Source organism: Cheilinus undulatus, linkage group 22 (assembly GCF_018320785.1).
Source record: "Cheilinus undulatus linkage group 22, ASM1832078v1, whole genome shotgun sequence".
Classification (NCBI taxonomy): Eukaryota; Metazoa; Chordata; class Actinopteri; order Labriformes; family Labridae; genus Cheilinus; species Cheilinus undulatus.
In genome coordinates, this window is record NC_054886.1 from 33,661,812 (window position 1) to 33,733,900 (window position 72,089).

At 38.5% G+C, this 72,089-nt stretch overlaps 2 protein-coding genes across 2 annotated transcripts; both read left to right on the forward strand.

Annotated features, from left to right (window-relative positions):
- The first annotated feature begins 7,804 nt into the window (after positions 1 to 7,804).
- Positions 7,805 to 16,854, forward strand: LOC121504363 (L-amino-acid oxidase-like). Its single transcript, XM_041779072.1, has 7 exons — positions 7,805 to 7,835; positions 8,330 to 8,553; positions 8,954 to 9,066; positions 12,307 to 12,508; positions 13,293 to 13,361; positions 13,504 to 13,640; positions 16,053 to 16,854. Exons 1-7 carry the CDS (start codon positions 7,805 to 7,807, stop codon positions 16,852 to 16,854), a joined length of 1,578 nt encoding a protein of 525 aa, XP_041635006.1.
- Positions 16,855 to 24,485: 7,631 nt separating this feature from the next.
- On the forward strand, positions 24,486 to 36,502 carry LOC121505066 (L-amino-acid oxidase-like). The gene is made up of 8 exons (XM_041780193.1): positions 24,486 to 24,561; positions 26,874 to 26,946; positions 27,422 to 27,645; positions 27,994 to 28,106; positions 30,845 to 31,046; positions 31,817 to 31,885; positions 32,027 to 32,163; positions 34,573 to 36,502. The coding sequence occupies exons 2-8, from the start codon at positions 26,916 to 26,918 to the stop codon at positions 35,372 to 35,374; spliced, it is 1,578 nt and encodes a 525-aa protein (XP_041636127.1). The 5' UTR covers positions 24,486 to 24,561; positions 26,874 to 26,915; the 3' UTR covers positions 35,375 to 36,502.
- Positions 36,503 to 72,089: the final 35,587 nt, after the last annotated feature.

Consider the following 72,089-nt stretch of genomic DNA (forward strand, 5'->3'; position numbering starts at 1 on the left):
TATAACAGACACAGGAGACAGTTTCAGCTCATTATTAACATCCTTGAAAGAGAAGGCGACCTTCACTGGTTCTCTGGTGTGTGGAGACTGGTTTTAAGATACAACCAAAATAAAAATAACAAAAAATAAATAAATAAATAAAAATGAGGGCAGCAGAAAATCTGTTTTTGTGTGGTATCCCCTCTTCTTTTAACATCAGTCTGTAAACATCTGGGACCTGAGGAGATCAGTGTTGGGGGAGGAATGTTGTCCCATTCTTGTCTAATGTAATATTCTAGCTCCTAAAAGGTCGTAGGCCCTAGGTCAAATCATGCTCCAGATGTTTTCTCTTGAGGAGAGGTCTGGACTGGACTCTTTTACTGTGAAGCCATGCTGTTGGGGACTTGGGGGAATATGCAGGGCCTTCCCTGACAGAGTCATTGTCTGGATGGAGCATATGTTGCTCTAAAAGCTCTCTCTACTTCTCAGCATTGATAGTTCCTTTCCAGATGTTAGAGCTGCCCACGCCATAGGCACTAATGCAACCCCATACCATCAGAGATGCAGGCTTTAGAGCTGAGCCAGGAGAACAAGCTGGATGCTCCCTCTCCTCTTTAGTCCTCTGGACACATAGCGTCTGTGGTTACTAAAAATATTTTAAAGTTTCTTTTCATTAAGCACCGAAAATTTTCCACAATTCGAGATGCAGATCGATAAATCTGTGCCTACCTTTACTTAAGTTTAAGAAGTGTTTTTAGGGCTAATATCATTGTTAGCTGTGTGGCCTTCTATAGAGAGGTGTGTGCCTTTCCAAATCATGTCCAATCAGTTTAATTTAGCACAGGTGGACTCCAATCAAGATGTAAGAACATCTCAGAAAAGATCAGAGAACTGGAGGAACCTGAGCTCAATTTCAAGCATTTACTTCAATTCTGTTTCCACTGTTTCATGTTAAGTGTTGGTGTATTGAGTGTACATAAAAAAAAATATATATATATACATATATATATATATATATACAGTGCTTAAAAAATTTATTAGTCCACCACCCAAAGTAAGGTTTATGCCACAGCTGCCCTAAATTAACAGCATTGGTAATTACCAAAATCATTTTTTATGTTTCTGCAATGGTTAATACACCAATATGTAGAAGCTCTTTAACCCAAATGATAGTTTTAATTCTAAAATATAATTATTGTTGTTATCCATGAATTTTCAAATCCACTGATTTACAACAAAACTGAAAAAATAGTAAAGCACATTATTATTTCTTCAGTAATATGTCAGATTATAGTTATTTACTTGCATTCCTGAACAGAAAAATGAGTTTTAGTGGTTGAATGTTACACTTGATTCATTTCTGACTTCTCAGAGAAGCCCAGTGAATTGGCTCAAATTTGGGTGAATTCAGTTTGAAATTCCTCATTCCTGTTCAAAATGGTAAAACGTGGAGAGCTGACTGAAAATGAAAGAGTCCGCATTAAAGCACTTCATGATGCAGCTGTGGCATAAACCTTACTTTGGGTGGTGGTCTAATAAATTTCTTAAGCACTGTATATATATATATATGTGTGTAAAATTTTGAATGTACTTATGTACTTAAAAATGATTTTTCTTTTCTTCATGCTTGTGTCTACATCCCATTTTTTGCCATTTGAAAAACATACGAGTTTCAGTCATGGGCTGTTAAGGCCCATATCTTCTCTCTAAGTGCAAATATCTATTTTGAAAATAAAATAAAATGTTGTTTTTTTAAATTATTTGGTATTAAAATTCCAGATTATGTGTAAGACAAAGATAGGGAATTCTCTAATTGACAACAGACCCCTCAGAATTAAAAAAAAAAAAAAAAAAAAACATCCATCACAAAGCTAAAGGTAGGTTTTTCTTTTGTGTTGCTTTTTTTTTTTTTTTTTTTTTTTTTGAACATAATCACCATCATTTTTCAACCAATCCATGCTCAGGACCCACCATCCCCTCCTTTTCAAGAAAATCTAACAGAAATATCTGAATCACTTTTCAACCGTTCAGTTTAGTTTAATGGAAAATCCTGCAGAAAAAAGACTGAACAAAAAACATCTTTAAATGGACTACCATTGACTTTTCCAACATTTGTTGTTCTTGGCACCCATCCATGACCTTCTGATAAAAACACTGTGAGCCACTTTGGGACTTAACCTCCTGGTTGAGAATTACATGTTACTTGTTATTTACTCTGTGTGTGGTTCTGGAGAAGAATTAAAGACTCTTTAAAGAGCTGGATATGCTAGGCGACACACCTTTAGCCGTTAAATACTTGGCATAAGACTTGTATGGTAATGAACCCAAAACTACCCAGCTATTTTAAAGATTATTCTGTTATATTTCTTTGTTAGGTTTATTGTGGTAGTGATCTTGTGAAAACAGAGGAAACACTCATTAATATTTACTTGGAGATTTTACTAGTCATGAAAGATAAATAGCTATGGTCACCTAATCCTGGAGATTCATGACAAAAAAGAAGTTGATGAGATAAGGAAATCAGATCAAACCTAGGAATTTCTCTGGTAACTGAGGTGCCAGTTCACATGGTTGCTGCCAAAGACTTCTTATGCAAGGCACTGAACGCCCTCCTGCTGAGGCACTCCTTTCTCTGGAACAGCCACTCACTATAACTGCATTCTGTTATAGCAGGATCATGTTTGTACAAGATTAGAATGTATGAATGGCATGAAAAAATAGAGTAAAACCGATTTTCCCCTTGAGGCATTCATCAAGGATTTTATTAATGACTACTGTGAAACTTTTAACTTGAGTGAGAACTCAACATGTGTCTTTTCAACATGATTAAATACTATTTGCCATTGTTTTTTTAAATGTATATTTTATTTGTTTGAATGGTATTATTATCAGATTTTATTCAACATAAAGTCAAGTTTAGATTTTCAAAATGAGAGGTCTGGATTTTCCAAATCTAAAATCTGCAACATTTAGTTCTCTTGTCCTCTTTTTTACTAGACAGACAAGTTTTACGTTGCTTTTAAAATAAAAAATTGTAAACTGTACGGGCTTTTTGTCAAAGTCTGTTTTCATTGACTAGGTTGCAAGATCATTGAAACTATTTCATTTTTTTAAACAGATGTTTTGATTCCAGTGAGTGAGCCAAAAGCATGGCACTATCAAAAAAATGAAACCCATTTGCAGATTTCAGGTCGCCCATAAGGGGAGGGGGGAAAAAGGGCATCCAGCCAAACAGGGGGGCCCATGGAGGTCAGAAAAGTCCTGGTCAAGTCCTGGTCACTGTCAAGTTAAGCTGCGAAAATGTTTTTTTTAAAGCCTGAATAATAACTACTCATATTACAACAGCAAAAATAATTGTATGCATTAATGCTGTTGTACAATATATATTTTTTTCTAAATATTAATCATTTTTCCATCCATCCATCTTCTTCTGCTCATCCAAGGTCGGGTAGCGGTGGCAGCAGGCTAAAGAAGTGAACGCGGACATCCACCTCCCCAGTGATACTTTCCAATTCTTTCTGGAATATCTCGAGGCATTCCCAGATGTAGTAAAAGCATTTACCTTTTTAACTGGTAACAATGTGGATGGGTACACTGATGTAAACCCTTAGGAAAGTAATGCCAGACCTCATAGCTAAGCCATGATGTGCAGAAATGTCAGGATGCTGGAAAAAAGTGGGAAAAAAACATTAGACAGACAACATTAATGGAAAATTAATTGTGAAATAATTGTGAGGCCAGGAATGGGTTAAAAGTGTCAAGATGGGTATAAAAATTAGAAAGAAAACTGGCAAAAAATGGGTTAAACTGGAAAAAAAACAGGAGAAAAGAAGCAAGAATGGTGAAGAAGTGGTAAAGTGAGGCAAAAAGTAGCAAAAACAGCGAAATACTGTCAAAAAGAAGTGGCAAAAATGGGTTAAAAGTGGTAAAAAAATGGTCAAGAAGTGGCAAAATATGGCAAAAAGCCAAAAAAATTGTTAACAGTGCCAAAAGAAGTTGGAACGAATTGGTTAAAAGTGTCAATAATGAGTTAAAAGTGGCAAAATTAGGTTAGAAGTGGGTAAATAGGGCACAAGGCTTGAAAAATGGGTTGAAAAAGACAACAGAAGTGGAAAATTTAAGTGAAAATAGGCAGAGTAGCGAAATAGGGCCAAAAGAATGGACAATAGCTGGTTTCCATTACAGTTTTTCACAAAATAAATGCGATATTCCTTAAATTTTGATTAAGTACGATTGCGCTTTGAATGCGTTTTCATTGGAGGGAGTTGTGGGCATAGGCCTTGCAATTCTTGTAAAATCTCATCTCGCGTGAATCCGCTGCAGGGAAGCTTGACGCTCAAAACCTGTTGCGTGTTGGTACGGTTTTGGTTACATCTACGGCAATTGCCTTGGTAATTTTGAACAAAAGATGAAGGCAACAGATGATAGTTCAGAGGTAAAGTCCGTATGTATGGCAAAAGCCACGTATAGGGGTAGAAGTATGATGTTAAGAAAAGTCTCATCTCTTCTTCTGTCTACGCGTACCGCGCCATGTTGTCTCGGAGTGACTGGTCACGTGACATCGCACGTCACGTCATGTGACTTGTAAATGCAGAAAAGTGTTTCCATTGCGCTTTTGTGATATATTTCTGTATCGAAACACCTGAAAAACCTCCTTATGAAAGCGTAAAAACCTTTTAGCGATATTTTAGGATTTTTTCCAAATTCAGGTGTTTCCATTACCAGTTTTTTATTGCGCTATTTCAATTTTGCGCATTTCCAAGTGTAATGGAACCCCAGCTAATGGGTTTAGATGCAAAAATAAGTTGCAAAAAATGGGACAGAAGTGTAATAATGGGGCACGAAGCATTAAAAATGGGTTAATTGTGGCAAAGGGTGTGGCAAAATAGGGGAAAAGTGGCAAAAATGGGTAAATGCTGTCAAAAAGAGGTGGGGAAAATGGTCGAAAAAGTGACTAAAATGGGTTGAAATAGGGCTATATAATAGGGCAAAAAAGTGACAGGGTTAATAGTGACAAATAAATGGCTAAAAGAAGTGGCAAAAAAGGACAAAAATTGGGAAAAAATAAGGTAAGAAGTATAGCAAATGGGTTAAAAGTACCAAAATAGGGCACAAAACTGCAAAAGTGAGTTGATCATGGCCAAAGGCTGGTTAAAATAGGTTAGAAGTGGGTAAATAGATCACAAAGCATCAAAAATGGGTTAAAAGCTGTAAAAGGAGGTGGCAAAAACTGGTTTCAAAGTGGGGAACAAGTTAAAAAGTGGCATAGATAAATTATTTTTACATCCGAACCCAATAACACCTTGACACACTTTTCAGTTCCAAAACGAATGAACTGTCAGCCAGGATGCTAGCACCAATGCTACTGATCCAACACATATGCATTGGTATCACTGATAAATCACAAGTTGGGAGGGCCGGTCTCTTTTTTGTGCCATTAAAATTTCATAACTGATCTCACCACTAGCTGCCTCCCCACTCACTCCTGTAACTGTGGAGGCTGTTGTCAGAATGAACTGTAGGAGGTGAGGCCAGTCTGGTGAGAAATAAACTCCAGTAACCAGGAAGAGGGAAGTATAAGAGGCTGGGATTTCACCTCAGATCACTGTAACAAGAAACTCTTCACTAAGCTTCTCAAAGGTAGGATGTCTGTTTCTATTTCAGAGTGTTTTTTTTTTTAATATTTTTCAGTGACTTTATTTCATTTACTCTTTAGATTTTCCAGCCAATAAAGCTTTTTCCAGACCAGAGATAAACAAGACTTTAAAAATAATATATCAGTAAGTGAGCAGTGGTGATAATAATACTTACTAGAACGCTGTTGAACACAAACAGGCGTCACTTTAATTACTGCTGACTGCACAGAATGTTGATTTATTTACTTACGTTCCCTTCTATTTCACTTTTTATCTTTTATTTATGTTGCTTATTCTGGTTCAGTTATTCTGTATTTTACCACTTTCCTTTGTTATGTTGCTATGATGCTGAATTTCCCCTCTGGTGATCAATAAATATATTTTCTAAAATATTACCGACACTATAACCTAATGTCTTACGTTACTTTGTGTTCAGGAGAGTGACTGTTTTGGGTACTTTTACCCAAATTTTATTATTTTTGAGATTTCTGGCTGGGCTGGGCTTCCCCCCCGTGGATGTATTGGTTAACATCCATGCCAACATAAAGGACACATGGAAGTATGTGAGCAGTGACGGTAACATCGTTTGAAAATGACGTATACATTTTCGTACGTAAATGGAGTATAAGCCGACCTTTACAGGGTGGAGAGAAACAGAAACAATGCACATGCTTCAGTTTTTTTAATTGGCAACAAAACATGAAAGGAAACTTGGCATTATTTTTCATAAAGAAATGATGAGAAAATATCGGAAGTCTCTTGCACTCTCCCAAAAGGACCATAGACGTGTGAAAGAGGATTCAGTTGACTCTCCCTCTCCCCTAGGCAGATCCAAAGAAGAAACTGGAGCACCTGAGTCACTTTTTGCAATGTGATCAGGTGTAAAGGACTCATAGTCGTTGCACACTGTGTCATAATCTGAATCAACTTTATTGAAGACGTAATGTGCATCAAAGCATAAATCCTTTGCACATTATTGAATTTAAAAAAGTGACTAATGTTCAAATGTTTTATTTTGGTTTGCTTAAATTAAATAAGAATTTCACATTAACATGAGCTGTAGAATGCAGTAAGTTTCTTTTTGAAACCAGAAACTAATCTGTACTCTTACTGGATGACTCTGTAACAAATTATGTCCAGCACTGAATACGAGGTCTGCTTAATGAGACTTTTAGAATAAATCAAAATAATTTTCATCTCAAATTTAAGGAAAAATACAATTCACAGATGGCTGAACATTAAAAACAAAGTATGCAGCATGTTCAAACAGTATTTAGTGGAGATGCTGAGCACGTACACTATTGATATTGATATTTTTTAGTGGGGATGTTGAGTAAGCATCCACACTATGGATTGTTTAATATTTTTCCTCGACGCCGGCTCTCTCCTCCTTCATACTTTGTCGTATCCACACCGTTTCAACTTAAAAGAATTCAGTTTCTTTGTCATTCAAATGCTATGACTTTACTCATTCCTAACTTTTATAATCATTGAAATATAGCTATTTTTATGCCATTTTCAGCTACTTCTATGATTTTTCAGCCATTAATTGCAATTTTAAGCTACTTCTAGCCAAAATCAGCTATTTTTCATGCTATTTTCAGCTATTGTGTACTTTTTCAGCAATTGAATGCAATTTTCAGCTACTGTAAGGCCAAAATCAGCTATTTGTATGCTATTTTCAGCTATTTAAAGGCTACTATCAGCCATTTTTTGCTATTTTCTGCTATTTATAGGCTACTTTCAGCTATTTTTATCCTTTTTTGAACCATTGAATGCCATTTTCAGCTACTTTTATGCAATTTTATGTTATTTTTATGCTTTTTTCAGCTATTTCTGTGCTTATACTATTTACAGCAGTTCTTTCACAATTCAGCTCTCAGCATCCCCAAGCAATTTCAGCTAGGACTGTAATTTTGATCTAGTTCTTATTGCAATGCATGACAAAAAAAGGATCCTTCTTTTACATTCATCTTAACTGTCCTTTATTTTTTTAATTTCTTGAACCATACCACTTTATTTTAGTTTTAGTTTATTTTAGTTTAAGGTTCAGAAACACAATAAAGAAAGGCTGCTGTAAACATATGACATCTGATTTCAGTCCAAAGTTTAATAATGCTACTGTCCTTCCTATTTTCTCTTTTAGCTTCATGCTATTAAAGGCAGAAAGGCTCAGCCTCTAAACAGTGATGGCTCTAAAGGCGCTGACATGGAGGTCATGTAAGTAGACTGCAATAGTGTTTTTTTTTTTTTTTTTTTTTAAGAGGAAGCAATGGAGACTGTCAAGATTCCAAAAACTGTAAACCAGTGATTGAAAGCCCATCTTTTTATCTACGTCCCTGTCTGTGGCTCTGAGGAAGTCCCTCGCTACCAAACTACAGCACTGCACTCATCAGACTTTTTATGCTTTTGCTAAACATCACATGCGTGTTGAAGTCCAGTTTTCCACAATACCGACCAACACACTTTGGATTTCTTGTCATTTCCACAGCTGAAGTTACTCTAGCCTCTTTGGAAGCACACTTTTCTACATTATCAGTTATATGAGGTTTTGCTTTTGACTGAACTAAATGTTGAGGCTGATGTTACAGTGCTAATAAGTCAGCTAAAAACAGCGTATAGCTGATTTAATAAATACATTTTATAAGATTCACTGAGGCTATTCAAAAAGTTTCCTCTTGAAGTAGATTGTATGATTGTCTTTCTCTTTGCAGTTGCCGTTGGTCTGCTTCTGCTCAAGTTGCTCCATCTGTGCCCTGCAACTGACACGCCCCAGCAAACTCTGGCAGATTGTTTGGAGGACAACGACTATGATAAGTTGCTAGACACTGTGAAAAATGGCCTCCCACACATTAACACACCCCATCATGTTGTAATTGTTGGAGCGGGCGCGGCGGGACTGACAGCTGCCAAGCTACTGCAAGACGCAGGACACGAGGTACATGCTACATGCTAATGCTCTGCTACAGACACGGACTGTGATTTCAGAATGTGCATTTGCTAAATCAAGGTAGTGGTTAATTTGTGCTTTGGTTTACAAATTGAAACACTCTGTGCCTTATCATTGATTGTTCTGTCTTGAATCAAACACTTTGCAAAACAGCTTACCCGTCTAAAATGATAAATATTCCTCCCAAAAGAGTGAAAAGATTTTCATCATGCCATGTAACACTGTGACCTTTTTGTCCCTGTTGAACAATATTTCATAGGTCCTCTATCATCAAGATAAACCTACAGTTATGAACAAGTGTCCACTTATAATACAACTTTTTCACAAATAAAAAACTGGTGACAAGAAGTTGGAGCATCATGGTGATTATTTTTTTCATTTTGTAAAGGTAACTATTGTAGAGGCCAGTGGTCGTGTTGGAGGACGAGTGGAGACCTACAGGAATGAAGAAGAGGGCTGGTACGCTGAGTTGGGGGCCATGAGGATCCCAAGTTCCCACCAGTAAGTGTGACGGTTTTTAGAAATATGACAAGAAATAAGAAATGAAACAAAAACAGAAATGCATTTCTATATGCATACATAGGAAATAAAAAGGACTTAGTAGGGATCCTTGTGGAACACCATGCTTCTCTTCTAAAAACCTCAGGGGCAGGGGCTCTACAAAGATGAACTTATAGCACTAGATTTAATTTGTCTTTTTGTGGGGAACTCAGTGAAACAAAATGATCCGATTTTTATTGTTGAAGAAAAAAACTATTTTAACATTTTTTTTAATACACAGGTGGACAGAATAGTTGGTTCCCTTTAGTTAAAGAAAGAAAAACACACAATGGTCAATGAAATAACTTGAAACTGACAAAGTGGCAATAAATAAAAAATCACTGAAAATAAATCAATGGAGATCAAAACTATTTTAGAAAACAAAACTAATGAAACTGGCCTTGAGTAAAATGATGGTACTGCTAAAAAAGCTGTAAAATAATGTGACCATAGGGACATGCTTAACTCAGGTGTGTCTTGTAATCAGCATCCCAGGTGTGTTCAACCTGGTAATCAGTCAGTTTGCCTTTCTAAAGGCTTCAAAGTAATCACTGTGTTGTTTGGTATCCTGGTGTGGACCACACTGAACATGGAGCACAGAAAGCTAAGGAGACAGTTGTCCCAGGAGATTAGAGACAATGATAGACAAGCATTTTAAAGGTAAAGGATATTAAACCATCTCCAGGCAGCTAGGTGTTTCTATGACTACAGCTGACCAGATTACTCTAAATTTAAGGTCAATAGGACTGTAGCCAACCTCCTTGGATGTGGCCACAAGAGGAAAACTGATTACAAATTGAAGGGTTAGTCAGTGTCAGAACACACAGTCTGTTGCTGTTGGGGTCAAAGTGAACCTAATGGAAGACAACCGAGGAAGACCGTCAGTGTACTGTCTGGCAGTTCGTTTTCCTGTTTGAAACCATGACTGAAGAAATGGGAGAAACTGTCCTTATTATTCGTTTTCTTTTTTGACCATTTTTTGTTTTTTTTCCATTCTGTTTTTTTTTTTTCGTTGTTTAAATGGAAAACATGAGGATAAGGAAATCATGTGACCCAATGGGAAAGTTGAACATTTCAAAATAAAAGCCTCCATGTCCAAACAAGAGCAATCTATTGTGTTTAACAGTATGATAACTGCCCAAATTGCCATATATATAAGTTATTAATTTAATGTATGACTGCATTGTTTGGTGGAAAAGTTTATTTATTGTTGTGTGTACAAATAAATAATCAAGTAAATAAAAAAATAGATAAAAATAGACAAGACAGAAGTCAGAGTAGTGCATCCAGAGAGTGGGTTAGGCTGATAAAGCAGCCAGTAGATGGCGGTATGACATATTTTTTCAGCTCCAGGCACATATACCAACATTCTACTATTAGACCTTTTTTATTATATTATTAGTATTATGTTGTATATGTGTTATTAGTAGTTCTCTTACTGAAAGTAGTTAATTTCTCATTTCAGGTCCATACATAGCAGGCCTTTTATGGCAGAACATTCATCTGCACATTGGCTGATTGTGTGTCCTTTACTCTTATTGCTACACGCACACAGACAAATATATAGAGAGAGAGGCTTATGACTAGTCCCTATCGGTCCCCCAGCACATTTTTAGCATTGTTATCAATTTAATTTATTTTGGTATCCACAGGAACGATTGGCTGAAAAAAAGAAGTGAAAAGAATAGATAGGAGATTAGACCACCCTAGCCCTAACCAAAGTAAGGTTTATGCCACAGCTGCCCTAAATTAACAGCATTGGTAATTACCAAAATCATTTTTTATGTTTCTGCAATGGTTAATACACCAATATGTAGAAGCCCTTTAACCCAAATGATATTTTTAATGCTAAAATAGAATTATTATTGTTATCCATGAATTTTCAAATCCACTGATTTACAACAAAACTAAAAAAAATAGTAAAGCACATTAATATTTCAAATTATAGTTATTTACTGTCATTCCTGAACAGAAAAATGAATTTTAGTGGTTGAATGTCATGCTTGATTAATTTCTGACTTCTCAGAGAAGCCCAGTGAGCCGGCTCAAATTTGGGTGAATTCAGTTTGAAATTCCTCATTCCTGTTCAAAATGGTAAAATGTGGAGAGCTGACTGAAGATGAAAGAGTCCGCATTAAAGCACTTCATGATGCTGGATGGTCTCTGAGACAAATATGACAGGTGGTCTAATACATTTGTTAAGCAGTGCTTAACAAATGATTTCCTTTTCCTCACATTTTTCATTAAAACAAGGAAAAAAATAGAACTGAAAAAACAAAAAAGAAAAACAAATAAACGAGCCTTTTTTGCTTTTTCCATTTGTGGTCTGAAATGAAAAAATGGAATAAGGACAGTTTCTCCCGTTTCTTCAGTTATGGTTTCAAACAGGAAAACGAACTGCCAGGAAGTACACAAACCAAAGACTCCACTGCTGAAAGTTAATCATATAAAGCCAGGAATTTGCCAAAATTCATACTGACAAGCCACTAAGCGTCTGAGAGAAAGACAAGACAAAACTGGAGCTTTTTGGACAGCCACATCAGCTCTGTTCACAAAAATGAAGAATCCAAAGAAAAAAGAAGACCGTAGCTAATGTGGAACATGGAGGAGGTTCGGTTAGGTTCTGGGGCTGCTTTGTTGCATCTGGCACAGGGGGTCTTGAACCTGTAAATGGTCCAATGAAATCTCAAGACTTGTATGGTGTTCTGAAGCCAAATGTGCTGCCAGTGTTAGAAAGCTCAGTCTCAGTTGCAGGTCATGGGTCCTCTAACAGGATAATGAAACCAAACACCATCCCAACTGTTCAGTACAGGGGTGGTGGCGGCATGTTGTGGGGGTGTTTTTGCTGGTGCATTTCACAGAATAGATGGCATATCACCTGACATCTCATACAGCAGCCAGGAAGTTCAAGCTTGGGCAAAAATGGGTCTTCAGATGAACAATGACCCAAAGCATGCAGCCACATCAGTAACAAAAAGACTTAAGGAAAACAGTCAATGATTTAGAGTGACCATCACAAAGGGGCGCTGAAGACACAGGTGCGAGCAAGGCGGCCTAAAAACCTGACTCAGTTACACCAGTCCTGTCAGACACTGAAGAAAATAAAGGTTATGTTTCTTTTTAAGCAGTTTACGTAAACTTAGTTTCAACCGCACATGAAAATCCAATATAAAACTATTTATTTATCTAATCTCTCTGCAGCATTGTCCTCTGGTTTGCTAAAGAACTTGGGATCAAGCTGAATGAGTTCATCATGGATGACATGAACACCTTTTACTTGATCCATGGGCTGAGAAAGAGGACTTACGAAGTGAAAGAAGACCCGGACATCCTGAAGTACAATGTGACAGACAGTGAGCGAGGAAAGTCAGCCGACCAGCTGCTACAGGACTCCTTAAAGAAGGTACTGTGGCTAAGGCCGGCCACACACTAGACGATTTTTTTAATCTGGAACAATTTTAAACTATGGGAGACCACAGGCTTCGGAACAATTTCCAAATGTTTTTCATCTTTAATCCTCTGAACACACACACTAGACAACACAGCCAGACAGTTAGATCACTGGAGACCACACACCTGCCGACCTGCCAACGACCTAGCATTATCACGCGACTTAACAAAAAAAAAAAAAAACGCAGATGTCTGTCGATACCGTCTTGTTGTCTCTTTACAGCAGGCTGTCCTGGCATGCGTTACAGGTGAAGCAAAAATCATAATACAAGGGAAAGACTGGGGATGAAATCATGGCTGAAATTAAGTTAAAGTTGTGTTCATGGCTGTGAGCGGTGAAAGTACGTATGATCTGGCTTTGACGCTACCCGGTGTGCTCGCTCTCATTGGTTGTTGTAGATAGATACTCCCAGCGGCACTACGATTTAGAATCGTAAATATCAAACGTGTTTGATATTTACAATTCGGGATTTTCGGAGGCTACCACGCGATTTGGAGCAGTAAAACAATCGTGTTGACACCACACACATACAGACTACTCAGACAAACAGTCGTTGGCGATGAGGCTTCTCTCAGGATACGCCCCCACAATCATCGGGGGAGGCAAATCTTGGCCCAAATCGGGCTTAAAATCCAGTAGTGTGGCCGGCTTAAGAGAGGGAAAAACAGAGTTGTAGGAGTAACTGATATCAAATAGAGCACAGTGGTGATCTAAAAACACATGATCTTCTCCACAGGTGAGAGATGAAGTGAGGAAAAATGGCTGCAAAGCAGCCCTTCTCAAATATGATCGCTACTCCGTCAAGGTAAGAAAAAATGTTCTTGTGGTTTTCCATTTGAATGGGAGAGTGAACACATTTTTGACTATTGAGGTTTACTGAGAGTTTAGTTATCTGATATGGGAGAGTGAAAAAGGAATGCTGAAATTCTTGTTGTGTTGTGTAACAGGAGTATCTGATAGAGGAAGGTGGTTTGAGCTCAGGAGCTCTGGAGATGATTGGAGACTTGCTCAACGAACAGAGCCTCATGTATCTTGCATTGAGTGAGATGATATACGACCAGACTGACATCAACGATGACGTAAAGTAAGTCGTTGAAATCCAGAGTACAGGAGGCCTGTCATCATGAAGTAAAACGGTTACATCATTGGGTCCTACCATGTGTTCAAGTTTTCAAAAACACAACTGACCAAATACGGTACTTCAGTAAGTACTGGGTGGATGACAGAGGTTGCATTAACCAAATATTCTCCTTCACTGACAGATTTTTTGGAAGGATGACAGAGAATTTTGAAGGCTGTCTGTCATTTTGACCAACTGGAATGATGAGGATGAGCATGCATTTCAGTGCACACACACAGATAAATGCATAGACCCTTTCCGTTTTGCACACAAAGACTATCAAGGAGGCTACTTAATCTATTAAAAATTGTGTAGCCAGTGGGCTCTCTCCTTGAGACTGTAGATAAGAGAAAGCACGTCAGTGTCAGTGCTGACAGTGCACTGAGAGGCTTCTGCAGGTGTCTCAGTCACAGAGGAATGCAGGTCAGCATGCAGAATGTTAAAGCCTTTGCACAACGAGTCCGTTTCATGTTTTTGTAATCCTGTCTGCATGCTGCACACTACGTTTTTTCGGAACAGGTTCGATTTTATGCAGAATTTCGCATCAGTCTAGATCATTTAAATGGGTGATTGATGGTTCAAAACAATTCCCACTGATTCCTCTCGCTTGCTCACCACCACCGGATCCCTCCTCCCTCTTTCTCTCTCCCCTCTCTTACCCTGAAACCTCTCTTTAAACACCAAAGTTTGCTCATTTATTATGTGGATATAAACCATGGAAATGTAACAGATAGATGGGTGGGTTATCTCTCCAACTTGTCTCAGCACTATGGAGCATGAGTGCGTGCTGTGTGAAGCTCTCTGCCAGGATGGATCCAGTGGGATTTTAAATGAGTGACAGAGACACAGACTTGCAGTACGAAACTATTTGCCACATTCTACGAATTCTCGCAGTCAAGGCAAATACAAACGCGCCTGACTCAGTGTGCAAGGTCCGAGTGTGTGACATTTTTTCGGATTACGATTCCTGTGGAGCAGACAAATGCGCACAGCTCCACAGTGCAGCCTTTTACCAACTTGTTATCAGCTATGGTCGTCAAACTACAACATCTTGACATTAAAAATATCCTTAAAACTGTATGTAGTATCTTAAATTGAGCAGTTCATAGTTGCTTGCTGCTGTGTTCATCTGTCTCTCAATGCCATTAAAATTTAGAACCTATATCTCTTCAAATATAAGTTGGGAAAGGGTGCTTCATTATTTAAACACTAGTAGAAAAGTCAAATAGGATTATATAGCAGATATTAAAGATAAAATTATATGACGGATTGTAAAATGGTACGACAGAATTTCTATGACCCTTTCTGTCAAAATGGCGGACAACAATAAAGTCCAGTACCTCTGGTACATGGAGACATTTGCATTGCTTTTCTTTCATATCTATCTTTTGTGTTTTGTTTTGTAAGATGGCAGTCAATCCAATCAATCAGTCCAAAATGTAAATAAGCAAAAAAGGCTAAGCGAATCAGTTTGTTACCAGCTGAAAGAAACTTAGCACACAAAGAAAGTAAACTATTGTTTGGTAGATTTCTTCTTTCTTTTACAATGCTTGTTGGCAATAAAACATACTGTTGGAAGGCCTGTTTATTTCCCTTTTAAATGGTGCCACTTTTGTAAAGAACATGCATTTGTGGGATGAGCAGCAGAGCTGAGTATGTGGGTTACACCCATAAAAAATTATCCAAATCTTCTCTGCCAATGCCAAAAAGCTAATTCTGCCTCTTGCTCGGTGGTAGTCTCTGATGAACCCTGAAGAAGAGAATGAAGGCTGATGAAGATTTTGAGGCAATTTCGTTTTGTAATTCCAAGAAAAAAAAAGTGACTTTTTAAGTCAGAATTCTCAGATTAAAGTTTGAATTCTGAGAAAAAAAAGTACTCTGGCATTTTTTTTCTTCAGAATCCAGTAGGCTATATAATCTCAAAATGCTGACCTTTGTCTTCAAATTTATTTTTTTTCCACTGGCCCTAATCCTCTTCCATATTCCTCTTTTGACTGTACAGTCCATCTACTGACATTACTGCAACACACGTTATTAAAGCCCAGGCTGTCCGGAGAAAAAAGAATGTTAATAGCTTGACTGTGCACCACAGGGTTGATGTTTAACAAGCTTTTTAAGATAAAATGTCCAGGTGAGACAAAATAGATGGAATTAGCTTTGCAGCTTAATCTTTAACTGAGCTTGGCCCTTTCATTCTTTAAGACACGCTGATAGAGGACATACTGTAGATGGGTCAAGAGTCTGAAGGAAAGCTTAGCTCAAACAGTGCTGACGACACAAACTACCTACAAAATATACATCAACTTAAGAACCTGGCAACACGTCGGCTTCAGTTCAGTCTACTAAGACCACGTCTTTGTTTCCTGTTCCTTGCAGGTACTATGAAGTCACCGGAGGGACAGATCTCTTGACCACAGCCTTCCTCGATGTCCTCGATGTCCCCATCCTCCTTAACTCTACAGTGAAACGAATCAGCCATTCAGAAGAAGGAGTAGTTGTATCCTATCAGTCAGGTGACCAGTCGTCTCTGACAGATCTATCTGCTGACACTGTCCTGGTAACTACCACAGCTAAAGCAGCCCTTTATATGGACTTTCAACCACCGCTCTCTGAAAATAAGATGGATGCCCTGAGGTGGGTCCACTATGACAGCTCCACTAAAATCCTCCTCACATTCAGTAAGAAGTTCTGGGAGGAGGACGGCATCAGAGGAGGGAAGAGCGTCACAGATGGACCGTCTCGTTTCATCTACTATCCCAGCCACAGCTTCCCCGACAATGAGAACATCGGGGTCCTGCTGGCGTCCTACACCTGGTCTGATGACTCCCTCCTCTTCTTGGGTGCAAGTGATGAAGAACTGAAGGATATGGCTCTGAGAGATTTGGAGAAGATCCATGGTAGTCATGTCAGGGATCTGTGCACAGGGGTGCTTGTAAAGAAGTGGAGTACAGACCCTTACAGCTATGGTGCCTATGCTCTTCTTGCACCCTACCAGCATGTAGAGTACGCAAGGGAGCTCTTCAGAAATGAAGGCAGGGTTTACTTTGCTGGAGAACACACGGCGTTCCCACATGCTTGGATCGAGGCAGCCATGAAATCTGCTATAAGAGCTGCTACCAAAATTAACGATGAGGTGCAGAAAGAGTCTTTAGAAACTCAACAAAGAGATGAGCTGTAAGGGTTCAGAGGGTTTTTCTTGGTGAATGCAAAAGGAAGGATTGTTGTGATTCCATATAACCAAGGAACTAATTTGGTAAAACTAACAGAGTTTGGTAGGGAGAAGGGTTGCTAGGAAATCTTTAATCTTGCTCCTTTTGGTGGTAAAATCACTACTGCTAACTTAAACCTTAAGATTAATTTTTTCTCAGTTCAACTGATGCTTAATTCTTCAAGCCAAAGCTATTTTAAACATTTAGTCTCACCTAGACTCGCTGCCTTAAAAAGCTTGTAAAACATCAACCCTGTGGTCCAACATCCTTTTTTTCAGGACAACCTGAACTTTAAGAATACATGTGCTGCTGTAATGTCACCTAAATTTCTAAAACGTTAAATGAGTTCAAAGACAAAAGAAAAAATAAATCAAAATTCAAGTTAAAATTTTTATACATGACACACAGTAAATAATAATGACTAAGACTCTTTTTACACACGTTCTCCCATCTCTTGGGGACCAAAAAGATAATTATGCTGTGACAAAAGGCCTTCTAAATATTCACATTTATACAAAAAAAGTCATTTTACTTCTTTGTCTTGGCTCTATTTGTGCCATTATTAAAAGCTTCCTGTCTGCAGAGACACAGAGGGCCACATCACAGGCTCTCTGTCTCTCTTTCTCTCAATTATGAGCTTTGTTGGCCAAATCCTCCATGATCTCCACTCCTGTCCAGAAGTTTTACGCATGTTTGGGCTGAAATTTGAGGCTAAAGTAAGTGAGTGGGTGAGTACACCCACTTTGCAGGCCCCATCAGGCAGGAAGGAGGATTGACACAACCCAGGTCATGCTCTGGATGTCTTTCTACATTACCAAGGACATGGGAAAATAATCTGATGAAAAAAAAAAAAAAACACAGCTTTAGGGCGGAGTTATGGGTAAATGTGGCGCTTAAACATAGCCTAGGGTACTGTTAGGGTGGGTAGGAGGGTTGCCACAACCCCCTGGTTGTCGTGTGAATGTTCTAAGCACCTGAAAACTGTTGTTGGTTGCTGGTTGTATTACCAGGGGTGCAAAGGCCTGGACTAAAGAAATCCTACTAAGCTCGACCTTGGCTGCTGAGTGACACACGTACGTGTCAAATGTGTCGACACTGACTCTGGCCGCCCTCCCTCCTCTCTTCAGCCCGGGGTTGTGGAACATCAGGACCTGTGAAGAACCGTTAGCGCTCTACATGTCTAAAACTTCTGCACAGTACCGTAAATGTTAAGACATGCACACTTGATAAAGCATGAGATGATGTGGACAGCCTGCCATTGGTTGTCGCAGCCTATCCAAACTCATGCTGGGATTCAACATGACATCTAGCATTAGCTGCTAATAGCAGAAACTATTCAAAGAGTCAAATAGTCATCCAACATTGGATTTACTGGAGTGGATTTAATCTTTAATGACCCTGGAAAGTCACCCAAGTTCCAGGCTTGCTTAAAAAGCTAACGTTAGAGCTATGAATGCAGGGATAGTGCCATTGACACAAAAAGACAGCTTCCAGAGGTGTAAAAAAAAGTGGCTAAAATGTATGGTTCTATAGTTATCTAACTTTAAATAACCCATATCTCTTCCTGTCGTAAATAACAATGTCAGTCTCAGAGGGTTAAAAACATCATGAATGCAAGTCTCTTTAGAGCATTACCCAGGCCAGAGAGACAAAGAAATGTAAGGAGCAAAAAAAAAAAAAAAAAATTACAACAGAGCTGAAAAAAGTATGTGCAGTTCAACTATAGCATTGCTTTACTAAGCTAATAAACTGTGATGTTCTTTATGTATAACTGGATAATTTGATTTTTTTTTTGGAGTGGATGTCTTTGAAAGAAATCATTATGAGTTGATTCAATCAGTGATTTTGTTTGATTTTTTTAATGTACTTCACCCAAATTTGCATTTAACAACAGTATGAATCTGTTTTGCTGTCATTTGTTGGTTTTATCTTTGGTGGCTGAAACTCATCAAAATTCATATTTTTGAACACTAATAAAGAGAACATGATCTCTGAAAAATAAACTGGCCTTGTTGTCTTTTTAAAAAGCTAAATTTAATATTTGTCATCAAATTAGCTCACTTAAATACCCTCTATCCATTTCAGGTAGTAATAGTTTGGATCCCCTATTCACTGAAAGGAAGCAGGGTATACCCTAGCCTGGTCCCAGCAGTGTTAACTTCATGTTAAAACTATGGCTAAAATTTTTCATCGACAGCCTCTTATCCATGAATGAGACTAGACTAAGACTAGCCAAAAATAAATCTATGATGACTAAAACTTACAAAAAGTAAGTTTAGTTTTCATCAAGATGAATAAAATAAGGCTAAAATGTTATTTAGTTTTTGTTGGACACAAAAATCCATGATATTTCTCCACTGTGGGTAAATCTGTCAAACACAACACATCTGTATCTATTCTGCCTCTCGGCTGTAGAAAGCAGGGACCCCAGGTTTGACAGGGTGCAGAGAACACACTACCATGATTTAGTACCAGGTTGAACCAAGAGAATTAATGCTTGGACTAAAAGTAAAGACTAAACTGTAAGGAAAAAACTAGACTAAAGTGATCTTGAGTTTTTGTTGACTAAAAGTTGTCTAAAACTGTTGTGGGCAGAAATGACGAAAGTGTGACTGAATATAAAAGGCATTTACTCAAAAGGCTAGAACTTAAACTAAAATGAAAAATAGCCACGCCCAAATATACACTGGTCGCCAGTCAGTCACAGGAAAGACTAGTCATTTGAATTTGTACAGAAAGCATTTTCAGGCCATGTCAGGTATGGGAGCATGTGCAGGATCCTCACTCTCCAGGTATCCTCCCTGCTGCTACCTTCACGACACTCAAGGCTGCCTTCAGAGTCTGGATCAGCCCACCAGGTCCTGGGCATCTAGTATGTGGTGAGCTGGATCAGGCCCGGTGGCTGTAAAAGCTCAGCGGCCATTCCTGAATCAAGCAGCTGACCCTTCTCATCCCCGCTCTCCTGAACACATCAGAATCGACCTATGGCTAAGTCCCGCCCTCAAACGCGATGAGCCAATCACAGTACGTATAGCCGTGCCATACACTCGGACAGCTGCTGCCTGGGCGTCCATTGAAATGAATGGGAGAAAGTCAGTTTTCATCCAGTTTTATGAGGTTTTTTTGAGATTTTCAGTTTAAAAATGGTCAAACGGTGTTCATGGGGTACATGCGACTCCAACACAAGGTATATTGAGAGGCTGGGCGACGGAGTGTATTTTTTACCCTTTCCTAAGCCACATCTAAACCGAGAAGAGTGTCTATAATTGTATATAATTGTGCAGTAAACCACAACATCAACTCAGCGTGAATACAATTAACACGGATATCTACATCTGTTCTAAGGTAAGCCAACATCGTATTTGAGGCAGCATATTGTCACTTTGCTGGAAAGAAATATAAAGTTATTTTTAATATTTCTAACGTTAGCTAAAGTTAGCCTAACGTTAGCTCCTAGCTGCGTTGTTCGTTGTGCGCATTTATTGTTCTAGTTTTTGTACTTTAGTGATCGTACATCATTGTTAGCTGTTGTCCAAAGGGCTCTAGTTAAACTAACATTAACTTCTGGAGCTTAGCTTCGTTAACTTATCTGTAATAGCAGAGATAACAAAGGTTGGCAAACGTTATGCTGAATTATTCAATGTAAATACTGTAGCACCAAACTAACGGAGAGACACTCTTGGTAAAGATGGTAAAAAGGCTGTTGTATTTTTCTCATATTCTGAGCCAAAAACCTTAACCTCAGTGGCTCTTTGATGCTGATCCTCTATCTTGTGGTCTGAGATTGTGATGGCAACGAGATGCGGTTTATCATGTTTGCACTGGGACCTGTAAATTTGGGCTTGTAACTGAAGCTTTTTATCGACCTTCTCAACAATAATATTTAATATATCCCTCCAATGTGTAGTTTAGACCCTTTTGGTGACTTCTACTGACATCACACTTTGGATTTCTTGTCATTTCCATAGCTGAATTTTCTCTTGCCTCTTTGAAAGCACACTTTTCTATATTATCAGTTATATGAGGTTTTGCTTTTGACTGGACTAAATGCTGAGGCTGATGTTACAGTGCTAATAAGTCAGCTAAAAACAGCATATAGCTGATTTATTATATACATTTTATAAGATTCAGTGAGGCTTTTCAAAAAAGTTTCCTCTTAGAGTTGATTGTATGGTTGTCTTTCTCTTTCCAGTTGCCGTTGGTCTGCTTCTGCTCGGCTTGTTCTTTCTCCACCCGGCATCTGGCACCAAGTCTGGCTGATTGTTTGTATGCCAGTTATCGTACACCATGTCACTGTTATTACTTATGGTAAAAAACACAAAAACACCATATTTCCCATATAAAATTACCTAGATAGAGAAACTAAAATAAATACAGCCCTGGCCATGTCAATGATGAGTAGTAATATTGATTTTGATGCACTGACATTTTTTTGTAGTGCCAAATTATTGGCTATTATTTTAGCTCCATCTGTCCTTGTATGTCCATATTCTGGACATACAGAAAACTGTTAATAAAACACTCTTTTTTCACATTTTTTAAAATTTTCACTGACTCAGATCTCTTCAACAACTTCAACCCTGACCATTAAAAAGAAAAAAAAAAGAAAAAACTCAAAGTTACACCCTTTTTATGCCAGTTATTGTACACTATGCCCATGACTTGGATTCAGTGAGGTAGCGTCCATGCTAAAATGACAAGTCTATCGGAGCCAAAAACACGTCAGTTTTACCATCCTTTTCTCGAGCCTCCTCCTTTACCAAATCTGAGTGAATGCATTTGTTCATGTTAGGTTTATTTTATGTACAGGCATAAAAAATAAGAGGAAATATGTAGGATGTGAATCACGAACATGCACATTTCCAACTCTAACCAAAATGTGACCGCGATTACGCTCATTACGCGCATATATAAATTTACTGCATATTTGAGATATGATATATTCTCTCCTATTGATCAAAAGGACCCGTGCATCCTCATGCATGTCCATCCACTTGCTATGAAGTGAGGGCAACGTTGAAATTGTCCAAATGCCCCCCTTTCTTAGTCCCAGTCTGCAGAACCTGGAAGCAGCATTTCCGACTGTAAACACTCCACTTCCGGGATGTCCGGGTGTAAACATAGACACAGATTCACACCTGATCACACACGTAGGAGCTCACAAACTTTTCCTTACACATGTAGCTCACTCTCAGACATCCATATCTAGTGGCACGAATCGTTTGATTTAATTCTGATGATGTTTAGTGGATTGAATATCGCTCCAAACACAGTCCATGGAAGAAGTCCTGCATGTGCGTTACTGAAGGGGTTAAAATGGTGCACTGGCACTATCTGCTGGATCACTGTGGAATGGTGAAATTTAGAGCCCTGGTGATCAAGTGACTGCATAGAAAAGGTTGCTCTATGTTGTTTTGGTGCCATAGACACAGTCAAAAAAAACTTATTTTTAATGGAAATCTATTGTCCACATTATTGTCCAAGGATGGAAGGAGCTATTTGGTGTCAGTGGAGTTCTATGGGCAACACTTTTTTTTTTTAATATAAAGAAAAATAATAACAAATGGCCAAATTTGATGCCTCAATCTATAAAAATGTGACTATCAACTCAAAATAATGATGATAAAAATGATGAATGTCCTCAAAATGGACATACTAGGATTCGAGGGTTAAACAAATGATTGGGTCCAGTCAGTGAGCCAAAACCAAGGCACTGTCAAAAAAATGTAAGCCATTTGCAGATTCAAGGCCGCCCATAAGGGGGAATAAAGGGGAGAGTTCTCAGGGGCCCAGCCAAACAGGGGGCCCATGGAAGTCAGAAAAATCATGGTCCACCGTAGAGTTAAGCTGTGAAAAAATAATTTTAAGCCTGAAAAATAACTAATGTTATTACAGCAACAAAACAATTTTATTCATTTGTGCTGTAGTACAATACGGCCTTTAATAAATATGAATCCTTTATCTACCCGTCCTTCTTCAATTATTATCCAAGTTCGGGTCGCAGTGGCAGCAGGCTAAGTACGTGAACCCAGACATCCATTTCCCCAGTGATACTTTCCAGTTCCTTCTGGAATATCTTGAGGCATTCCCAGATGTAGTAAAAGCACAATTACCTTTTTAACTTGTAACAATGTTAATGGACACACTGATGTCAACCCTTAGGAAAGTGATGTGCAGAAATGACAGGATGATGAAAAAAACTGGACGAAACTCAGACAACATTAATGGAAAATTCATTGTGAAATAATTGTGAGGCCAAGAATGGGTTAAAAGTGGCGAGATGGGTATAAAAATCAGAAATAAAATTGGCAAAAATGGGTCAAACCAGAAAAAAAGTTGAAAACAGAAGAAAAGAAGCAAGAATGGAGAAGGAGTGGTAAAGTAGGGCAAAAAGTAGCAAAAACAGGTGAATACCATCAAGAAGAAGTGGAAAAAATTGGTGGAAGTTGGCAAAAACTGCTTGAAAGTGGTAAAAAAATGGTCAACAAAACAGGACAAAACAGGACAACAAGCCACAAACATGAATTAATAGTCACAAAAGAAGTAGGAAGGAATTGGTGAAGAGTGTCAAAAAAGTGTTAAAAGGGGCAAAATGGGTTTGAAACCCAAAAAATGGTAAAAATGGTCGTCAAGTGGCAAAAAGTAAGTTAGAAGTAAGTTGATAGGGCACAAAGTTTCAAAATGGGTTGAAAAAGGCAAAAAAGAAGAGGAAAATTGAAGTGAAAACAGGCACAACTTCTTGAAAAGTAGCAAAATAGGGCAAAAAGCATGGACATTGGGTTTATAGTGGCAAAAAATAAGTTGCAAAAATGGGATAAAAGTGTAATAATGGGGTACAAAGCATTAAAAATGGGTTAATAGTGGTAAAGGGTGTGGCAAAGTAGGGGAAAAGTGGCAAAAAGAGTAAATGCTGTCAAATAGAGGTGGGGAAAATGGTTGAAAAGTGACTACACAAGGTTGAAATAGGTGAAAAGGGCTATATAACAGGGCAAAAAAGGATTAATGGTGGCTAAAAGAAGTGTCAAAAAGACAAAAATGGGGCAAAATAGGGCAAGATGTATAGGGTTAAAGATGGGGTTAAAAGTTTCAAACTAGGGCACAAAACTGCAAAAAAAAAAAGAGTTGATTGTGGCAAAAGGCTGGTTAAAATGGGTTAGAAGTGGGTAAATAGGTCACAAAGCATCAAAAATGGGTTAAAAGCTGTAAAAAGAGCTGGCAAAAACTGGTTTCAAAGTGGGGAAATGGGTTAAAAAGTGGCACGGATAAATTATTTTAACATCAGAACCCACTAACACCTTGACACACCTTTCAATTCAAAAATGAAGTAACTGTTAGCCAGGATGCTAGCACCAATGCTATTGATCCAACACACATGCATTGATATCACTGATAAATCACAAGTTGGGAGGGCTGGTCTCTCTTTTTTTTCATTAGCTCAGCAAATTCTGTGGGCCGGTCTGTGCAGATGTGCCGTTAAAATTTCATAACTGACCTCACCACTAGCTGCCTCCCCACTCGTTCCTGTAACTGTGGAGGCTGTTGTCAGAATGAACTGTAGGAGGTGAGGTCAGTCTGGTGAGAAATAAACTCCAGTAACCAGGAAGAGGGAAGTATAAGAGGCTTGGATTTCACCTCAGATCACTGTAACAAGAAACTCTTCACTAAGCTTCTCAAAGGTAGGATGTCTGTTTTTATTTCACTGTCTTTATCAGTATTTTTCAGTGACTTTATTTCACTTACTATTCAGATTTTCCAGCCAATAAAGCTTTGTCCAGACCAGAGATAAACAAGACTTTAAAAATAATATATCAGTAAGTGAGCAGTGGTGATAATGATGCTTACTGGAACATTGTTGAACACAAACAGGCGTCACTTTAATTACTGCTGACTGCACAGAATGTTGATTTACTTAAGTTCCCTTCTATTTCACTCTTTTATCTTTTATTTATGTTGCTTATTCTGATTCAGTTCTTCTGTATTTTACCACGTTCCTTTGTTGTGTTGCTATGATGCTGAATTTCCCCTCTGGTGATCAATAAATATATTTTCTAAAATATTACGGACACTATAACATAATGTCTTATGTTACTTTATGTTTTGGAGAGTGGCCGTTTTGTGAACTTTTACCAACATTTAAATATTTCTGACACTGGTTCAGATGCTAGCTGCTTATGACTGTGTTGTTTTTGTCACATCATCATTTAACCGTCTAGTTTACATCTGAAAATCTGTAGCCATGCAGAAAAATTACAAAAAAAATATATTACTCTTCAGAGGGTGGAGAGAAACAGAAACAATGCACATGCTTCTGTTTTTTAAATTGGCAACAAAACATGAAAGGAAACTTAGCATTATTTTTCATAAAGAAATGATGAGAATATAACTGAAGTCTCTTACACTCTCCAAAAAGGACCATAGACGTGTGAAAGAGGATTCAGTTGACTCTCTCTCCCCTAGGCAGATCCAAAGAAGAAACCGGAGCACCTGAGTCACTTTTTGCAATGTGATCAGGTGTAAAGGACTCATAGTCGTTGCACACTGTGTCATAATCTGAATCAACTTTATTGAAGACGTAATGTGCATCAAAGCATAAATCCTTTGCACATTATTGAATTTAAAAAAGTGACTAATGCTCAAATATTTTATTTTGATTTGCTTGAATCAAATAAGAATGTTATGTTTGGTAGTGTGGTTGGACCCAGAATGCGGAAACGGAGGAGCAGGTTTGAACAGTTTTACTGTGCAGGTAAGTGAACAAGGGAGGGGGGATTCCAAGAGTCCAGGTGAGTGAGAGAGTGCACTGGTGCTGGCTGCAGTGATCTGGGCTAGAGGCACTGGAAAAAGAGGAGAGGCACGTTAGAAGAGGGTTCACAAAAATACAGCACTGGAATTCACTAATAACAATCATCAAAATAGCACAGGAAACTTCTCTGGAGATCTCGAGAGAGAGCCTGGAGCTGGAGTTACCGTGAGGTAAGTTCTGCAAGACTCAGGTGCTGTAGAGAGCTGCAGCCGATCTTAAGTAGTGTCCATCAAATGAGTGATTCGCTGCAGGTGTGACTCTCCACAGCACCAGGGGGGGAAGGGTGGATGCCTCAGGGAGAGCAGAGTAAAGTTAGCAGCCAGCACGATACTCCGGAAACCGGAAGTAACCAAAATAATACACTGAACACAAATTAAAACACCACAAAGAATTTCATATCAACATGAGCTGTAGAATGCGGTAAGTTTCTTTTTGAAACCAGAAACTAATCTGTAGTCTTACTGGATGACTCTGTAACAATTTAGGCCCAGCACTGAATACGAGGTCTGCTAACTGAGACTTTTAGAATGAATTAAAATATATTATCATCTAAAATTTAAGGAAAATACAATTCACAGATGGCTGAACATTAAAAACAATGTATGCAATATACTTAAACAATATTTAGTGGAGATGCTGGGCATCCACACTATTGATATTCGCATTGGCATTTTTTTTTTTTTTTTTTTTTTTTAGTGGGGTTTTTTAGTGAAATACAGCTATTTTTATGCCATTTTCAGCTATTTCTATGCTTTTTAAGCCATTAATTGCAATTTTCAGCTACTTCTAGGCCAAAATCAGCTATTTGTATGCTATTTTCAGCTATTTTAAGTCTTCTTTCAGCTGTTATTATCCTTTTTTGAGCCATTAATGCGTTTTTCAGCTACTTTTATGCTATTTATTCTATTTTTATGCTTTTTTTCAGCTATTGTTGTGCTTTTGGCTATTTTCAGCAGTTCTTTCATAATTCAGCCCTTAGCATCCCCACGATTGATCTAGTTCTTATTGCAATGCATGACAAAAAAAGATCCTTCTTTTACATTCATCATAACTATCCTTTAATTTCTCAAACCATACCACTTTATTTTACTTAAACACTATAAAGACAGCCTGTTGTAAACATATGGGATCTGATTTCAGTCCAATGTGTAATAATTCAACTGTTGTTCCTATTTTCTCTTTCAGTTTGATGCTATTAAAGGCAAAAGGCTCAGCCTCTAAACAGTGATGGCTCTGAAAGTGCTGACATGGAGGTCATGTAAGTATAATGCAATAGTGTGTTTCTTAAGAGGAAGCAATGGAGACAGTGAAGATTCCAAAAACTGTAAACCAGTGATTGAAAGCCCACTCCTTTATCTACTTCCCTGTCTGTGGCTCTGAGGAAGTGCCGCCCCCCCCCACCGCAGAACTACAGCACTGCACTCATCAGACTTTTGCTACATATCACATAGAGAAGTCCGGTTTTGCACAATACCGACCAACACACTTTAGATTTCTTGTCATTTCCACAGTTAAATTTACTCTAGCCTCTTTGAAAGCACACTTTCTTTGTTATCAGTTATATGAGGTTTTGCTTTTGACTGGACGAAATGCTGAGGCTGATGTTACAGTGCTAATAAGTCAGCTAAAAACAGCGTATAGCTGATTTAATAAATACATTTTATAAGATTCAGTGAGGCCATTCAAAAAGTTTCCTGTTGTAGTAGATTGTATGATTGTCTTTCTCTTTGCAGTTGCCGTTGGTCTGCTTCTGCTCGGGTTGTTTCATCTGTGCCCTGCAGCCGGCATGCCCAAGCAAACTCTGGCTGAGTGTTTGGAGGACAACGACTATGATAAGTTGCTAGACACTGTGAAAAATGGCCTCCCACACATTAACACACCCCATCGTGTTATAATTGTTGGAGCGGGCGCGGCGGGACTGACGGCAGCCAAGCTACTGCAAGACGCAGGACACGAGGTACATGCTAATGCTAATGCTCTGCTACGGACAGGGACTGTGATTTCAGAATGTGCATTTGCTAAATGAAGATGTTATTTTGTGCTTTGTTTAAAAAATTGAAACACTGTGCCTTGTCATCGATCATTCTGTCTTGGATCAAATACTTTGCAAGATAGCTTAAATGTCTAAATATTCCTCCCAAAAAGAGTAAAAATATATTCATCATGCCATGTAACACCATGAGCTTTTTTTTTTCTTTTTTTTCTGTAGAACTGTATTTTACAGGTTCTATGTCATCGAGATAAACCTGCGGTTATGAACAAGTGTCAACCTCTAATACAACTTGTCTTTTTTTATTTTGTAAAGGTAACTGTTGTAGAGGCCAGTGGTCGTGTTGGAGGACGGGTGGAGACCTACAGGAATGAAAAAGAGGGCTGGTACGCTGAGTTGGGGGCCATGAGGATCCCAAATTTCCACCAGTAAGTGTGAGGGGTTTTAGAAATATGACAAAGAAATGAAACAAAAACAGAAATGCATTTCTATATGCATTCATAGGAAATAAAAGGGACTTACTAGGGATCCCTGTGGAACACCAGGCTTCTTTTCTAAAAACATACTCTACAGAGATGAACTGTACAAACTTTTCACACTAGAATTTGTCTTTTTGTGGGCAAATCAGTGAAACGAAATGATCAAATTTTTATTTTTGAAAAAAAAATTGTTAACCTTTTTTTAGAATACACAAGTGGACAATACAGTTGGTTCCCTTCAGTTAAAGAAAGAAAAAAAAACTGAAAATATAAAAATGAATAAAAAATGACTGAAAATAAACTAATAAAAACCATTTTAGAAAACAAAACTGATGAAACTGGCTTGGAGTAAAATGATGGCACCGCTCGAAAAGCTGTAAAATAATGTGACCAACTGGTGGCCCGAGGGCCAAATCAGGCCCCCCAAAGCTTCCTGTCCGGCCCCTTGAAGATCATTAAATTCAGAATGCATTTTGTCATTGTAGAATGACTTAATATTTTTCTTGTCAGCCATTATTAGTAATGTTTCTGTTTCTTAAGGACTGGCAGAAATGTTGCAAAAATGGTCAGATTAAGTGATGAAAAGGGGTTCAAGAGTGGCATGAGGGGACAAAAATTTGCCTGAAAATTGGTGAAAAGTAACTTGACATGCCAGATGGATGTGTTTCACACATCCATCTGGGAAAGCTTCAATAGGAAATGTTTCAGAGGATTTGAAAGGCAGAGGATTTGAAAAAAAAATTGGAGTGTGATTGGATGAACGCTCTGTCTGTCACAACTCCACGGGCCAAAAAGAGCAACAAAACAAGTGACGTAGCCGCTATCCAGCGGCACGTGTGCTGCTACCGAGGATTAACTCGAAAAATGGTGACTATAGACATGTAAGTACTCGACTTTTGTCATTTTTGAAAAGAACACCACTCACTGCTGATCTTCGTTCTTCTTTTCATGAAGACGTCATCAAGTTCTGGTAAAACTGGCGCTTTAGGAGCATCCACGCTAAGCTCTTCCTCCATAACTGCACCAGCTCTTGCTGCTGCTCGTTTACGTCACGACAGTGCCGTGCCTGAAGGTACTGCCCCTCGTAGCTGATTGGGCTCAAATGGTTCAGATGGGAGCTTTGCATGATGGATTCACCAGTGAAAAACAAGGAAACGGGCGTATCCATCTGCTTTGCAAGGTTAGGTGAAAAGAGGTTAAAATGTTAGAAAATCTGTAAAAGCTTAAAAAGGTGCAACAAGTATCAAAAAATGGGTTAAAATTGGCAACAAATAGATAGAATGGCACAAAGGGGATAAAACATTCAAGAAAAGTGGTTAAAAAGGGACTAAAGAATTGAAATTGGATTTAAAGTGGCAAAAAGAATCAAAAATGGGTTAAGTGGGGCCAAAAATGCTGCATAAATGGCAGAATGCAGTATTGACAAGGGGTTGAAAAAAGTGCCAAAAATGAGTTAATACTGGTACTAAATCACAACTGGAGAGGAACCATTCTCTGAGATTTTCATCAGACTGAAATATTTATTTCATTTTTGTGTATTTGAAAGTCCGGCCCCCAGAGTATCTGTCAAAACTAAACCTGGCCCTTGTGAAAATGTACTTGATGACCCCTGCCATAGGGACATGTTAAATTCAGGTGTGTCCTCTAATTAGCATCCCAGGTGTGTTCAAACTCGTAATCAGTCTGTCTGCCTATTTAAAGGCTGAAAAGTAGTCACTGTGTTGTTTGGTATCATGGTGTGGACCACACTTAACATGGAGGACAGAAAGCTAAGGAGACAGTTGTCCCAGCAGATTAGAGACAATGATAGACAAGCATTTTAAAGGTAAAGGATATAAAACCATCTCCAGGCAGCTAGGTGTTCCTATGACTACAGTTGACCCAATTATTCCGACGTTTAAGGTCAACGGGACTATAGCCGACCTCCCTGGATGTGGTCTCAAGAGGACAGAGTAGACAAAACTGGAGCTTTTTGGACAGTCACATCATTTCTGTTCACAAAAATGAAGTATCCAAACCCTGACGCTAACCCTAACCCTAAAATTTAAAAAAAAAACGAAGACTGTAGCTAATGTGGAACATGGAGGAAGTTCGGTTAGGTTCTGGGGCTGCTTTGCTGCATCTGGCGCAGGGGGTCTTGAATCTGTGCAGGGTCCAATGAAATCTCAAGACTTGCATGGCATTCTGGAGCCAAATGTGCTGCCAGTGTTAGAAAGCTCAGTCATGGACCTTCCAACAGGATCATGAGCCCAAACACCATCCCAACTGTGAAGTACAGTGGTGGCAGCGTCATGTTGTGGGGGTGTTTTGGCTGGTGCATTTCACAGAATAGATAGCATTATACAGAAAGAACATTATGTAGAAATAGTGAAGCAACATCTCAAACAGCAGCCAACAAGTTAAAGCTTGGGCACAAATGGGTCTTCAGATGAACAATGACCCAAAGCTTGCAGCCACATTAGTTACAAAAAGACTTAATGACAACAAAGTCAATGATTAGGAGTGACCATTACAAAGGGGCGCTGAAGATGCAGCAAGGCGGCCTAAAAACCTGACTCAGTTACACCAGTCCTGTCAGATACTGAGGGAAATAAATGTGTCTTTTTATACAGTTTATGTAAACTTCTAGTTTCAACCGCACATGAAAATCCAATATAAAACTATTTATTTATCTAATCTCTCTGCAGCATTGTCCTCTGGTTTGCTGAAGAACTTGGGATCAAGCTGAATGAATTCATCATGGTTGACATCAACACCTTTTACTTGATCCATGGGCTGAGAAAGAGGACTTACCAAGTGAAAGAAGACCCGGACGTCCTAGAGTACGACGTGGCAGAAAGTGAGAAAGGAAAGTCAGCTGACCAGCTGCTACATGATGCCTTAAAGAAGGTACTGTGGCTAAGGCCGGCCACACACTAGACGATTTTTTTAATCTGGAACAATTTTAAACTATGGGAGACCACAGGCTTCGGAACAATTTCCAAATGTTTTTCATCTTTAATCCTCTGAACACACACACTAGACAACACAGCCAGACAGTTAGATCACTGGAGACCACACACCTGCCGACCTGCCAACGACCTAGCATGATCACGCGACTTCAGAAAAAAAAAAAAACGCAGATGTCTGTCGATACCGTCTTGTTGTCTCTTTACAGCAGGCTGTCCTGGCATGCGTTACAGGTGAAGCAAAAATCATAATACAAGGGAAAGACTGGGGATGAAATCATGGCTGAAATTAAGTTAAAGTTGTGTTCATGGCTGTGAGCGGTGAAAGTACGTATGATCTGGCTTTGACGCTACCCGGTGTGCTCGCTCTCATTGGTTGTTGTAGATACTCCGTCAGCGGCACTACGACCTAGAATCGTAAATATCAAACGTGTTTGATATTTACAATTCGGGATTTTCGGAGGCTACCACGCGATTTGGAGCAGTAAAACAATCGTGTTGACACCACACACATACAGACTACTCAGACAAACAGTCGTTGGCGATGAGGCTTCTCTCAGGATACGCCCCCACAATCATCGGGGGAGGCAAATCTTGGCCCAAATCGGGCTTAAAATCCAGTAGTGTGGCCGGCTTAAGAGAGGAAAAACAGAGTTGTAGGAGTAACTGATATCAAATAAAAACACTGAAAACACATGATCTTCTCCACAGGTGAGAGATGAAGTGAGGGAAAATGGCTGCAAAGCTGCCCTTCTCAAATATGATCGCTACTCTGTAAAGGTAAGAAAAAATGTTCTGGTGTTTTTCCAATTGAATGGAAGAGAGAACACATTTTGACTATTGAGGTTTACTGAGAGTTTAGTTATCTGATATGGGAGAGTGAAAAAGGAATGCTGAAATTCTTGTTGTGTTGTGTAACAGGAGTATCTGATAGAGGAAGGTGGTTTGAGTTCAGGAGCTCTGGAGATGATCGGGGACTTGCTCAACGAACAGAGCCTCATGTATCTGGCACTGACTGAGATGATATATGACCAGACTGACATCAACGATGACGTAAAGTAAGTCGTTGAAATCCAGAGTACAGGAGGCCTGTCATCATGAAGTAAAACGGTTACATCATTGGGTCCTACCATGTGTTCAAGTTTTCAAAAACACAACTGACCAAATACGGTACTTCAGTAAGTACTGGGTGGATGACAGAGGTTGCATTAACCAAATATTCTCCTTCACTGACAGATTTTTTGGAAGGATGACAGAGAATTTTGAAGGCTGTCTGTCATTTTGACCAACTGGAATGATGAGGATGAGCATGCATTTCAGTGCACACACACAGATAAATGCATAGACCCTTTCCGTTTTGCACACAAAGACTATCAAGGAGGCTACTTAATCTATTAAAAATTGTGTAGCCAGTGGGCTCTCTCCTTGAGACTGTAGATAAGAGAAAGCACGTCAGTGTCAGTGCTGACAGTGCACTGAGAGGCTTCTGCAGGTGTCTCAGTCACAGAGGAATGCAGGTCAGCATGCAGAATGTTAAAGCCTTTGCACAACGAGTCCGTTTCATGTTTTTGTAATCCTGTCTGCATGCTGCACACTACGTTTTTTCGGAACAGGTTCGATTTTATGCAGAATTTCGCATCAGTCTAGATCATTTAAATGGGTGATTGATGGTTCAAAACAATTCCCACTGATTCCTCTCGCTTGCTCACCACCACCGGATCCCTCCTCCCTCTTTCTCTCTCCCCTCTCTTACCCTGAAACCTCTCTTTAAACACCAAAGTTTGCTCATTTATTATGTGGATATAAACCATGGAAATGTAACAGATAGATGGGTGGGTTATCTCTCCAACTTGTCTCAGCTCTATGGAGCATGAGTGCGTGCTGTGTGAAGCTCTCTGCCAGGATGGATCCAGTGGGATTTTAAATGAGTGACAGAGACACAGACTTGCAGTACGAAACTATTTGCCACATTCTACGAATTCTCGCAGTCAAGGCAAATAAAAACGCGCCTGACTCAGTGTGCAAGGTCCGAGTGTGTGACATTTTTTCGGATTACGATTCCTGTGGAGCAGACAAATGCGCACAGCTCCACAGTGCAGCCTTTTACCAACTTGTTATCAGCTATGGTCGTCAAACTACAACATCTTGACATTAAAAATATCCTTAAAACTGTATGTAGTATCTTAAATTGAGCAGTTCATAGTTGCTTGCTGCTGTGTTCATCTGTCTCTCAATGCCATTAAAATTTAGAACCTATATCTCTTCAAATATAAGTTGGGAAAGGGTGCTTCATTATTTAAACACTAGTAGAAAAGTCAAATAGGATTATATAGCAGATATTAAAGATAAAATTATATGACGGATTGTAAAATGGTACGACAGAATTTCTATGACCCTTTCTGTCAAAATGGCGGACAACAATAAAGTCCAGTACCTCTGGTACTTGGAGACATTTGCATTGCTTTTCTTTCATATCTATCTTTTGTGTTTTGTTTTGTAAGATGGCAGTCAATCCAATCAATCAGTCCAAAATGTAAATAAGCAAAAAAGGCTAAGCGAATCAGTTTGTTACCAGCTGAAAGAAACTTAGCACACAAAGAAAGTAAACTATTGTTTGGTAGATTTCTTCTTTCTTTTACAATGCTTGTTGGCAATAAAACATACTGTTGGAAGGCCTGTTTATTTCCCTTTTAAATGGTGCCACTTTTGTAAAGAACATGCATTTGTGGATGAGCAGCAGAGCCGAGTATGTGGGTTACACCCATAAAAAATTATCCAAATCTTCTCTGCCAATGCCAAAAAGCTAATTCTGCCTCTTGCTCGGTGGTAGTCTCTGATGAACCCTGAAGAAGAGAATGAAGGCTGATGAAGATTTTGAGGCACTTTCGTTTTGTAATTCCAAGAAAAAAGTGACTTTTAAGTCAGAATTCTCAGATTAAAGTTTGAATTCTGAGAAAAAAAAGTACTCTGGCATTTTTTTTCTTCAGAATCCAGTAGGCTATATAATCTCAAAATGCTGACCTTTGTCTTCAAATTTATTTTTTTTCCACTGGCCCTAATCCTCTTCCATATTCCTCTTTTGACTGTACAGTCCATCTACTGACATTACTGCAACACACGTTATTAAAGCCCAGGCTGTCCGGAGAAAAAAGAATGTTAATAGCTTGACTGTGCACCACAGGGTTGATGTTTAACAAGCTTTTTAAGATAAAATGTCCAGGTGAGACAAAATAGATGGAATTAGCTTTGCAGCTTAATCTTTAACTGAGCTTGGCCCTTTCATTCTTTAAGACACGCTGATAGAGGACATACTGTAGATGGGTCAAGAGTCTGAAGGAAAGCTTAGCTCAAACAGTGCTGACGACACAAACTACTTACAAAATATACATCAACTTAAGAACCTGGCAACACATGTCGACTTCAGTTCAGTCTATTAAGACCACATCTTTGTTTCCTGTTCCTTGCAGGTACTATGAAGTCATCGGAGGGACAGATCTCTTGACCACAGCCTTCCTCGATGTCCTCCATGTCCCCATCCTCCTTAACTCTACAGTGAAACGAATCAGCCATTCAGAAGAAGGAGTAGTTGTATCCTATCAGTCAGGTGACCAGTCGTCTCTGACAGATCTATCTGCTGACACTGTCCTGGTAACTACCACAACTAAAGCAGCCCTTTATATGGACTTTCAACCACCACTCTCTGAAAATAAGATGGATGCTCTGAGGGGGGTCCACTATGACAGCTCCACTAAAATCCTCCTCACATTCAGTAAGAAGTTCTGGGAGGATGATGGCATCAGAGGAGGGAAAAGCATCACAGATGGACCGTCTCGTTTCATCTACTATCCCAGCCACAGCTTCCCCAACAATGAGAAAATCGGGGTCCTGCTGGCGTCCTACACCTGGTCTGATGACTCCCTCCTCTTCTTGGGTGCAAGTGATGAAGAACTGAAGGATATGGCTCTGAAGGATTTGGAGAAGATCCATGGTAGTCATGTCAGGGATCTGTGCACAGGGGTGGTTGTAAAGAAGTGGAGTACAGACCCTTACAGCTATGGTGCCTTTGCTCTTCTTGCACCCTACCAGCATGTAGAGTACGCAAGGGAGCTCTTCAGAAATGAAGGCAGGGTTTACTTTGCTGGAGAACACACAGCTTTTCCACATGCTTGGATCGAGACAGCCATGAAATCTGCAATAAGAGCTGCTACCAAAATTAACGATGAGGTGCAGAGAGAGTTCTTAGAAACTCAACAAAGAGATGAGCTGTAAGGGTTCAGAGGGTTTTTCTTGGTGAATGCAACAGGAAGGATTGTTGTGATTCCATATAACCAAGGAACTAATTTGGTAAAACTAACAGAGTTTGGTAGGGAGAAGGGTTGCTAGGAAATCTTTAATCTTGCTCCTTTTGGTGGTAAAATCACTACTGCTAACTTAAACCTTAAGATTAATTTTTTCTCAGTTCAACTGATGCTTAATTCTTCAAGCCAAAGCTATTTTAAACATTTAGTCTCACCTAGACTCGCTGCCTTAAAAAGCTTGTAAAACATCAACCCTGTGGTCCAACATCCTTTTTTTCAGGACAACCTGAACTTTAAGAATGTGTGTGCTGCTGTAATGTCACCTAAAGAGAAAGACACAAAGTAAATAATAATGACTAAGACTGTTTTTTTTTTACACACGTTCTCCCATCTCTTGGGGACCAAAAAGATAATTATGCTGTGACAAAAAGCCTTCAAAATATTCACATTTATACAAAAAAAGTCATTTCACTTCGATTTGTTGCCATTATTAAAAGCTTCCTGACTGCAGAGACACAGAGGGCCACATCACAGGCTCTCTGTCTCTCTTTCCCTCAGTTATGAGCTATTTGGCCAAATCCTTCATGATCTAAATGTTAAGACATGCACACTTTGATAAAGCATGCCATGACAATGGACTAGCCTGCCCTTAGTTGTCACAGCCCTTCAGAAATCCTCCTGGGATACAACACGATGTTTAGCATTAGCCGCTAGTGGCAGAAACTATTCAAAGTATACAAAAAAAAGTCATTCAAAATTGGATTTACCGAGGTGGTTTTAATTTTTTATGGTCCCTGGAAAGTCACCCAAGTTCCAGGCTTGTTAAAAAAGCTAACGTGTGAACTATGAATGCAGGGATAGCGCCATTGACACAAAAAAACGGAGAGCTTCCAGAGGTGTAAAAAGTGGTCCAATAGATATTTCACTTTAAAAAAATCTGTGTCTTCCTATCGTAAACAACAATGTAAGTTTAAGAAGGTTAACCCCTTAAAGCCTGAAAACACAAATAAAAGCCAGAAAATTGTAATTTATTGGAATTGAAATTTTTATTCATCTGTCGACTGAAATTTAAAAAAAAAAAAAAAAATCCAAATTTCCAAACATTTAACATATATATTTTTTGCATCTCATTTCATTCATTAGGTGTTTATGGTAACTAATAATCCACTTGAGGGCATTTTTATCATTTATCAGATTGTATTCAGAATTTTTTTTTTTTTTTTGAGTAATTTATCGATCATATTGATTAGATAGAGGCATCATAAGGGCATGTATCAAATATGATACAACAGGCTTTTAAGAGTTAAAAAAACATCAAGAAAGTGGGCCACTTTGCAAAACCTGTATCAGAGTGACAAAGAAATGAAAGGATTAAAGTTTAAAGAAAAAAAATTACAATAAAGCTAAAAAAAATAAGTGCAGTTCAACTATAGCATTGCTTCACTGAGCTAATAAAATCCTGTTCTTTATGTATAACTGGATATTTTGATTTTTTGAGTGGCTGTCTTTGAAAAAATCATCACGAGTTGATTTAATCAAGGATTTTTGTTTTAATATTTTAATGTACTTCAACTTAATATGCCTAAAACCACAGTATAATGTGTTTTGCTGTCGTTTGTTGTTTTTATCCTTGGTGGCTGAAACTCTCATCAGAATTTACCTATTCAAGCACTAATAAAGAAAACATGATCTTTGGAAAATAAACTGGCCTGGTTGTCTTTTTAAAAAGCTAAAGTTAACATTCATCATCAAATTAGCTCACTTAAATACCCTCTATCCATTGCAGGTAGTAATAGTTTGGATTCCTATTCATTGAAAAAAGGCAGGGTACACCCTAGCCTGGTCCCAGCAGTGTTAACTTCATGTTAAAACTATGGCTAAAAATGTTCGCTGACAGCCTTTTATCCATGAATAAGACTAGACTAAGACGAGCCAAAACAGATCACTGATGACTAAAACTGACAAAGAGTAAGTTAAGTTTTCATCAAGATGAATAAAACTAGACTAAAATGTTATTTATTTTTTGTTGGACATGAAAAATCTGTGATATTTCTCCACTGTGGGTAAATCTGTCAAAATACAACGCATCTGTATCTATTCTGCCTCTCGGCTGTAGAAAGCAGGGACCCCAGGTTTGACAGGGTGCAGAGAGCACACTACCATGATTTAGTACCTGATTGAGACAAGAGATTTAATGCTTGGACTAAAAGTAAAGACTAAACTGTTAGGACAAAAACTAGACTACAGTGATTTTGAGTTTTTGTCGACTAAAAGTTGCCTAAAACTGTAAGGGCAGAAACAACTAAAATGTGACTGAATATAAAAGGCATTTACTCAAAAGGCTAGAACTTAAACTAAAATTAAAAATAGCCATGTCCAAATTTACACTGGTCCCCAGTCAGTCACAGGAAAGACTAGTCATTCGTATTTGTTCAGAAAGCAATTTCAGGTCATGTCAGGTATGGGAGCATGTGCAGGATCCTCACTCCCTTTGCAACACTCAAGGCTGCCTTTGGCATCTGGACCAGCCCACCAGGTCCTGGCTGTAAAAGCTCAGCGGCCATTCCTGTATCAAGCAGCTGACCCTTCTCATCCCGGCTCTCCCGAACACACCAGAATTACATGAATTTTGCCAGCTAAACCCAAAAATACATAGAAGACAATTTGTGAAAACGAAGTCCAGCCACAGCCTCTGGCCTTCAGTCAGAGTCCAGACCTCGCAAGAGTATAGTAAGACCAGGAGGACCAAGGTCGGAAAGACTCCGCTTTCATCAGCATGCTTAGATACCCGGGAATCCCTCACTAACTTGCCCAGCATACCCATCAGCCCAAGTCTGCAGTTGATCTCAGCCTCAGTCAGTGGATTGATGGATTATGCTGCCAGGGTAGGTGAACTGCTCGACAACATCCATGCTTTCACCATTCACAAATATAGATTTGATAGCAGCATCCAAGGCCCCCCCCAAATGCCTGGATCTTTGCCTCAGTAGACGTGAGCATTTCGGCCTGAATCCAGCATAAACCTGGTGCTTTCCCGGCCTTGAGTCTTCTCGACAGTTGGTAGTTAACAGCTTACAGGTGTGTTCACACTCACTGTGTCTGTGGCATCCATTTGGAGCTCTAACCAAAGCAATTTACAGAATTAAAAATAAAACATCTCCAGAAATAAGAGCATTAAAAAACTTAGTCATAAAGCTCTACAGTCTAACCCCTCACCAGAACATCAAATTTGAATGCTCACATTTGTATCAGACAGCTTCTCTAACCCCACAGTCCCATCACAGCTTTGGCAGATAGCCGTTCAGCATGAGTCTGGTTCATCTCCAGGTCTGGCTCTGCTAGAGGTTTATAGCTGTTAAAAGGAGATTTTCTGTTTGATTATAACCATGCTAACTGTTTAAGTACTGTGCAGAAGACATCAATGAGTATAGTCTAGACCTGCCCCTGTTGTAACGTGGCTTTTAGATTTATTGACTGATACAAACTAATTTCAAACTCTTCCAATCCTGTCCAGTGGTGTACTTAACTCATCATTTTAATGACAACAGAAGAGTTTCCCTGCTCTGTGCAGAAACAGCAGAGGTAAAACTAAAGCACTAGGCAGCTCAAACCAGTTGACAGAAACCAAAGCCAAACATCCAGCATTGTAACTTAACAGTCCTGATTCTTCCAAAGCAAGACCGATAATAGAGGCTCCAAACCACAATGACAGAGCTGCCATTATTGCCACGATGGTGAAGAAGGCTCTTAGCTTTGTCTGATCCACCCTGTCCCTGTTCCTGCCCACATCCCCAGGCCCTGGATGAAGAAGAACAAAGAGAACACGAAGGCTGCAAAAACAGATTATGATTAAAGAGACACACAGTAAGCAGAAATATCCAACATAAGGAATACCACTTCCCATACCCATCATTCCACTCCATGTGAAGGAAAAGAGCCAAACACATCCAATGCTAACATTTCGTATCTTGACCCCCCCTGAATGTCTCAGCTTGAGGTACAGCACAGGGTGAACAACAGCCAGGTACCGCTCCACACAGGTTAGAATGTGAAAGCCCAGTTGTCCAGGAAAAACAACACAGCCCAAATAAAACCCGACTGTCATCACCTCTGAATTACCGGTGTACCTGCCACCAAAGAACATGGGGCTACCCAGCAGTAAGATCATCTCTAGAGCAATCATGTGGTAGGTGAAGATGTCCGAGTGGCTTGCTGTAGCAAATGAGCGCTGTTGGCACCATTGTTGGTGACCCTGGTAGAGGATGAGGATGCAGAGAGGGAGGATGAGGATGATCCTGTTGATGGTGTAGGCGACGGCGAGGTTTGTCCCTTCCAAATATTCTGCGCAGTAGTTCATGTAAATGCTTGTTGAGGAAGAGGAGTTGCTTGACATATTTGGTCCACGTGCTTTAAGGGGAAGAAAAAAATCATTAAATACCATCTGCACAAAACAACAGATGAGACACCATCAGGGTTTTTGAGTCTCTACGTCAGGGGTTCTCAACCTTTTCAGTCCGCGACCCACAAAATAAGGGTGCCAGAGACCGGGGACCCCCAGCTTACCCGAAGATAGTTGAGCACAGCCATGCCCTTTTGGAATAGGCATGTGCAGACAAGGCTGTCCAATGGGGGGTGTAAATGGGAACGTTTCCTGGCACCCAGTCAAACTGGGGGTCCATTGAGTTCAGCAAAGTCATGGTCCATAGTAAAGTTAAGCTGTGACATACAGATTTTATATGCAAATTGAAAACACAACCACTATTATCAAAGAAACAAATATATTTTTAATCTTTTGTGTAGTAAATAGCCTTTTTAAAAATCGTTTTTGTTAAAAAAAGAATTAAAATAGATTAGAATTTGTTAAAATTGGTGAATAATGGCAAGAAATGGTAGAAAAGGTGGTGAAATTGGATTTTAAAAGAAACAGAAATGGATTTATGTGGCAAAAATAAGATAAAAATGGCAAAAAAAGGGCAAAAATTGGTTGAAGTAGCATATATATGTGCATACATTGTGGCAAAAAGTAGCTGAAATGGCTTTAAATTGGCATAAATGGGTGGAAATTTGGTGGAATGGGATGAAAAAAATGATATAAACTGGTAATAAAGGGTTAACTGAGAAAAACAAAACAGGCAGAAAAGTGGTTGAAAGGAGTTTAAAATTGAAAAAAAAATTGCTAAATGGAAAAAATGGGTTAAACTGGTGCGGAAAAAAATGATACAAATGGGTTAAAATTTGGCCAAAATGGTGTAAAGTGGCAACAGTTTAATTTAAAAAAATATCCTTCCTTTTTTTAGGACATCTGGAGACCCCCTCTTAGTGTCTTGCGAAACCCCAAGGGTGTCCCGACTCCAAGGTTGAGAACCACTAGTCTAAGTCACCATTTTGAGTCTTGAATATGGGTATTAGTCTTTGTGATGGATGTATAATTTATATATGTAAACCTAGCACTTAAGGGAAAAAAAATGTGTTTGGTAGATTATTTCTTTGTTGCAACAATGCTTCTTGACAATGAATTCCAAACCATTGCAAAGCCTGTTTATTTCCCTTTTTAAATGGTTCCACATTCGTAAGGAAAATGCACTTGCAGAGCTGGGTATGTGAGTTAGGCCCATGACAAATAGAACTAGCCAAATGCATGTAGATTTCAGCCATGGCAGGTAAAAGAGTGACTCAAACAAGCCCCAATGGAGGGTTGAATTGATCAGTGTCACAACTATGGGCGCACTCACACTTGACAATCCGTATCATGCCTAGGAGCGTTTGAGCCTAAAGTCCAGGCACGTTTGACCAGTGTGAGGATGCTCTTCCATGATTGGGTGTGGCATGCTTCTGTGGCTCTGGCACAGAAGGGCAAGGTGGGCCTAAGCATGGAACGAATGCAAATGAGTGGGAGAACGTGATGTGGACCCGACACGTACAAGAGGTATTTGGAAAAAGAGAGATCATTTTGAGAAATACTGATTTGCAACATTTACAAATTGAAATATCTCTAATACACATTTTCACAAAGATTTTAATATTTGCAGTAAAAGCAAACGAGAATGCTAATATGATGCAATACATGATTTAAATGAGGCACATTTAACTCTCTTTATAGCAAAGTGTAATATCACTAAAAAAAACACGCTGTCAAAAGGACACAATGCACACCAGGCAACAGCAGCATGCTCAGCAAACACACTGTCTAGGAAGAGAGTGGCTGATACAGATGGCAGCATTTCTGCTAGAGCACAGGTGTCAAACTGAAGGCACGGGGGCCAAATCCGGCCCACAGAACGATTATATCCGGTCTGCAAGATCATATCATATTTGTATTATAACTGGCCCACCAGTATGAAGTGTGCAGATTTCCTCCAGTATAATAATGTAAACTTCAACTTGATTATTCAAAATATCCTTATCAAGCTAAAATTCTGAAAAAGTGAAGAGAAAGAAAGATTTCATAAAAAGTCAAGAATGTGGGGAAAAAATTTGTTTTATTTCATATTTTCAATTTTGCATCTCAAGATTACGACTCAAACTTATGATTTTGACTTTTCATTTCAAATTTTGACCTTTTCCATTTATAATTTGGACTTTATATATTACATTTTTATCTTCTGGATCCCCAATTTTAAATTCTAAGTCATATTTTGACCTTTTCAACTCCACATTTTGACTTTTAAACACATGATTTCAATTTTTACTCATATTTTGACTTTTTAAATTAATCATTTTTACATTTTATATCATATTTTTACCTTTTAAACTGCCAAGTTTGAATTTAAATCATATTTTTAATTTTTTAAAGTCATCATTTTGAAGTCTTGCTTATATTTTCACATGTTCAACTTCCAACTTTGGCTTTTTAATCCCATATTTTGAAATAAGACACACAATTTAAAATGTTAAGTAATATTTTGACTTTAAGACTCATTATTTCAATTTTGTCTCATATCTAACATTTTTAATTCATACTTTTTACTTTTGGAACATATTTTTACCTTTAACACTCCCAATTTTGAATTTAAAGGTGCAGTGTGTAGAAGTTGGCAGCATTTAGCCGAACAGAAACGGTGTAAATGGGATATAATGTTTATATATTTATGCGAAGTATGTTAAAATAAGTGCACAATCATCCCCTTAAAACTTTCGTTTTCTTTTTACAAAATTAGAAAAAGCTTTTTTAAATTTACATTACCGCGGGTTGCCCTCACGGAGGCTGACATAACAAACCACCATGTTGTCTACGTCAATGTTTTGAAGACAGAAAGAGCGAAACGCGGTTTTTAAATACGAACCTGCCTGTCGGTCCTGAAATCCACCTGGAAGGCAGGCGGAGAAGAAGACTGACCTATAATTTATAAAAAATAATGGTTACAAAAATGAATGAATAAACCCTCACCTCGTCACTGCTGTAAATGATGTCCGGTTAACGATCCTTTTTGGTCTTCACAGGCTCTCATCTCTTAGTGATGTGATGTTTTAGTAACAGATGGGCGTGTTCTAAAATCTGACTGCTGGATGTGGCTAAAATTCCAATTTCTACACACTGCACCTTTAAATCATATTTTTAACTTTTCAAGTCATCATTTTGAATTCTAGTCCACATTTTCACATTTTTAACTCCTAGTTTTGGCTTTTTCATCCCACATTTTGAACTATCAGACTCACAATTTCAAATTTTAAGTCATATTTTGACTTTTAAACTCATGATTTAAAATTTGATCTCACATTTTGACCTTTCAAACGTATGATTTCAACTTTCTCCTTGTATATATGCTCTTTAAAAACATTATTTTTCTATTTTTGATATCGTGTTCTGATGTTTTGAACCAATAAATTGGAATTTTTATCTCAGATTTGAGCCTTTAAACTCATCATTTTTACTTTTTTGAAATCATTAGTGCTTTTTACATATTTTATTAAGGGTGAAAATGAGGTTGACAGTTATGGTTAAATGTTGACCCAGTTAGGTTCTCAGGTCAGACCTAAATCCAGAATCTGGCCCCTGCTGTGACTGCGTTTGACATCCCTGTGCTAGAGAGATGGAGAGAGAAGGTAGGTTTTTTGCTTTATTTGATTTCAACAAGTTAAAAAAGATTCGCCATCTGCTCACAGCTACACTACTATGGAAGAGGATTAGGGCAATTTTCGAAGGAGAAAATAATTTTGGACAAATCAAGACTTAAGTGGAAATGACGAGAAAAAAGTCAAAACTTTGAGAAAAAAGTCAAAATTTTGCGAATAAAGACGAAATTTCAAGAAAAAAAGTTGTAACTAGTTATCACTAACGGCGGATCATAGAGGCTGTGTGTTTATGTGGCAAAGAGAGAGAATCTCTTTTTTGTTAAATCCAACTTTAATCTTTACTTGTCCAAAATTATTTTCTCCTTCGAAAATGGCCCTAATCCTCTTCCGTACCACTACAACCTCTCATCCAAATGGAGCCCAGTCCTGTCCCCAGTCCTGTCAACAGATCTGATTTTTCCAAAGCAAGACCAAACTTTCTGACAGTTTCTGTCATTGCCGGGTCTTAGCGAAACTTAATGATTTTTGCCTTGTATACAAGGCTTCCTCCCCTGATTGAGCCACAAAAAAATATACTCTCGTCCTTCCTACATAACGGAAATTCTTCCACGTACGCGGATAAATGAGGGGATAATCTCGTGACTGATGTAACCCCCTAAATATTTTCACATTTTGATGCCAAATTGGTTTCAAATGATTTTATGACAATGAGGCCATACAAAATATCAAGGCTGAAAAAGGACATTTTGGTTGTTTCAGTTTATTTGCCAAATAAATAACAACTTTTTAATTTTGAATAAATTTTCGCAAAAAAAAATCAAAATATTTATGCTTTCCCATTTTTATGACAGGGTCATATACAGCCTTATATTCTAAATGGTGGCCCCTACTATTTAATTTTTTGTCTTGCTGCTGCTCTAAGTGCAATGTTCCAAGTCAATTTTTGTAAAACAAAGGGTAGATTGATGAAAATGATTACAATTATATGATGAAAGGACACTCACCTTTATAATGCGTGTCTGATCATTAGTGCAGTCCAGATTCAGACCACTGCTCTCTGATGTCTGAGCCTCACATTTAGTAATGCTTCTGAGTTTGTTTATTCATGAGACTCAGGTCTCAGAATGACAGAAGCAGGGGGTCGCACTTTGAAATGATGGAATTGCACGTTTTTTCTTGAAAATCATGGAAGACAAATTTTCTTCTCACAGGTCACACAGGCAGGGTCAAATGCTAGAGTAAAAATGTTATACTGACAGAATAGGAGCTGTGATAAGTGGTGGAAAAATGTTTTTGATTCAGCTTTTATGTGTGTGACATAACCACATCATTATCACACCTTGCATCAAGCTTTCCACACCTGTTCTATCATTTAGTCCATCTGTCCATTATCTCTGACCAGATTCAAATCTCATGCAAAGAAGCACAGGTGCTTTAGAAAGCATCTGTCTTGTGTATTTATGGACTGAACAGACATGACTGTGTCCAACAAAAGAGTTTTAAATGATAAATGACATGCGTGACCACAGCATCACTCACATAACCCTGCTATTAGACCTGCTTCTATCCACATGCTCCTATGTAATGCAGGGATATTAGATGATGTCAAGTCAGTGGTTTCAGTTTTAGAATTCAACCCTTTGGGCGCCAGAGTTTTTTCAAGAAAATATTCAGTTGTGATATCAAGTTTTTAAAAGGCTGTAGCTTGGAAGGGTTTAGGGATAAAGGCATACTGTAAATGAGAAAACTCTTCAGTATGACCCAAAGTTTTTGGTGGGAGTAAATTCACGCATCTAATTTGTATATTCTGATGTCACCAGGTGGCCTCCACCGTCACTGCTTCTGACACATCTGCCCCTACCTCCGCTGTGTTTTTAAAATTCCCACTACCTCCATCAATATTCATGTTTTGACCACCCCCGCAACCCCCACCATGTACCCACCCCGGCTACAGTGACAAAAAGCATCGGCTTCAGTATGTGCTGCTTGTGGACTCTCATGGCACACGGAGTCGCTGTGGAATATTCCTCTTTTCCTCCCAGCAATATGAGTATTTTCGCTAAAATTCGCTCTCTTTCTCTCTGTTACACTCCGACTACAACCACTTCTACCACTTCCTCGTCTCCTCGACCAGCGGTGCGTCTTCAAACTCTCTCCAAAACTTTGAATAGAAACACGCTCACAAATGCTGCTGGGATTTAAGTTATTCATGTCTGCCATCTTCTGGTGTAAAGTAGTTACAACATTAGGCACCATATTTGCAACTACAGCCCGTTTAATTCAGCAATGTTGCTTGTCGCAATTTTGTGACTTTGGTGCTTAAAGGGTTAATATGAGAAATGGTAAAATGGTACATGTGACAGAATCAGCTTTACTGGCTAGATATGGTAACACAACAAGAAATTTGACTCCAGTTAGCTTTGCTCTCAATGTAATGAACTAAGCATTATCAGAATTGGATATATACAAGCTCATGTTAGGTATTTTTTCTAGTACATACAGTACTGTGCAGAAGTTTTAGGCATGTTTGGGCCAAAATTTTAGGCTGAAGTGAGGCATGTAATGGCAAGTACACCCATCTGAGGGCCCCATTGGGTGGGAAGGAGGGTTGACACAACCCAGGTCATGCTCTGGATGTCTTTGTACATTACCAAGGGCATGGGAAAATAATCTGATGAAAACAAAACAAAAACCACAGCTTTAGGGCAGAGTTATGGGTTGATGTAGCGCTTAAACATAGCCTAGGGTACTGTTACCCCGAATTTCCATATTCAGTGTGTGTGCCACGCACCAAAGCGCAGCAGGTTTGCTCTGACCGAAAGGCGAGTGACCTCGCCCACTGGAAGCAAGTCTAGAGCGCATTGCCGCAGTGCACAAGCCCTGATCAGCAGGAAGAGATCATGGGAGAACTAGGAGTTCACGCAGGAATAGTATGTCAACAGCGGACTATTTAACCTTTTGGGGTTAATTTATCTTCCTTTCCAGTATAAGTCCATGATATTATTGCTTCTACTATTGAGTGAGTGCATTAGGAAGTTAAAAAGTTAATGTCTGCTTAAAGGATCTGTGGTTTTATGCAAAAATCTTTGGCTAAATATCCCCAAAAGTTAACTTTTCCTTATCAATGGCGCCATTGTAGCTCTGTGACCCACTGACCTCTCGGTGACCCTTTGCTTTTGCTGCAGGATGAGACGTAATGTTGATATGGTGATGATTTATGATTGGGAGTCTGTGCATTCATTTTTATTTTGAAAGAACCGGATGTTCTCCGCAGTACGATTCGCTGGCGTTCCGTGGCGCGCACGCTGTATATTGAAATTGGGGGTTAGGGCAGGTAGGAAGGTTGCCACAACCCCGTGGTTGTCGTGTGTATGTTCTAAGCACCTGAGAACTGTTGGTGGTTGCTGGGCGTATTACCAGGGGTGCAAAGGCCCGGACAAAAGAAATGCTGTAAAGTGCGACCTTGGCTGCTAAGTGACACATCTACACCTCAAATGTGTCGACACTGACTCTGGCTGCCTTCCCTCCTCTCTTCAGCACAGAATTGTGGAACATCAGGACCTGTGAAGAACCGTTAGTGCTCTACATGCCTAAAACTTCTTTGCAGTACTGTATATGTACGTGTACTTTTACCACAGTGAGTTTCTGACAGTATTTAAGATAAAGTAAAGCAGTAAGAGACAGCAATGGATATTTGACATCAAGCAGGGCTAAGGTGCCTGTTAAATGAAGTTAATAATAATAATAATAATGCATCAGACTTATATAGCGCTTTTCAGGGAGATCCAAAGACGCTTTACAGAGCAAAACAAGAACAAAAACACAACACAAATGGGACAGGAGGAAAAACAAGAATGGTTAGGAGTCTTATGCATTGTTAAACAGGTAAGTTTTGAGTGATTGTTTGAAAGTGGGCAGAGAGTCAGAGTTTCTGATATGGAGGGGGATTGAGTTCCAGAGGGTGAGGGCGGCGATGGAGAAAGCTCGATCCCCCAAGGTCCGGTGCTTGGATTTGGTGATGGGATTTAGGAGGTTAGGGTAAGTGGAGTGGAGGTGGCAGGAGGGGCGATGGTGCTGAAGAAGGACTGTGAGGTATGGAGGAGCCAGGTTATGGAGAGCTTTGTAGGTGATGAGCAAGACCTTGAAATGGATATGCTGTTTTATGGGGAGCCAGTGGAGCTGTTGGAGGACAGGGGTGATGTGGTCTCTAGAGCAGGTGTGGGTGAGGAGGCGGGCAGCGGAGTTCTGGATGTATTGCAGTTTTTGTAAGTCGGAGGAAAGGAGTCCATAGAGGTGACTGTTGCAATAATCAAGTCTGAATGAAATGAAAGCATGAATGAATGTTTCAGCAGCAGGGGTTGAGAGTGTGGGACGGAGATGGGCGATTTCTTTTCCCTGACACTCTGTGATGGTTGAGTGGTCATCAGAGTGACACGCTAAGGACTTATCATTTTAATGACAACAGAAGAGTTTCCCTGCTCTGTGCAGAAACAGCAGAGGTAAAACTAAAGCACTGGGCAAGTCAAACCAGTTGACAGAAACCAAAGCCAAACATCCAGCATTGTAACTCAACAGATCTGATTTTTCCAAAGCAAGACCAATAATAGTGGCTGTGAACCACAACAACAGAGCTGCCATTATTGCCACGATGGTGTAGAAGGCTCTTTGCTTTGTCTGATCCACCCTGTCCCTGTTCCCTTCCACATCCCCAGGACCTGGACGAATCAGAACAAAGAGAACGTGAAGGCTGCAAAAAGAAGTAATGATTAGAGAGACACACAGTAAGCAGAAATATCCAACATAAGGAAGATCACTTCCCATACCCATCATTCCACTCCATGTGAAGGAAAAGAGCCAAACCCATACTGTGCTAACATTACGTATCTTGACCCCCCCTGAATGTCTCAGCTTGAGGTACAGCACAGGGTGAACAACAGCCAGGTACCGCTCCACACAGGTTAGAATGTGAAAGCCCAGCTGTGCAGGAAAAACAACACAGCCCAAATAAAACCCTACTGTCATCACCTCTGAATTACCAGTGTACCTGCTACCCAAGAACATGGTGCTTCCCAACAGTAAGATCATCTCTAGAGCAATCATGTGGTAGGTGAAGATGTCCGAGTGGCTTGCTGTAGCAAAGGAGCGCTGTTGGCACCATTGTTGGTAACCTCGGTAGAGGACGAGGATGCAGAGAGGGAGGATGAGGATGATTCTGTTGATGGTGTAGGCGACGGCGAGGTTTGTCCCTTCCAAAGACTCTGCACAGTGGATCATATAAATGTTTGTGGAGGATGACGAGTTGCTTGACATATTTGGTCCATGTGCTTTAAGGGGAAGTAAACAATCATTAATCACCAGCTGCACAAGACAGCAGACCAGACACCATCAGGGTTTTTGAGTCTTTAAGTCACTGTTTGTAGACTTGAATATGGGCATTAGTCTGTGTTTCCTGGGGAAATAATTAGGGATGTTCCAATACCATCTTTTTCCTTCCTGATACAATGCCGATACCAAGGTTTTGGTCATTGGCTGATACCGAGTACTTATGCGATACTTTAGACCTATATCTGACCCAAAACATGGCTCAACAAATAGAATCATAATGTACAGAATCTCTGTGACCCTAAAGTTGTTTTCTGCTAAATATTAAAATAACAATTACACGGGGGCTGCATCACAGGCTCTTTATCTATCTCCTTTATGCTCTACTTAGGCAGCATCACGTGATTACAGAGCAGCCTGCAACTGGCTGACAGACCTAAACAAATATGGCGGTTAGCATTCGAGCTAGCATTTGGGCTATTGGTAATAAATGGTAGCAAGTGGATTGAAATGGATAAAAAGATATTCAATATCAGGTTTACTGGTCACAAAAGTCACACGAGTTCCAGGCTTGCTAAAAATGCCACAAGGGATTCAAGGAGGGATTCAAACACTAACCCCTCACCCATCTTTTATTAAATATTTGCAGTAAAACCAAGGGAGAATGCTAATATGATGCAATACATGATTTAAATGAGGCACATTTAACTTTTGCCATCTTTATGGCAAAGTGTAATATCACTAAAAGGACATACTGTAGATCACACAGTGCACACCAGACAACAGCATTATGTTCACCAAACACACTATCTAGGAAGAGAGTGGCTGATACAGATGGCAGCATGTCTGCTAGAGCGATGGAGAGAGAAGGTAGGTTTTTTGCTTTATTTGATTTCAACAAGTTACATAGATTCGCCATCTGCTCACGGATCCACTACTACGGAAAAGGATTAGGGTCATTTTCAATGGAGAAAATAATTTTGGACAAATCGAGATTAAAGTCGAAATGACAAGTATAAAGTTGAAATTTTGACAATAAAGTTGAAACACAGTTTCGAGATTAAAGTCGAAATGACGAGAAAAAAAAGTTGAAACCCGTTATCACTAACAGCAGATCATAGAGGCTGTGTGTTTGTGTGGCAACGAGAGAGAATCTCTTTTTTGTTAAATACAACTTTAATCTTGACTTGTCCAAAATCATTTTCTCCTCGAAAATGTCCCTAACCCTCTTCTGTACCACTACAACCTCTCATACTAATGGAGGCCAGTCCTGTCCATATTTCTGACAGATTCTGTCATTGCCGGGTCTTAACGATAGTTAACGATTTTTTCCTCCTATTCAAGGCTTCCTCCCCTGATTGAGCCACAAAAAATATACTCTTGTCCTTCCTACATAACAGAAATTCTTCCACGAACGTGGACAGATGAGCGGTTAATCTTCCGACTGATGCAACCCCTCAATATTTTTACATTTTAATACCAAACTAATTTCAATTCTTACAGTGAGGCCATACAAAATATTAAGGCTGAAAAGGATGTTTTAGTTGTTTCAGTTTGTATTTTGCCAAAAAAATAAAAATAAATTTTTAAGAAGATTTAGAAAAATTTACAAAATATTTATGCTTTCTGGTTTTTATGACAGGGTCATATACAGCCTTATATTCTAAACTGTGACCCCTGCAAGGTAAGTTTGTCGTCTTGCTGCTGCTCTAAGTGCAATGTTCCAAGTCAATATTTGTAAAACAAAGGGTAGATCGGTGAAAATGATAACCATATGATGAAAGGACACTCACCTTTATAGTGCGTGTCTGATCATTAGTGCAGTCCAGATTCAGACCACTGCTCTCAGGTGTCTCAGCCTCACACTTAGTAATGCTTCTGAGTTTGTTTATTCATGAGACTCAGGTCTCAGAGTGACAGAAGCAGGGTGTCATGCTGTGAAATGATGGAATTGTTCATGTTTGTCTGAAAATCACTGCAGGCAAATTTTCTTCTCACAGGTCACACAGGCAGGGTCAAACGTTATTGTAAATATGTTTTACTGACAGAATAGAAGCTGTGATAAGTGGTGCAAAAACGTGTTAGTTCTATCATCTAGTTCATCTGTCCATTATCTTTGACAAGATTCAAATCTCATGCACAGAAGCACAGGTGCTTTAGAAAGCATCTGTCTTGTGTATTTATAGACTGAACAGACATGACTGTGTCCAATGTTAAGTGTATTTTCTGGCAGATCTACAGTGCTTAACAAATGTATTGGACCACCACCCAAAGTAAGGTTTATGCCACAGCTGCCCTAAATTAACAGCATTAGTAATTACCAAATCATCTTTATGTTTCTGCAATGGTTAATACACCAATATGTAGAAGCTCTTTAACCCAAATGATATTTTTTATGCTAAAATATAATTATTGTTATCCATGAATTTTCATATGTACCGATTTACAAAAAAACTGAAAAATAGTAAAGCACATTAATATTTCTTGATTAATATGTCAAATTATAGTTATTTACTTGCATTCCTAAACAGAAAAATTAGTTTTAGTGGTTGAATGTCATGCTTAATAATTTCTGACTTCTCAGAGAAGCCCAGTGAGCCAGCTCAAATTTGGGTTAATTCAGTTTGAAATTCCTCATTCCTGTTCAAAGTGGTAAAATGTGGAGAGCTGACTGAAAATGAAAGCGTCCACATTAAAGCACTTCATGATGCTGGATGGACTCTGAGACAAATATGACAGGTGGTCTAATACATTTGTTAATCACTGTATGTGACCACAGCATCACTAACCATAAACCTGGTATTAGACCTGCTTCTATCCACATGCTCTTATATAATGTAGGGATATTGGATGAAATCAAGTCAGCGGTTTCGGTTTTAGACTTTAATATGATTAATTGTAAAATGGTACGTACATGCGGCAGAATCAGAACCAGCTTTATTGGCCAGATATGCTAACACAACAAGGAATTTAATTCCAGTTAGCTTTGACTCACAAAGTAATGAACTAAGCATTAGCAGATTTGGACATATACAAGCTCACGTTAAGCATTTTTTCTAGTACATAAAGTCCATGTGCATTGAAAATATGGTTGCAAGATGTGCAAAGATGCAAGAATGCAATATTACAAATACACATATGAGGTGAAGCTTTGACCACAGTGAGTTTCTGGCAGTATTTAAGATAAAGTAAAGCAGAAAGAAAGAGAGTGATAGATATTTGACATCAAACAGTTAAATGTTCTTTTCCCTGACACTCTGTGATGGTTGAGTGGTCATCAGAGTGACACGCTAAGGACTTATCGTTTTAATGACAACAGAAGAGTTTCCCTGCTCTGTGCAGAAACAGCAGAGGTAAAACTAAAGCACTGGGCAGCTCAAACCAGCTGACAGAAGCCAAAGCCAAACATCCAGCGTTGTAACTCAACAGTCCTGATTCTTCCAAAGCAAGACCAATAATAGTGGCTGTGAACCACAACAACAGAGCTGCCATTATTGCCATGATGGTGAAGAAGGCTCTTTTCTTTGTCTGATCCACCCTGTCCCTGTTCCCACCCACATCCCCTGGACCTGGACGAATCAGAACAAAGAGAACGTGAAGGCTGCAAAAAGAGGTAATGATTAGAGAGACGCACAGTAAGCAGAAATATCCAACATAAGGAAGATCACTTCCTAACCGAGCCATCATTCCACTCCATGTGAAGGACAAGAGCCAAACCCATACTGTGCAAACATTTCGTATCTTGACCCCCCCTGAATGTCTCAGCTTGAGGTACATCACAGGGTGAACAACAGCCAGGTACCGCTCCACACAGGTTAGAATGTGAAAGCCCAGTTGTCCAGGAAAAACAACACAGGCCAAATAAAACCCTACTGTCATCACCTCTGAATTACCAGTGTATCTGCCACCAAAGCACATGGTGCTACCCAACAGTAAGATCATCTCTAGAGCGATCATGTGGTAGGTGAAGATGTCCGAGTGGCTTGCTGCAGCAAAGGAGCACTGTTGGCACCGTTTTTGGTAACCCCGGTAGAGGACGAGCATGCAGAGAGGGAGGATGAGGATGATTCTGTTGATGGCTGAGGCGAAGGAGAGGTTTGTCACTTCCAAAGACTCTGCACAGTGGATCATATAAATGTTTGTGGAGGATGACGAGTTGCTTGACATATTTGGTCCATGTGCTTTAAGGGGAAGAAAACAATCATTAATCACCAGCTGCACAAGACAAGAGATCAGACACCATCAGGGTTTTTGAGTCTCTAAGTAACAGTTTCTAATCCTGAATATGGGCATTAGTCTTAGTGTTTCTTAAAGAAAAAGTTAGGGATGTTCTGATACCACGCATACCGTCGCAACGCCTGTCTATTTCCATTTTAAAAAGTTCCACATTCGGAGGGAACATGTACTTTTGGGATGAGCAGCAGAGCTAAGAATGTGGGTTAGACCCATGAAAAGTTAAGACAAATCTCCACAAGGGTTATGTTATATCTATCTACTAATAAGGGAACAAAAAGACTGGACACCAGAAGACTGGAAGAAGGTTTTGTGCACAGATGAGGTCTTTGGATCAAACAGAAGAATATTTGTGAGATGCAGAACAAATGAGAAGGTGCAAGAACAGAGCTTAAAACCATCAGTCAGATAGGTGGAAGCAGCGTGACGGTCTGGGGCCTTTGGAGGCAATAGATTAGGAGATATTTAAGGGACCCTGGGGAAGGAAAGCTGTCACAAGATTTTGCAATGCCATGCCGTACCCTGTGGACAGCACTTGCTTGAGGCCAATTTCATCCTACAACAGGATAATGACCCAAAACACACCTTCAAAATGTCAACAAAATATTTAAGAACCAGCAGTCAGCCAGAATCCTGCCTGTAATGGAGCGGCCAGTACAGTCTTCAGATCTGAACCCTATTGGGCTGTTGTGGGAGCAGCTTAACCGTACGGTACGAAGGAAGACTCCATCAAGTCCATTTTGTGGGAGATTCTCCGGGAAGCATGGGGTTAAATCTCATCGGATTATCTTGAAAAACTGACAGAATGCCTAAGGTCTTCACGGCTGTAATTACTGCAAAAGGTGCTCTTTCTATGAAGGCAAAGAATAAGGAACATTTTTCATAATTATTTCTGACTCTGACAATGTCAGTATGTCCAATCTATTTGCTGTATTTCCTATTCTGACTAATTTAATGAGTTTCTCCATGGAAAACAAGAAAAAATCCAAGTGATCCCAAACGTTTGCGTGGTAGTGTATATATATGTCACAATTCAGGGCTCACTCACAGTAGGCGATCTGTATAGTGCCTGGGTGCATTTAAGCCTGAAGTCCAGTCTTTTGACCATAGTACGTCCTTCCATATTTGGGCGTGGCATGCTTTGCTGGCCCCAGCACGGTGGCCCTAAGCACAGCAAATGAAGGAGCACGAGCGGAAGAATGTGACGTAACGTGATGCACAACTTAACTGAGGCACATTTAACAATCTTTATAGTAAAGTGTAATATTAAAAGGACATGCTGCAGAGTACACAGAGCACACCAGAAAACAGCAGCAAACACACTATGTAGAAAGAAAGTGGCTGATACAGATGGCAGGATTTTTCTAGAGAGATAGAAAACAAATGTGTTTTGCTTTATTTGATTTCAACAAGTTATAAAGATTCGCCATCTGCTCACAGCTCCACTACGGAGGAGGAGGATTAGTATGGAAGCGGATTAGGGCCATTTTTGATGGAGAAAATAATTTTGGACAAATCAAGATTAAAGTCAAAATTTTGCAAATAAAGTGAAAATTTCCAGAATAAAGTTGAAAGTCAATATCCATTTTAAAGTCAAATTGCGAGAATAAAGTTGAAATTTCGTGAATAATGTTGAAACACAATTATGAGATTAAAGTCAAAATGACGAGAAAAAGTCGAAACTTGTTATTACTAACAGCGGATCATAGACGTGTGTTTATATATCAACGAGAGAATCTCTGTTGTTAAATCCAATGATAAGGTATAATTTCACGTATTCACTGATATGATGCATAAAGCATTTTGTAGAGACAGTTACTTTCTGTTACTGTCTTAAATACTCATACATCAACACGAGAGAACAGCTCTCAGCTTCCTCTCCGTCTGATCACATGTTGAGATGCACAGGTGACAGATTCAACCTCAGTAATGGGAGCGCAAAGGGAGATTCATCACTTGTTTATTGATTGTGGTGGGATAGACAACATCAATATAAACAAACATGACATATCTGAAGGGAAGCATGGAGGCGCTGCATGAAAGCAGCAATAACAACGTATAGGGTTTTTTATTTCTAGATTCCATACACAAATGTATGTACATGGCATTTTGCAGGTAACATTTTCTGTATCATACACGACACTGTTAACTAGAGTTTCCAATACAACACGTGACAAAGCGTTCCCTTTTTGCCTTTTTTAAATTATTTTGTCATAAGCAGCAGCCTATGATCAATAAACAAGCGATCAATCTCCCTTTGCTCTTCCCTACGTAACGAGGTTGAGTCTGTCACCTGTGTGTCTTTACGGGTGATCAGACGGAGAACAAGAGAAAGAGAGACATGAGTGCTGCTGTGCTCCTGTTAATGTATATTTAAGTCAATAGCAGAGAATCGTGCCTGTCTCTACAGAATAACTTATGCCTCATATCAATGAATATGTGAAATTATTATTGGATTTAACAACAAAGAGATTTTCTCTTTGCCACATAAACACACAGCGTCTATGATCCGTGAGTAATAACCAGTTTAGACTTTTCTCTCTTCGTTTAAAATTTTATCTCAAAATTGTGTTTTAACTTTATTCTTGAATTTTCGACTTTATTCTGGAAATTTCGACTTTATTCTCGTCATTTAGACTTTAATCTTGAATTGCCCAAAATTATTTTCTCCATCAAAAGTGGCCCTAATCTGCTGCCGTAGCATTTTCAAAGGAGAAAATAATTTGGACAAGTCAAGATTAAAGTCGAAATTTGGCGAATAAAGTCAGAATTCAAGAATTAAAGTCTAAATTTTAAGAAAAAAGTCTAAATTTTGAGAATTACGTTGAGACACAGTTTCGAGATTAAAGCCAAAATGACGAGAAAAAAAGTTGTAACTCATTATCACTAACAGCGGATCATAGATGCTGTGTTTATGTGGCAAAAAGAGAATCGCTTTTTTGTTAAATCCAACTTTAATCTTGACTTGTCCAAAATCATTTTCTCCTTCGAAAATGGCCCTAATCCTCTTCCGTACCACTGCAACCTCTCATCCAAATGGAGCCCAGTCCTGTCCATATTTGTGACAGTTTCTGTCATTGCCAGGTCTTAATGAAAGTTAACAATTTTTGTCTTGTATACAAGGCTTCCTCCCCTGATTGAGCCACAAGAAACATACTCTCGTCCCTCCTACATGACGGAAATTCTTCCACACTCGCGGACAAATGTGGGGTTAATCTCCCGACTGTAACCCCTCAATATTTTCACATTTTTAATTTAGTTGTTTCAGTTTGTTATTTCCCAAATAAATAAGGCCTTATATTTTAAATTGTGACCCCTGCTATTTAATCTTTTGTCTTGCTGCTGCTCTAAGTGCCATGATCTAAGTCAATACTTGTAAAACAAAGGGTAGATTGATGAAAATGATGAACATATGACGAAAGGACACTCACCTTTATAATGCGTGTGTGATCATTAGTGTGGTCCAGATTCAGACCACTGCTCTCAGGTGTCTCAGCCTCACATTTAGTAATGCTTCTGAGTTTGTTTATTCATGAGACTCAGGTCTCAGGGTGACAGAAGCAGGGGGCACGCTGTGAAATGATAGAATTGTTCACGTTTTTCTGAAAATCACTGCAGGCAAATTTTCTTCTCACACAGGCAGGATCAAATGCTAAATATACTGACAGAATAGGAGCTGTGATAAGTGGTGGGAAACAAGTTTATAATTCAGCTTTTATGTGTGTGACATAAGTACATCATTGTCACACGTTGTGTTAAGCTTTCCACACCTGTTCTATCATTTAGTCCATCTGTCCATTATCTCTGACCAGATTCAAATCTCATGCAAAGAAGCACAGGTGCTTTAGAAAGCATCTGTCTTGTGTATTTATAGACTGAACAGATGTGACTGTGTCCAATGTTAGGTGTATTTTCTGGCAGGTCTATTTTCTTGTTGAAACCAGACTCAAAAATCGGGAGAAACTACCATTATTCTGGGTTTTTTTGTTGTTGTTGTTGTTGTTGTTTGTTTTTAAAGATTTATTTTTGGGCATTTTTGTGCCTTTATTAGACAGAAGAGGACGGTGGAAAGTCTCGAAAACAGAGTCGAGTGGGGGAGAGACATGCGGTAAAGGGTCTCAGGCTGGATTCGAACCCCGGCCCCCCGCGTACATGGGGAGCGCCGTTAACCACTGGGTCACCTGCTCCCCTTTTGTTTTGTTTTTGACCAAAAATGGAAAAAACTGAAAAAAAAAGGAGCTGTTTTTCTATTTTTTCATTTTGGTCACAAAAACGTACGAACAGATAAGAACATTTTTTAAATATGTTTGTTTGTTTTGTTTTTTCCTTTTTCTTTCATTTTTAGTCATAAACAGAAAAATGGAATACAGACTGTTATTTTACACATCAATTTATGTGTGAATTCTTTAAATTTACAAGTGTTTTTATTGTTGCATTATTGTCAGAAAATATCTCTGTTACATTCATTTATATTTTCATGCAACTAAACCAAACAAAAACATCATAAAAAAAAAGTTAAATGCATTTCTTCTGTTTCTGGATATTACATGTGTCTTTGTGTGTATTTTTTTTTTTTTTTTTTTTTTTTTTGCATATTCATCACACTTGAATGTTTCAGATCATTAAACTATTTTTAATATTTCTCATCCCTGTGGAGGAATGTTGTCCCACTCTTCTTCACAGAATTGTTTTAACTCAGTCATATTGGAGGGTTTTCCAGCATGAACTGCCCGTTTAAGGTCACACCACAACATCTCAGTTGGATTTAAGTCCAGACTTTGACTTGGCCACTTCAAAACCTTAATTTAGTTTTTCTTGAAACATTCAGAGGTGGACTTGCTGGTCTGTTTCGGGTCGTTGTCCTGCCGCATAACCCAAGAGTGCTGAGCTTGAGGTCATGAACTGATGGACGTTGGCCTTCAGGATTTTGTGGTAGACAGCAGAATTCATGGTTCCATCAATCACAGCAAGTGGTCCAGGTCCTGAAGCAGCAAAGCAGCCCCAGACCATCACACTGACACCACCATGTTTGACTGTTGGCATGATGTTCTTTTTGTTAAATGCTGTGTTATTTTTACTCCAGATGTAACGGGCCGCACACCTTCCAGAAAGTTCAACTTTTGTCTCGTCAGTCCACAAAGTATTTTTCCAGAAGTCTTGGGGATCATCAGGATGTTTGCCGGCAAATGTAAAACGAGCCTTTCTGTTCTTTTTTGGTCAGCAGTGGTTTTGGCCTTGGAACTCTCCCATGATGCCGTTGTTGCCCAGTGTCTTTCTTATAGTTGAGTCATGAACTCTGACCTTAACTGAGGCCTGTGAGCCCTGCAGGTCTTTGAATGTGGTTCTGGGTTCTTTTGTGACCTCCTGGATGAGCTGTGTTGCGCTCTTGGAGTCATTTTGGTTGGCCGACCACTCCTGGGAAGTTTAACCACTGTTCCCAGTTTTCTCCATTTGTGGATAATGGCTCTGACAGTGGTTTTCCATGGTGGCATACATGTATAATTCCATCCCTAGTTTTAACAGGCTAGTTTTCCTGCTCTGTGAAGAAACAGCAGAGGCAGAATTAAATTGCTGGGCAGACTAAACCAGTTGGCTGATATCAGCACCACACATCCGATCTTGTCACTAAGAAGTGTCGAGTCATCCAAGGCGAGAGAAACAAGTAGGGCTGCGAACCACAACCACAGAGCTGCCATTATTGCCACGATGGTGTAGAGGGCCCTTTGCTTTGTCTGATCCACCCTGCCCCTTTCCCTGCCTACTTCCCCCGGCCCCGGACGAATCAGAACACAGAAAACCCGAAGACTGCAAAATGAGATAATGCATAAGGAGAACGACACTACAACGAAAAAATGCTCATATGGGAGATCATTGCTCCACAGAGAGATCAGTCCACTCCACATGAAGGACAAGAGCCAAACACATGCTGCACTGATATTTCGTATCTTGACGCCCCCTGATTGTCTCAGTTTCAGATACAAGACAGGGTGAACAACAGCCAGGTATCGCTCCACACAAGTCAGGACGTGAAAATATACCTGCCCAGGCAGAACCATATAGGACAAATGAAATCCCACCCCCATCACCTCTGGATTGTCCATATATCTGCCGCTTAAGTAAAATGTGGAACCCAACGTTGAGACGAGCTCCAGAGCAATCATGTGATACGTGAAGACATCTGAGTGGCTCGTTGTTGCAAATGAGCGCTGCTGCCGCCACTTCTGATGACCCTGGCGGAGGACAAGGATGCAGAGAGGGAGGATGAGGAAGGCCCTGGTGATGATGTAAGCGGTGGAGATGTAAAGTCCTTCCAAAGAGTGAGCACAATGAATCTCATAGTTGGAGGGCGTGGACGAGTTTTCTGACATGATGGAGTTTTTTTTTTTGTGTTACTCCTATGAGCAAAAAAAGAGGATTTATAAAAGAAGATAATCAAGTTCAATGTTCTCCATTTACCTTCATTTTAAGAATGACATTTTTGAGATTTACACAACAACTTAAACCTCTGAGACCAACACTGTCGTAAACAACAAGAAGAGACCATTCTAATAAAGCTATCCATGCTGTCATTGCCCTTACACAAGCTTTTCAGGTGAGCCTGGAACTTGGGTGACTTTCAGGGGCATTTAAAGGTTAAATCTACACCAGTAACTCTGATTTTAAACATCTTTTTATCCATTCTTTAATCTGTTTTGCAAATGTCCTGCTGTTAGCGGCTATTGTTATCCAAAAAACTGTATGTTTGTAGCCCACAATGCATTGTAACTGGGCAACAAATGGCAGGTTGTTCTATTGTCCCATCATGCTTTGCCAAACAGCATGAGACAGCCTGGATTGCTCCTGATGGAGAGAAAGAGAGACAGAGAGCCTGTGACGTGTTTCTGTGTGTCACTGCAGGTGGGAACCATTTTGAATAAAGGTACAAATAGAGCAAAAACGAAGAAGTGCAAGGTCTTTATTTGGAAATGTGTGAATATTTGAAAGACTTTCTGTAACAGACTTTTTTCTTTTTTCTTTTTTTTTTTCTTTTTTTTTTTTTTTTACTTTTTTTGTCCCTGGGAGATGGAGAACAAGAGTGTGCAAAAAAGTCTAATTGTTTACTGTGTCACAAAAATCTTTGAGTTTTAATTTTCTACATATCATAAATATGTGAGATTAAAACAACTTTACTTTTATGGGACCATAGATTGCACCATTTTGGTGGAATGGCCTGCTGATAAAGTTATTCAAATAACTAAGCAAGGCTATGCCACATAATAAACACTACATAATCCAACATATGTCCTGATTTTTATTTTTCATTTTTTGTCTACAAGAACATGTTTTAGAGCATGGTTGAGTAGAAATAAAGTGGTAGATAACCCAACATAAAGTACCTCCTGAATGAGAACATCAGACTTTTCTGCTTCTTTGAAGGGTTTTTGTACCTTGACCATTTTTGTGTCAGAAGTGGACGTAAAACTTTTTTTATTTAGAATGGCAGCCATCTTGAAAGGACAGTGATAATCTTAATGGTAGGCAGGGCACCCATGACTTAGCCTAATAGGTCTAAGTTCAGCAAAATCAAGAGTAATGGTGCAGGGAACCCAAAAACGTAATGTCATCATATAAGGATGCTGGGGCATAGGAGTTAGAAATATGACTATTGTAAGAACAACATAATTATTTAGAGGAAATCAAAGGCTCCTTTAATAAAGTTTTACATGTTGAGATCATGACAATATGTTGTTCTATGCATACTGTACAGACAAAAGCAGTAATCAATAGAGGTTGGTGTCATATAACAACACACAACAAACGTGTGGCTCTTTTGTGATAATTTGTTGCTCTTTTATGTCTTAATTTGAAATATTTCCCCAACATAAAACCTCAAAAAAGGTCGACTTTAACCTCAGAAGTTACCCATTACTTTTTAGGCCCGTTTGCCACTTCTTTTTGCCCTTTTTAAACCATTTTTTTCTGCTTTTGCTATTTGCATTTTTTTCCCTTTTTTGTCATCTCTTTCCCCTTCTCACCCATTCAAGCTGCTCTTTTTCCATTGTATGCCTGTTTTCCCAATTTTTGTCACTTTTGCACATTTTAATCTCTTTCCACCCATTTTTGCCACATTTTTTCAGGTTTTTGTTATCCATTTTTGTCACATTTTTTCAGGTTTTTGTCATCAATTTTTGCAGGTTTTTGTTATCCATTTTTGCCACATTTTTTCAGGTTTTTGTCATCTATTTTTGCCACATTTTTTCAGGTTTTTGTCATCCATTTTTGCCACATTTTTTCAGGTTTTTGTCATCCATTTTTGCAGGTTTTGTCATCCATTTTTGTCACATTTTTTCAGGTTTTTGTCATCCATTTTTGCAGGTTTTTGTCATCCATTTTTGTCACATTTTTTCAGGTTTTTGTCATCAATTTTTGCAGGTTTTTGTCATCCATTTTTGCCACATTTTTTCAGGTTTTTGTCATCTATTTTTGCCACATTTTTACAGGTTTTTGTCATCCATTTTTGCCACATTTTTTCAGGTTTTTGTCATCCATTTTTGCAGGTTTTTGTCATCCATTTTTGTCACATTTTTTCAGGTTTTTGTCATCCATTTTTTCAGGTTTTTGTCATCCATTTTTTCAGGTTTTTGTCATCCATTTTTTCAGGTTTTTGTCATCCATTTTTGCAGGTTTTTGTCATCCATTTTTGCCACATTTTTACAGGTTTTTGTCATCCATTTTTGCCACATTTTTACAGGTTTTTGTCATCCATTTTTGCAGGTTTTTGTCATCCATTTTTGTCACATTTTTTCAGGTTTTTGTCATCCATATTTTCAGGTTTTTGTCATCCATTTTTGCAGGTTTTTGTCATCCATTTTTGCCACATTTTTACAGGTTTTTGTCATCCATTTTTGCCACATTTTTACAGGTTTTTGTCATCCATTTTTGCCACATTTTTTCAGGTTTTTGTCATCCATTTTTACAGGTTTTTGTCATCCATTTTTGCCACATTTTTACAGGTTTTTGTCATCCATTTTTGTCACATTTTTACAGGTTTTTGTCATCCATATTTGCAGGTTTTTGTCATCCATTTTTGCCACATTTTTACAGGTTTTTGTCATCCATTTTTGCCACATTTTTACAGGTTTTTGTCATCCATTTTTACCACATTTTTACAGGTTTTTGTCATCCATTTTTGCCACATTTTTTCAGGTTTTTGTCATCCATTTTTGCAGGTTTTTGTTATCCATTTTTGCCACATTTTTACAGGTTTTTGTCATCTATTTTTGCCACGTTTTTACAGGTTTTTGTCATCCATTTTTGCCACATTTTTACAGGTTTTTGTTATCCGTTTTTTGCCACATTTTTTCAGGTTTTTGTCATCCATTTTTGCCACATTTTTACAGGTTTTTGTCATCCATTTTTGTCACATTTTTACAGGTTTTTGTCATCCATATTTGCAGGTTTTTGTCATCCATTTTTGCCACATTTTTACAGGTTTTTGTCATCCATTTTTGCCACATTTTTACAGGTTTTTGTCATCCATTTTTACCACATTTTTACAGGTTTTTGTCATCCATTTTTGCCACATTTTTTCAGGTTTTTGTCATCCATTTTTGCAGGTTTTTGTTATCCATTTTTGCCACATTTTTACAGGTTTTTGTCATCTATTTTTGCCACATTTTTACAGGTTTTTGTCATCCATTTTTGCCACATTTTTACAGGTTTTTGTTATCCGTTTTTTGCCACATTTTTTCAGGTTTTTGTCATCCATTTTTGCCACACTTTTACAGGTTTTTGTCATCCATTTTTGTCACATTTTTACAGGTTTTTGTCATCCATTTTTGCCACATTTTTACAAGTTTTTGTTATCCTTTTTTTTCCATTTTTGCCATTTTTACGTGGTTTCCTTCATTTTATGTCAACTTTTTGTCGAAATTATTTTTATTGCCTCTACAACCCATTTCACCACTTAGATTGTGGCTCTTGAAAGGTTATTTTTCAACAATTTAGCTCTTTGGTTGCATAACACTGCTTTAATCAGATTTGTATGAATATATTTTCTTGTTTTTTTAACACAATATGATTTTAAAATACAAGTCTGATTATATTGTTTAGAGAAACAAATACATTGACGTTGCACAACATAATATGAAAGGCATTAATTAAGTAGATAAGTAGATGAAGTTGCTCCAAAAATGACAAAAATACTTTTAATAAATCAGCTGACAATTTTGTTTAACATATTCATTTTGGCTACTTTACTTTGAAGCTCTTAAACTTTTCTTTTTTAAACAGCAATGATTTTAACAAAAATACTTAAGAATTCCCACCTCACCATTAAAGTTGTCCTGCTGTTTTCTCTTCTACTGCTGCGTCTGGCTTAGTCCAAACATGCAGCTGTGCCTCAGTTTTCTATGAGCGAGGTGAATCAAAGATTGTGTATGTGACATATTGTTTGCATGTATTAAAAGGTATTTCCAGATGGAAATCACATTCACCTTTAGTCAAGTACTCTGGCTTTGAAACTGCAGTGGTATAATTATTCTCTCTCAGCCTGAGAGCACCGACTGATGAACCAGGAACACAAACACACCAGTGAAGGCTTAAATCAGACAGGTTTTATTCTGCTTTTGTTACTCTGATTGTGAATCCTCACTGTGGTACAAAATAAATACTCACTTTTTAATCATCATTGAGGCTCAACACGTTTCTAGCAAAGTTCGGCAAACCCAGCTGTTCTCTTGACCAACCTCTACTTCAATGTTCAAATGTTCAACAGGTTTATTTCACGCACATGCAGCCATTACACAATCTACAGGTATTTGCAGAAATTGCATAGTTGTGTGGAAAGGGCTTACTCAAAGGAGCTGTTTAAAGCTTTTAAAAGAGGGCCCGATTTTCTACAGATAACAACAAAAAATTTGTGTAAGATTTAACAACGTATAACAGACATAAGGCAGACATACAAAACAACACAAAAAAAAAAAAAAAAAAAACCAGTCCCAGTGATCTGGTTGGATTAGGTTTGTTGGTTTACACAGATATACAATAACAGATATGCATATGTCTAGAGCAGGGGTTTTCAAAGTGTGTGAGAGTGAGCCTCCTCTAAGAAGAAATTATTCATTTGGTGGACCCCCCCCCCAAAAAGGATTGAAATTGGAAAAAAAAAAAAAAAAAACATTTCAAATATTTATGTCTAAACTTTAAACATTTTTAACATTAATATATTTTGGATATTTTGGTTTGCAAATGTCCTTAAACATCTGCCTTTCCCTCTTATTCAGTTAAAACGCCATTAAATACCCCTTTTCCATATTTTTTTGGCCATTTTACAACTTCTTTTTGCTTCTTTTTTTCCAATTTTTCCACTTTTATCCCATTTTTGGCCTTTTTCACCTTTTGCCTATTTACCTTTCATCATTAAATATCCCTTTTTTTCCCCAGTTTTTTTGCTCATTTATGCGATGTCTTTTTGCCACTTCTATCCCATTTTTTGCCCCTCTGTTTTAACCTTTTTTCGCAACTTTTTGTCCATTTAAGCTACCTTTTACCATTAAATACTACTTGTTTCCTTTTTTTCCCCAATTTTTGCCTCTTTTTTGCCATTTTTTTCCCATTTTTCTCTTTTTCACAATTTTTTTGCCACTTTTTGCCCATTTAAACTACCTCTTGCCATTACATACCACTTGTTTCCTCTTTTTTTCCCCCAATTTTTGCCTCTTCTTTTTCCCATTTTTTCCCTTTTTCACATTTTTTTTGCCCATTTAAACTACCTTTTGCCGTTACATAACCACTTGTTTCTGTGGTGATTGCACATTTCTCTAGTTTTATTTTGTGAAGTTCCGGTGAACCACTTCCTGCCGAGAGTTTTCCTCTGTTCTCTTCACAGAGGTTGGGCACGCACCTGCACTGATTGGTACCCACACCTCCGCACCTGCACGTCATCGTCAATCACCACACTCTCTTAAGCTCCTCGCAGAGAAGACTCAGGCGACAGATGATTCCAGTTCTCCAGTGGTATCTAGGCCTTCTCGAGACTCTCACACGACATCTCAGATTAATCTTTGCAAGTTTGTTCATGTTTTATTGTGTACACTAATCACTACAGTTTCCTGTTTTTTGTTTTTTTTTTTTTTGTCCATTTTTGCCACTCCTGACTGCTTTTTGCCTATTTTAGTCACTTTCCACTAATTTTTTTTGTCACTTCTCACCCATTTCTGCTACTTTCTGACCATTTTTCCACTTTTTCTTCCCATTTTTGCCCCTTTTCACCCATTTTGCTGCTTTTTGACCATTTTGCAACCTTTAACCTATTTTTATTGCTACTTGTTTTTGCCTCTTTTCACCTCTTAGATTGTGGCTTTTGCAAAGGTATTTTTCAACAATTTGGCTCTTTGGTTTAGTAACACTGCTCTATGGCATAGTCCCTATAGGAAGTATAAGTCTATCCAGTTTGCTCAATGCACAGCAGAGGTTCGCAAAGCAAATCACCTTTTTTCAGGTTTCTGGAAGCTCTGTGGCGCCCCCCAGGGGAGGCCTTCCTCACACTTTGAAAACCACTGGTCTAGAGAGATAGATAGGTGGAATAAGATGACAGGTGAGATGTTCATATAAGCAGTAGATTAGACATACAATGATAGAAGTTGCTTTTTTAGATCTTTCTTGAAGGCAGATATGGTATGTGACGTTTTCAGTTTCTCTGTAAGCTCATTCCAAATCTGTAGTCCTCTGCAGACGGTGCTGAAGCTGGTGCATTGTAGCCTATGTTTTTTCCCAGTGTTTTTATTTTTGTTCCTGGTGGTGTTTAACAGAAAACGATATCATTTTAAATGCACACATTTGGCATCAGTTCTGCAAAGTCTTACTGGGTGGTAATGCCAGCGTTGTAACCCCAGTCGATACTGGAAAGATAAGATAAACATTACTGTCTTCATTTCTGTCTTGATCAGGATTTATTCCAGATTTGGTCCAGGACATGGAGGGGGTAAGTGTGTTGATGTTGTGCTCCTGGGTCCAAACCTGTGTCTTCTGCTGTTGTAGAGCTGCTGCCTCCCACTTCCTGTCTGAACTCACAGTGAACCTCACAGCAGTAATCTCTGGAGCTCTAATCTGGTAGATCATTTAATGCCCATGTAACCATAAATTCCTCCCAGAAAAGTTAAAACTAAAGTCAACATACTTACCGTCATGTCTACACTTCTACTTGAGCTGTGTATTTTTATTTAAAGAAAGTGTTTTTGATGTTGTACACTTATTAGAAAGAATTGTACAATAGACACTGATGAACGAGACATTTATTCAACAAAACAAAGACAATAAAATATTTTAAATATCCCTAACCTGTTCCATCATGTCATTATACTGTCCATCATGAATGACAGGATTCAAATGATTACAAGCAGACTGGTGGTTTCTATTCAAATCATGTACTGCCAAAGGAACACAGTTCACATTTTAATAAACAAACTTTCCTGTCAGCCAGTGCATTCACGTTACATGTGCTGAGATCTTTCTCTGGTGCCCACCAGAAGAACCATTCCAGTCTGCTCTGCTCTCATCTGCTCCAAATACGACCGTGTCTATTTTCAACAAAGCAGAGAAAAGGTTGAACAGAGCAAATCGAAACATTTTGGAAGGAACTCACAGAAACCGATTACTCGTGGAAATTCAAAACAAAACACCAGTTTGAATGTATAATGCGCATTCCAACTTGATCTTGTGGTCCAACAGCTGCAGTGCTGTCCCCCTTCAGGAAAAGACCCAGTGGGGAAAAGTTAAAGTCTGTCTGTGTAAGCAGAACTGTGCTGTAAACAAAAAGCTGCAGACTTAGACCCAGGAGGTCAGCAAAACCATGGTCCATTGTAAAGTTTAGCTTTGGCATCCGTATTTTATATTTAACCTAAAATAATAACCACTCTTATCAAAGAAACAAGTAAAGGTTGTTATTAATAATTTGTGTAGTAAATAGCCTTCTTTTGTTAAAAAGAAAATAATTAAAATGTGTTAATAATGGCAAAAAAATGGTGGAAAAAGGTGGTGAAATTGTATGTTAAAAGAATTAGAAATAAGTAAGAAGTGGTAAAATTGGCAAGAAATAACCAAAAATAATTGCAACCATGAGTTGGAGTGTCAAAAATGGGCATAAAACTGACAAAAGGGAGTTAAAACGTGGCTGAAATGGCTTTTAATTGGCAAAATGGGTGGAAATTTGGTGAAATAGGATGAAAAGTTGCTCTAACCTGGAAAAAGGGGTTAAATAAGTGAAAAAAAAAATAAGTAGATATTGGCAGAAATTGGTTAAACTAGCATAAATGGGCATATCAAATGGTGAAAAGTGGTAAAAAGGGGTTAATAGTAGCAATAGTGGATCAACTGCGGCAACATTAGGCTGAAGGGGCAAGAATTGGTTTAGAAGTGGCAAAAACAGGCAGAAAAATAGTGGCAGAAAGTGTTTAAAGTGGACAAAAATGGGTGTTAAAATTGGTTGGAAAAAATGATGAAAATTTGTTCAAATTTGGCAAAAATGGTGTACAGTGGCACCAGTGTAATTTAAAAAATATTTTTTAGATTTTTAGGGAATCTAGAGACCCCCTCTAAGTGTATCCCAAGATTGAGAACCACTGGCCCAGAGGCTGTAAGACCACCCCAAGATCTGATTTTGACCACTTCCTCATTTTGAGTCACTGTTTTTCCTGCAGCCGGGCAGTTTCCCTGCTCTGTGGAGGAACAGCAGAGGCAGCACCAGACTGCTGGGCATATTGGTCAAACTTGGAAGCTGGCCCATCCAACACATCTCATTAGCAGTCAACAATTGTGAGGAAAACAACCCATGGAAAACCAGAGCCCCCCCAAATCTCAGCAGCAGCACTCCCATTATGATTAAGATGGTGTTGATGGCCCTCTGTTTTGATTTGTCCACCTGCACCCTGCCTCCAGCAGCGTCCCCTGGCTTTGGGCGAATCAGAATGCGTAGAACAGAGAGGCTGAAGAAAATCATGGCAAGTAAAAAGAAGGCTGATTGGCAAGAACTTGATATAAAGCTGAACTGCAGAAATGAAGGAGCCACAGAGTAAATACCTACTCCTGCACAGCACTGAATCCATACAAAGATGGTGCAGATATTCCTGATGCAGACGCCACCCCTCTGTCTGAGTCTCAGGTAGGTTAGTGGGTGAACAACAGCCAGGTAGCGATCAGCACTGGTTAACAGTGGGAAACACATCTCTCCATTCCAAGGAAAAGAAGTGAGAATCCATATCAGTGAAATTATTGGTTGACTGGGTTTTCGTACACAGAGAATAATAATGTACCCAGCTGCTCCTATCAGCGCCATGACAGCCAGGTTGTAAGTGAAGAAGTCAGAGAAACCCATGTTTGTGGAAACAGAACGCTTTTGTCTCCATCGCTGGAAACCCAGAATGAGGACGGCCACTGAAAGAGGAAGGAGAACGAGGATATTGACAAGAGACAGGCTAAAGGAAATGTACCCAGTGATGGCAAAACGTAGGGTGTAACCATAGGAGCCATTGGTGGACAGTGTGGAGTTGACTGTCATTATCAGACTTTCCTAGAAAGAGAAGAAATGAGACAGATGTGAGGTTAAAATGATTCTGCAATACTTAAAGATGAATTACTAATGTGACCCCAGTCCTCTCAAACTAAACCATGAAAATGTTTCAACGTGATCATGAAGGCAGAGCAAAGGCAAATACATTTATTAAGTTACTTTGAATTAGAAGCTTCTCATGAAAAATACAAAACATTCAAGAGAAATGAAAGGCTCTGAAGCGTATTTAAAGAGTTTAGGTTTAGGATGGTATTAGAGTATATTATGAGCTTAGTGTGGAGAAAACACAGCAAGTAACATGACCACAACTAAGACTTTCATTAAATCTGCACTTACATTGTTTTGAGAACAACATAAATATAACAATACGGGAGAATACATCAAATTTGTAAATGTGGCAAAGTCTGATTTAAAAAAAAAAGTCTGTAAGATTTGTTTAACCTTCCTACAATCCTAGGTTTTGTGCCCCAACTTTCAACAATTATTATGTATAAATTCAGTTCTTCAGCTGAATCAAGGGAATGATTTATACATTAAAATATATATATATATTTTTTTAATGTATACTATATTCAGCTTCAGTCCTCATAAAAGCAAATATTGTGTTCCAGAAATTAAACATTCAACCTCTTAAACAGCAGTTGTTGTGATTATAAATTCGTTTCAAAATGAGGCAAAAAATATGTATAAAAAGTAAATAATTTTCAGTCCAATATATATTGTATATACATACAGTGCTTAACAAATGTATTAGACCACCTGTCATATTTGTCTCAGAGACCATCCAGCTTCATGAAGTGCTTTAATGCGGACTCTTTCATTTTCAGTCAGCTCTCCACGTTTTACCATTTTGAACAGGAATGAGGAATTTCAAACTGAATTCACCCAAATTTGAGCCGGCTCACTGGGCTTCTCTGAGATGTCAGAAATGAATCAAGCATAACATTCAACCACTAAAACTCATTTTTCTGTTTAGGAATGACAGTAAATAACTATAATACGACATATTAATCAAGAAATATTAATGTGCTTTACTATTTTTTCAGTTTTTTTGTAAACCAGTAAATTTGAAAATTCATGGATAACAATAATAATTATATTTTAGCATCAAAAATATCATTTGGGTTAAAGAGCTTCTACATATTGGTGTATTAACCATTGCAGAAACATCAAAAATGATTTTGGTAATTACCAATGCTGTTAATTTAGGGCAGCTGTGGCATAAACCTTACTTTGGTTAGGGTTAGGGTGGTCTAATAAATTTGTTAAGCACGTTATGTATATCTATACATACTCACATTGATTTTGTTTCATTTTTTTATGTTTTGTGTCGTGTTATATGTTAAATGTCACACCTTTCACCCTAGTGACACGAAATATGCTCCAAAAGTCTGCCATAAAAATATTAAACAATAAAACATTATTCCATTTTTAATGGTACCACTTTCCTCACAATAGAAGTGTTTCTTACATTGAACCTCTTAAATGACAGTTTTGTGATTAGAAACTGATTTCAAAATGGGGCAAAAAAAGTTTTTTTAAAGTGACTAGTTTACATATATATAATTTTTATATATATATATATATATATATATATATATATATACATATATATAAAATTTTTTGGGAGGGATCATCAGAGCCTGGGTGGGTCAAAAATTGGCATCTACACTGATTTTAAGTTTTATTTATTTCTTTTGTTGTGTCAGATTATACGATAAATGTCACACTTTTCCACCTAACAACACAGAATGTGCTCCAATAAAGACCGTCCTAGAAATACTAAATAATCATGCATAATTCCATTTTCTTATTGGTACGATTATTAGCTTTAATCCCAAAAATACATGCCAAATATTTTTTGTGTTTCTAAAATTTAACCCCTTAAATGACACAATATCAAAGCCTCTACCACTTATGATAGCTTACACACTTGGAATACGTACAGTATCATTTAAAATGCATATATTCAAAGCCAGATCAATGAAATTAGCAAATCACAGCAAAAATGTAATTTGATTAAACAAATACTAATTCTAATCACATATTTACATTGGTGAAATTTTTGTAGTATAAATCTGATCTAAAATGTTCTTAAAAATATGAGAAAAGCAGAATGACAGCAAAACAATGACGAAAGGCGTAAAAGTCTCCCACCTCACTGTGACTTTATCCAGCTGTTTGGTGTTCTGTCTTTAAAATCATTTATGATCCAGCTTGGGGTCCAAATGTACAATGTTGCCTCAGTTTTCTGCGTGTGTGATCTAACATGTATTATTTACATGTTAGGTCACATGTTACATGTTGCTTGAGGTGGGACTGAATATTTCCAGATGGAAACAACATTAGTCATCAGTAAAGGTGAAGGGTTTGGTGATTCTTCCTACTGACAGCTCTGATTGGTTGAGCTGGTGCTCTGCAGAGGCTCAGCACTACTGTAAAAACAAACACATGAACGGAGGCTTGAATGAAATGAGTTTGTTTTGTTTTTATAACTTCATTTTGTTGTTGATCCTCACTGTTGCACAAACTCAGTTCTCATTTTTGTTCAACAGTAGTAAAACTATCATTAGACTGGATTTTCTGGCACAGAGACAAGGGGCATTTATAAAGGCTTGAATTCTTGAACATTTATCAAAATTTGACATTTCTCCTCAGGTCTCATGTTGCAATATTTTTATTGCCTTTTATATATGGCGTCCATTTTGGACATGAAGAGGCTAGAGTGTCTTGTGGTTAAAAAAACGTGTAGTATTGGAGACAGCGAGGTACAATAGTGTCGACTACTCTGAAATCTTAGGCTGACTCTTCATCAGCCGTGGAACAGAGATACTTTTCTGTTGAATTTTAATTATTTGTGAATTTACAGTCAAATGGTGTCTCTACTTATGCAACACAACAAAGGTGGAACTTAACCCTCCTAAGTCCCTAAAAAAGTGCGACACCCAGGTCCCTAAGGGTACAAATTACCCTCCTATAAAGAGTGCCATAAAAAATTATGTATTTATGTATCATTCCAATTTTTTTTTTACATTAATACCTAAAGTAACTTCAGTCCTCACCAAGTATAATGAAAATTATTGGAGTTTCAAAATTTTAACCCCTTAAATGCCAGTTTTTGTGATGACAACTTGATTTTTTGGTAAAAGGAAAAACACAAAAAGTGAATTATTTTCAATCACATACATGCAAAACTGATTTTTTCTGTTTGGAATTATCTGAGCCTAGAAGTGTCAAAGATTGGCATCAACATTGATTTTTAACAATTTTTTTTTATTTTTGTAGTGCCCGATTGTATAAAAAGTGTGACACCCAGGTCCCTAGGGGTAAAAAATACCCTCCAATAAAGAGTGCCATAAAAAATTATGTATTTATGTATCATACCAATTTTTTTGCATAAATACCTGAAGTAACTTCAGTCCTCACCAAGTATAATGAAAATTATACTGTCTTCAGATGGAAGTTTGTCTTTTCTTTGCTCAGGATTTATTCCAGAGTTGATCCAGGTCCAAACCTGTGTCTTCTGCTGTTGTGGAGCTGCTGACCTTCCACTTCCTGCCTGTACTCACAG

What these genes read in the sequence shown, in the direction of transcription:
- LOC121505066 (XM_041780193.1), top strand. Translation starts at nt 26,916, where the DNA reads ATGGCTCTGAAAGTGCTGACATGGAGGTCAT. An exon ending in TACATGATGCCTTAAAGAAG is followed by an intron (nt 31,047 to 31,816) that starts GTACTGTGGCTA and finishes TCTTCTCCACAG; the next exon opens with GTGAGAGATGAAGTGAGGGA. An exon ending in ATGATCGCTACTCTGTAAAG is followed by an intron (nt 31,886 to 32,026) that starts GTAAGAAAAAAT and finishes GTTGTGTAACAG; the next exon opens with GAGTATCTGATAGAGGAAGG.
- LOC121504363 (XM_041779072.1), top strand. Translation starts at nt 7,805, where the DNA reads ATGGCTCTAAAGGCGCTGACATGGAGGTCAT. An exon ending in TACAGGACTCCTTAAAGAAG is followed by an intron (nt 12,509 to 13,292) that starts GTACTGTGGCTA and finishes TCTTCTCCACAG; the next exon opens with GTGAGAGATGAAGTGAGGAA. An exon ending in GACATCAACGATGACGTAAA is followed by an intron (nt 13,641 to 16,052) that starts GTAAGTCGTTGA and finishes TGTTCCTTGCAG; the next exon opens with GTACTATGAAGTCACCGGAG.